This window comes from Macaca nemestrina, chromosome 4, assembly GCF_043159975.1.
Source record: "Macaca nemestrina isolate mMacNem1 chromosome 4, mMacNem.hap1, whole genome shotgun sequence".
Classification (NCBI taxonomy): Eukaryota; Metazoa; Chordata; class Mammalia; order Primates; family Cercopithecidae; genus Macaca; species Macaca nemestrina.
The window spans coordinates 74,980,428-75,052,516 of record NC_092128.1 but is presented as its reverse complement, the minus strand read 5'-3'; the positions used below and the strand labels follow the sequence as shown (position 1 = coordinate 75,052,516).

At 38.5% G+C, this 72,089-nt stretch overlaps 1 protein-coding gene and 1 long non-coding RNA gene across 4 annotated transcripts; both read left to right on the top strand.

Moving 5' to 3' along the window:
• Window positions 1-3,951: 3,951 nt before the first annotated feature.
• LOC139362532 (uncharacterized) lies at window positions 3,952-23,771 on the top strand. Its single transcript, XR_011621661.1, has 3 exons — window positions 3,952-4,043; window positions 22,711-22,893; window positions 23,638-23,771. It is a non-coding gene; the product is annotated as an uncharacterized lncRNA (long non-coding RNA).
• A 17,780-nt stretch (window positions 23,772-41,551) lies between these two features.
• LOC105475537 (paraoxonase 2) lies at window positions 41,552-71,750 on the top strand. Of its 3 annotated transcripts, none has more exons than XM_071094856.1 (9): window positions 41,553-41,711; window positions 51,843-51,913; window positions 60,268-60,323; window positions 64,115-64,280; window positions 64,848-64,938; window positions 66,509-66,709; window positions 69,562-69,643; window positions 70,376-70,504; window positions 71,128-71,750. In XM_071094856.1, the coding sequence occupies exons 1-9, from the start codon at window positions 41,575-41,577 to the stop codon at window positions 71,284-71,286; spliced, it is 1,092 nt and encodes a 363-aa protein (XP_070950957.1). In that variant the 5' UTR covers window positions 41,553-41,574; the 3' UTR covers window positions 71,287-71,750. The 3 variants fall into 3 exon arrangements, with proteins under 3 accessions (XP_070950958.1, XP_070950957.1, XP_011729191.1); XM_011730889.2 differs by having other exon boundaries at window positions 64,812-64,938; XM_071094857.1 differs by lacking the exon at window positions 71,128-71,750 and having other exon boundaries at window positions 41,552-41,711; window positions 64,812-64,938; window positions 70,351-70,504.
• The last annotated feature ends 339 nt before the right edge of the window (window positions 71,751-72,089 follow it).

Sequence of the window (72,089 nt, the reverse complement as noted above, 5' to 3'; positions counted from 1 at the left end):
TTATGTGTGCCCAGACATTCAGTGTTCACATTACATTTATAAGAAAACTGGAACAAGTACTCTGAAATTGTATATCTGTAATGTGGGAGAATGTGTTTAAATTAAAAAAATAAAACTTTTTCCAGGAAGAGGCTCTATGCACAGTATCAGGATGGGGCTACTTCATTCAGAATCTGTTGCCATGGTGACCGACCTGGGAGCCTCGTGGGCTCTGTACAGGAGGCATGTGTGGTAATTATATAAGCTGAAGAGCTGTTGAATAACCCCAGGAAGGCAGGACTGCCACAGTGCAATTTCTCGGAAACCACTATTTAAAAATTCATACATCATAATGCCCTCTTCTTTTATATGAAAATTCACCGTTTAAGTATTTTTCTTACATCAATCTGATAAGATTGATATAACGGAAAATAGAACTTACTAAATTCTGAGCATATAAAATATGCCAAATGAGCTGCATTACATACTAACGAGTTTATTTCCAATAATTGTATTTTTTATGAATGAACAATGAACCAACAATTAAATGCATTACTGTTGTTCTCATAATAAGCCATGTGTGACTTATTCTCTTTCTTTAATATGTAGTATATAATAATTATAAAAGTATAAGTAGGCAATTGATTGAAACAATAAATCAATACCATTTTTAATTGAACAAACAAGTTAAATTGGTTAAACATGAAGTGCAATCAATACATATTTTCTGATAAAAAATGGAAAATTTTCTCATTCGTGTTCACATTTAACATTTCACATTGTGACATGTAGGTCGCAGGCCACACTTGTAGGAGATAGGTCATTACTTGACACATAGGAAATTGGTTTCTGGTGATGATGTAATGTTATTCTTTTATTCAACAAATAGTTATTGAATGAGGAAAAATAAATGTTTGATCTTAGCAAGTCTTTTCGCCTCCTCAGGCCTTCAGTTTCCTCATCTGAGGGCCTTTTGAGCTCAAAAATTCTGTCATTCCAGAACTCACAAGATAAAATTGTCTGCATGTCAGTTGTTTTATAATTTTACTTTGAAGCAACAGAACAACTGTTATGTACTGAGTGTATTCTAACACTGTGCCAGACATTTAACTTATATTACCTATAGCACTGTAAGGTAGACACTGCTTTCCCGTTTAACAAATGAAGACACAACTTATATAATTTAAATCTGCCCAGCTCCAAACAAATGGAATGAACTTTGTATTGCCCCATGCTGCCCATACACTGGTGAAGAAACTTCAACTCTCTTACAGATAAATTATTTTTTGTACTGATAAAGAAATGGAAAGCATGATTGTACAACATGTCAAAAACTCTAAGCACACTGATTTTTTAAAATTGTTAAAGAACCCTGGAATCAAAGCAACAAAAGACTAAATTGAACTGTCACAAAACAGGGATTTCCAGATTCATCCAAAGGCAATAAGATGCAGAAAAGTGGACGCTATTTATTGTAAGAACAATACTAAAAACAGGACTTGGACATGCATTTGCTGCTCATTAGTACCCACTTATGTCTAGTCATACACAAGTGATTAATCATGGCTCTATGTCTGATCAATTGAATTTTGTACAAAATTAAATGACGGTTAAAAATAATCATTGTAATGAGCACTTAAAATGACAGATACGACTTAGTGCAGGGTTTCTTCATTAACCTGAGTGTTTTTTCCTACTACTCTTCTGAAAGTGCTTTCTGTCTCCCTGTATTTGAAGATGTGGCTGATAATGCTGTTACCATTCAGGTGTCCACATTTATTTGTGAAACCATTGTGCATTCCACGAGCTCCCTCCATTACATGCATTGTCTTCTGTTCAGTGGTTTTATATACTTTTTACTGAATTAGTACTGGCCCTTTCCTATTCTGTTTATAGAAGAGGCCCCCCCACATGCTTTACAAGTCAATGAATGCAATTTCTGCCTCTTTATCTTGAAGACTTTTTTGCCTCAAGTCTCAATGTTATACCCCATCTTGGTTTTTGTTGTGTAAAAGAGTGGACTGATGACAGATTTAATTTCCCAGAATTTATTACCTATTGTGTATATTGCAGTTCATTCACAATAACCCCATCTGCATTTAGGTTGAATGGGGCCCCCCAGCCCAATTTAATAAAAAAATAATGAGCCACTCAAAGCTCATAGATGTGTCAGCACTATGAAAAGGCTCTATAATCAATGCAAATGTGATGTTTTCCTGCTTTGTGGAGCACAGAGGTTTGACACCCATTTCTTTTGCTGGATCAAATCAGGCTCCTTCTTTGCTTTGAGAACCTAATGAAAGGTATGAGCTCTCTTCTTCCCTCAAAAAAAAAAAAATGTATGTGGCTGTATAATTTATTGAAATGTTAATTGTTGAGTTGTTTCATGCTGGATTTTTCCTCTCTCCTGCTCCAAGAATGTGGTCAAGCCTCTTGAGATGTGAATGGTGCCCCAAGGTTGTGCAGAGCCTAGGCTATCAATCCATTTATGTGAGCCCCGCTGGAAAGTTCAGGAACCTTTGTACTGCCCACAGGTGGGGTTAAGAGAGTAGCAGCGATGACTAAGCTTAGATTTTCTCCCATCCAAGACATAATGGTGGCCTGAGATCAAGTTAAATTTGATTTAAAATTTACTAAGAAATATGATGTTTTTGCACACATGTGTAGGTGTAAGTTCACATCTTCTGTAGAGGTCTATAAACACATACATACATACACACACACACACACACAATTTTACAGTGTTTCTGAGGACTTGTGATCTCTATCCTCTAGCATGCCCTATCCCACTCCCTGAGGCCATTAGTAAGAAACTTAACATTTATCAAGTGCTTACTACTGAGTTTTCTTTTTTCCCCCACACCCCACCCACCCACTACTGAACTTTCACAAAAAGTAATTCATCTCTTTTTCTGAAAAGGAATAAGGGTTCAGAGATTAAGTAACTTTCTCAAGGTCACATAAGCTGTGTTGGAGTCAGGATTTGAATCCAGATATGAAGAGGGTAGCAGTAGGCTATACTATTGCCACAAAAACCGCTGCTTCTAACATTAATAAATGCTGTATTAATGGAGGCATATATTTTTGTTGAAATTAATATTTCTTTGCATATGATTTTATATTCTCAATAAGCATGATTTGTTAAATGAGTTTTAAGTAACTTAATTTTTACATTTGGTAAGCTGTTTACATATATATAAGTTCACAGAAAAAAATCATTGTTTATCTTGTGATTCTAGAAAAATAACTTATTGTCGGCTGAAATGGTTTGGCCGTGTCCCCACCCAAAACTCATCTTGAATTGTAGCTCCCATAATCCCCACGTGTCATGGGAGGTACCCAGTGGGAGGTAACTGAATATGGGTGCAGGTTTCCCCATGCTGTTCTCATGATAGTGAATAAGTCTCACAAGATCTGATAGTTTTATAAAGAGAGTTCCCCTGCACATGCTCTATTGCCTGCCTCCATGTAAGACTTGCCTTTGCTCTTCCTTCAACTTCTGCCATAATTGTGAGGCCTCCCCAGCCATGTGGAATTGTTAGTCCATTAAACCTCTTTTTCTTTATAAGTTACCCCGTCCCGGGTATTTCTTCATAGCAGTATGAAAATGGACTAATACATTGGCAATAAACATTAAACGTCTTCCTCTTTTTTTAGTTTGTATAAATTGACTGTATAAGTTAAGGTTGGTAAGATAAAAATATCTTCCTTTGCACAACCATAGTATTTCGAACATATTTTACTGTTGTTTTTGGATTCCATAAAAATTATGTTTACAAATATCCATTTTCCCTAAGTAGACTTAGGACCCCTCAGGACTGGATTTGGTTTCTTTCATTTTTCTTAGCTTCCTAGAAATATACTTGTGTAGTCCACAAATCTAAATTTGGTCATAATGTACCCATTCGCTACACAGTGATCAAACACTAAAACATTCTATCATGTTAAAGGGCCGCTGCTGTATGCCCTCACCTTTTACACCTGACTCCCTATCACACCACTTCACCCCTTAGAACTGTGTTGCTTTGACTGGCTATTTTACCTCTTGAAACTCCAAAATCTTCGTAAGTAGAATAGGGATGATAAGAATACTGATGACATGAGATTGTTGTATGAATTATATAAAAGGCGGGGGACATTAAATACTTGGCATAACCAAGGTGGCTGCATAGCTCTGTTGATGAAAGCATAGTGGTAATACTTGGTATAGGGCTTAGGACATGGTAGGATTCCAGTAAATGGCAGCTTATTATCATACTTAAATTGCACTATTCTAATTGTGAAGACTTGTATTCAGTTGTCTTTTTTCTTTTCTTTTCTTTTTGTTTCAGAAACAGGGTATCATTATGTTGCTTAGGCTGGAGTACAGTGGCTATTCACAGTTGCAATTATAGTGCACTGCAGCCTTGAACTCCTGGGCTCAAGCAATCCTCTTACCCCAATCTCCCAAGTAGCTAGGACTACAGGTGAGTGCCACTGCACATGGCTTTGGTTGTCTTTAAAAGCAAACAAGTAAGGTGGGAGGATCACTTGAGACAAGGAGTTCAAGACCAGCCTGGGCAGTGAGATCCCATCTCTAAAACAAAATTTAAAAATTAGCCAGGCAAGGTGGCATGTGCGTAGTCCCAGCCACTCAGGGGACTAAGGAGGGACGATTGCTAGAGGCCAGGAGTTCAAGGCTGCAGTGAGCTATGACCATGTCACCACATTCCAGCCTGGGCAGCAGAGCAAGACCCTGTCTCAGAAAATTTTTTTTAAAAAAAGTGAAAAAGACCATGAGTCTGGGATGATTCCTCTAGACTTCTAAATTCTTCTTTTGTACTACCATAGTATTTTGAACATATTTCTTTGTTGTTTTTTAGATTCCATAGAAATTAGGTTTACTTATATACATTTTCCCTAACTAAACTGAGCATATCATATCGATCTTTGATATCTCAGTATCTAGCACGGGAGCCAGGGGCTCTAGACGATGCCATTTGTATTATATTTCTTATAAGTAGCATCCACACCAGCCCCAGTTGTGCCTTGCTGCACTCTGGGTAAGCCCAGAATAAAATATGACTATAATAAGGATGATTCTGTATGTTGAAATACTAGGTATAAAGTCATATTTGGAAAGAAATAGGAAAGAGGCAAGTGTGTTATTTTCAACTATTTCATTCTGTAGTATTAATCTTTTCCTAATTCTTCTGAGGTGTCATTTAATTTTCCCCAAAAACAGAAAATTCAGAAGGTAGCAGTATTCCTAAAGACATCCAGCCATAAAGTAGACTAAAGATTTTGTTAGATGTTCTTTATAGGATTTCATTTAGAATTTAATATTGAGAAAAATAACTTATTGTTGTCAATAAACATAAAATGTCTTACCTTTCCCTAGTTTGTTGGAATTGAGATATTTGTAAGTCAAGGTTGGTAACATAAAAATATCTTCCAAGCTGGTGCACAGAACTTCTGTATCAGTCATTTAAATTAGTTCTCAACTAATTTAAAAGAATCTCGATTTCATTCAACCTTACTATTGATGTGTGTCATGGGAAAAAAGGTTAACTGTAACAAAATAGTCAGACTTGAGGGAAGGTTTCAGGAGGACAAAATTAAAAGGGTTAAAAATTTAAAAGATAAATCAAGCTTTTCACTTTAGAACAGAATATAATTCCGGCTAGACTAATTTTAAATTTATGATAATTTCATTAACTGCAGAGAAGCTGCCTTAATCCAATCTGTGAAAGAGTAGTTTGCTAATTAATAATTACAAAATATGGACGATGTTTAAGCATTATTTTCAAGCACTATTTGCCTTTGTTGTTTTCAAGCATCATTTACTCACAAGCCGCTAATTGTCACTTTAATTTATTTATCAATCTAGGTCTAACAGAATCTCTAGTAATGTTTTACTAGTCATTCCCAATATTATTGTAATTACTAAAAAATTATATAAATATATTTATGTTCAAATAATGTAATTCAGAATTTTTAAAGTAATTAAACTTTACCTAATGGTGTAGGCTATGTGTTAGCTTTCAACTTACTCAAAAAGATTTAACAGACAATTTCTAAGTTCATATTCTCAACTATATAGTCAAGGGTGAAGATAGTAAATAAACAAGCTAGTCTTAGAAATTTATTAGAAAATTGGAAAATGACTGTTGGAAACCTGTCAGAATGACTTTTTTTACTAAGCTACAAAATTTTATCTATCTGTCTAAAACTCACAATCATCAGATAAAATAATTTATCTAAACTACTTAATGCACTAGGGCATCTTTTCCACTTTAGTTAAAATCTTTACATCTCCACAGCTGTCATAATTTATTTTTCTTTCTCAAGCTGTCCATGTTAACTTCAGTGGGAAAATGACAACTTATAGTAATTATTCTAACAGAGATGATTAGATTGAAGACAACTTGTATAAATCCAGGATTGCTTTTCAAAATGGTTCAATTTCTTTTTATATCAAAAGTTATATGGAAGTCACAGTATTAGTCTGTTCTCACACTGCTACAAAGAAATACCTGAGACTGGGTAATTTATAAAGAAAAGAGGTTTAATTGACTCACAGTTCCATGGGCTGTACAGGAAGCATGGCTATAGAGGCCTCAGGAAACTTACAATCATAGTGGAGGGGGAAGGGGAAGTGAGCACATCTTCACATGGCCAGAGCAGGAGGAAGGGAGAGAGAAAGGGGCTGCTACACATTTTTAAAGAACCAGATTTTGTAAGAACTCTACCACAAGAGCAGCACTAAGGGGATGGTACTAAAACATTAGAAACTGCCCCCATGAACCAATCACCTCTCACCAGGCCCAACCTCCAACATTGGGGATTACAATTGAACATGACATTTTGGTGGGGACACAGATTCAAACCATATCAATCACAGATCCTCCAGTGTTTCTCTTAAATCTGTGACAGATCTTAGAAGTTCTCCTGGCTGGGCACAGAGGCTCATGCCTGTAATCCCAGCACTGTGGGAAGCAGAGGCAGGAGGGTCGCTTGAGGCCAGGAGGTAGCAACCAGCCTGGGCAACATAGCAAGACCTCTGCTCTACAAAAATTTAAAAAACAGACCAGGTGTGGTGATGTGCACTTGTGGGCCCTACTGAGGCAAGAGGATTGCTTGAGCCCAAGAGTTCAAGGTTCCAGTGAGCTATGATCATGCCACTGTACTCCACCCAAGGTGACAGAGCAAGACCTTGCCTCAAAAAAAAGACAAGAACTTGTCTCTTAAGAAAAAGAAAAAAAAAATGTCCCCCTGAGACTTTCCTTATTTCTCTTTTTTCTGGGTTTCCCTTAGGATTCTCACCTAATTTTTTTTCCTTTCTCCTTCTCATTTACCTTTTGTATAATCTCAACTATTGCTATGGAGTCAACCATTATAATAGTTCCCAATTCAATAGCTGTTTAATTTCTCACAAGCAACTCAATCCAATAGCTCAATTTGTGTTTGTGGTATGTCTTTATATATGCAAAACCAGAATAATCCCAGTTTTAGTTATTCAACTGCTAATACTAGTTGATGCATACATTTTGACTAAAATTAGTATTTTTTGCATGTAATTTCATAATTCTCAGTAAGCATGATTTGTTAAATGAGTTCCATATTCTGTAAGCCTGTTACATATAAATAAGGTCACAAGAAAAACATTCTTTATCTTTTGGTTCTAGATGACAGACTAGGCCCATGAAGTCTCTTGTTTTAATACTAAATAACTAGAAATAACAGAAAGATAAGTCATTTGAAAATTTACTGTCACAGAAGTAAAATTTTTTTAATGGAAGTAAATATGAAGGGGGGAGCCTGCTAAAATATAAATAGGTGCTATAACAAGATGTCTTAGAAAAAAAACAAAGACTTAAAAGAGCATAAATAGGAATAAGCTATCACAAAGGGGGCTGCTCTGGAGATTTCTGGTTCCAGATAAGATGGAGTAAACACATTCCATTTTATTCCCCCCACTAATCACAGGAAATATATATATATATATATCTCACAGAGAAGACTTTGAAAGGAGGAACGAACAAGGTAAAATGGCTAGAAACCTCAGAACTTGAGAAACAACCTGGAAGTGAGCTTCCTGAGTGTTTTGTTGTCTCATAAATACCTTGGCCTGGGTGCTAGAGGAGGCCACTATATTAGTCCATTCTCATGCTGCTATGAAGAAATACCCAAGACTGGTTAATTTATAAAGGAAAGAGGGTCAATTGACTAACAGTTCCACGTGGCTGGGGAGGCCTCAGGAAACTTATAATCATTGCAGAAGGGGAAGGAAACATGTCCTTCTTCACATGGCAGCAGGAGAGAGAAGTGCCGAGCAAGAAGGGGAAAAGCCTCTTTTAAACCTCCCTTTAAAACCATCATTATTACAAGAACTTACTCATTATTACAAGAACAGCATGAGGATCAGCCCTATGATTCAATTACCTCCCACCAGGTTCCTTCCGTGACACATGGGGTTTATGAGAACTACAAGACGAAATTTGAATGGGGACACAACCAAACCATATCGTTCCACCCTGGTCCCTCCCAAATCTCATGTACTCACATTTCAAAACACAATCATGCCCTTCCAACAGTCCCCAAAGTCTTAAATCATTCCAGCGTTACCTCAAAAGTCTGCAATCCAAAGTCTCGTTTGAGACAAGGCAAGTATCTTCTGCCTATGAGCCTGTAAAATCAAAAGCAAGTTGGTTACCTCCTAGATACATAGGCATTGGGTAAATACACTCATTCCAAATGGGAGAAATTGGCCAAAACGAAGGGGCTACAGGCCCCATGAAAGTCCGAAATCCAGTAGGGCAGCCGTTAAATCTTAACATTCCAAAATGATCTCCTTTGACTCCATGTTTACATCCAGGGCACGCTGATGCAAGAGGTGGGCTCCCAGAGCCTTAGGCAGCTTCGCCCCTGTGGCTTTGCAGGGTACAACTTCCATCCTGGATGTTTTCATGGGCTGGCATTGAGTGTCTGTGACTTTTCCAGGCACACAGTGCAAGCTGTCAGTAGATCTATCATTCTGGAGTCTGGAGGTTAGTGGCCCTCTTCTCACAGATCCACTAGGCAGTGCCCCAGTGGGGACTCTGTGTGGGGTCTCCACCCCCCACATTTCCATTTTGCACTGCCCTAGCAGACGTTCTCCATGAGGATTCCCCCTGCAGCACACCTCTGCCTGGACATCCTCCACATGTAAGCTGCCAAGGCTTGGGGCTTGCACCCTCTGAAGCAATGGCCTGAGCTGTACATTGGCCCCTTTTAGCCGTGGCTGGAGCTGCAGCAGCTGGGATGCAGGGCACCATGTCTCTAGGCTGCACAGGGCACGGGGACCCTGGACCCAGCCCAAGAAACCATTTTCCCTCCTAGGCCTCTGGGCCTGTGATGAGAGGGGCTACTTTGAAGGTCTCTGACATGCCCTGGAGACATTTTCCCCATTGTCTTGGTGATTAACATTTGGCTCCTCATTACTTATGCAAATTTCTGCAGGTGGCTTGAATTTCTCCCCAGAAAATGGGTTTTTCTTTTCTACTGCATTATAAAGCTGCAAATTTTGTAAACTTTTATGATCTGCTTCCTTTTGAATGCTTTGTCACTTAGAAATTTCTTCCGCCAGATACCCTAAATCATCTCTCTCAAGTTCACAGTTCCACAGAGGAACTTCGGGCAGGGCCAAAATGCTGCCAGTTTCTCTGCATAGCAAGAATCACCTTTATTTCAGTTCCCAAGTTCCTCATCTCCATCTGAGACCACCTCAGCCTGGACTTCATTGTCCATATCACTATCAGCAGTTTGGTCAAAGCCATTCACCAAGTCTCTAAGAAGTTCCAAACTTTTCCACACTTTCCTGTCTTCTTCTGAGCCCTCCAAACTGTTCCAACCTCTTCCTGTTACCCAGTTCCAAAGTCACTTTCACATTTTGAGGTATCTTTACAGCAGCATCCCACTCTCTGGGGTACCAATTTACTGTATTAGCACATTCTCATGCTACTATGAAGAAATACCCAAGGCTGGGTAATTTATAAAGGAGAGGTTCAGTTGACTAACAATTCTACATGGCTGTGGGAGGCCTCAGGAAACTTACAATCATGGTGGACAAATACATCCTTCTTCACAAGGTATCAGGAGAGAGGAGTGCCAAGCAAAAGAGGGAAAAGCCCCTTATAAAACCATCAGATCTCATGAGAACTCACCATCATGAGAACAACATAAGAGTAATCACCCCCATGATTCAATTACCTCCCACTGGGTCCCTCCCACAACATGTGGGGATTATGAGAACTACAATTCAAAATGAGATTTGGGTGGGACACAGCTAAACCATATCAGCCACAATCTAGAAACACCAGCAGTCACCGACAGAAAATAGCCCCCAAGAAAAGTCAGCTTTCTCTAGCTAGAGGATGAGGAAAGAGGGAGCCCAAAGACAGAAACTCTTTAATCATATCTGCCTGTTCTTTGGATGAATACCAAGCAAAACACCCTATGCCTCCCCCACCACAATGGCACTGCAGTGGCAGAACCAGTGGGCAGAGCATCGTATTCTGCCCTGTCCTTCATAGTAACAAGAAGGTGCTCCTTCCTCCAGGGTCTGTGGACAGAACTCTGACCTCTACATGTCCTCTGAAGGAATGGGCAGAACTCCTCCTTGCATAATCTTTGGGAATAACTTTGACTTTAACCCTTTTCCTGGAGGTGAAAGGAAGATGCTGCTTGCCCACAGAGACTCTGTGTAGAGCTCTGACCTATAATCCCCACTTCAGTAATGTGGAGGTAACCATCGCCAGCTGAATCAGTAGGTAAAACCTTGTCTTCTAAAGTCTTCCATGTAGTAAAGAGTGGCACCCCTCCAACTATCCAGCTAGTGCTAAAAGACTGTGTGATGCAGTACTGTCATCTGGGTAACACAGAAATGGAGGAGATCAGAAGTGGAGCATGGTAAAGTCTTACTAAATTAGGGTAATATTTGTACTACAACACACAAAAAGAGTGTCAGGATATGCATTTAGAACCTCGACAGTTTGCTAAAGTAGAATATTTAATATGAACCAGAGTCTTAAAACTATATTCAAAATGTTCAGGATGCATTCCAAATTATTGATCATACCAAAAACTAAGAAAATCTAAATTCAAATGAGAAAAGATGATCAATAGACCCTAATGCCAAGATAACACAGATATTGTAATTTTCTGAATATGATTTTCAAGAAGTTGTCAAAAAATGTTTTAACAAGCAATTATGAAAACTTTTGGAACAAATGAAAAATTAAAAAATAGCATCAAAGAAATAGAAGATGTGGTAGGGCATGGTGGCTCACACTTACAATCCTAACACTTTTTGAAGCCAAGGCAGGAGGATCATTTGAGTTCTGGAGTTTGAGATAAGCCGTGGCAACATAGTGAGACCTCATCTCTGTAATTTTTTTTTAAATTAGTCAGATATGGTGGCATGTGTCTGTGGTCTCAGACACCTGGGAGGCCGAGGTGGGAGGATTGCTTGAGCCCAGGAGTCAGAGGCTAAAGTGAGCTATGATTGCACCACTGCACTCCAGCCTAGATGACAGTGCAAGACTATGTCACAAAAAAAGAAAAAGATATAAAGAAGAACAAAATGTAAATTTTATAACTGAAAAATACAATAACCTAAATTTAAAAACACTTACTAGGTGGGCTCAATAGCAGACTAGAGATGGCCAGGAAAGAATCAGTGAACCTGGCAGCCTCTCTGAACATATCCTGGTTTGGGGGCTGCCCAATGGAAAAAAGAAAAAAAAGAAACTTTAAGACAAATAAACAGAAAGTAAATAAACAGCCCTATACACCAATGAGGTAATACATCTAACATTTGTGTCATCAAAGTTCTAGAGGAAGGGAAAAAAGAATGCAGGACTGAAAAATACTTAAAGAAATAATGGCTTAAAACTTCCTAAATATGATGAAAGACACAAACTTAAATATTCCAGAAGCTGAGAAAACCCCAAACACAGTAAACCCAAAGAGATCAACACCCAAATACATCACTGTCAAAATTGTGAAAACTTAAGACAAAAGAAAAAATCTTGAAAGCAGTTAGAAGAAAATGACAATACCTACAGGGCAACAATGTTCAAATAATAGTAGATTACTCATCAGAAATCATGGGGCCAGAGGAAGTGGTACAATATTTTTAAGTGATGAAAGAAAAGAACTATCAACCCAGAACTCTATATCCAGTGAAAATATCCTTCAAAAATAAGAAGAATCAATATATTTGAAGACTTAAAACAACAAAACAACAACTAAGGGTATTTATCACCGGCAGAATAAAAGAATAGCTAGAAGAAATTATTTATAGAGAAAGAAAATGATAACAGAACTAAGAACTTAGTTCTGTTGCAACTAAGAACCTCAGATACGAAGAAAGATGTAAAGAATAAATATAAGTCTAATAAATAATTTTTTTCTTTGTGATTTAAAAAATGTGTTTAATAGTTAAAAGCAAAACTTATATTGTCTGCTTTGGTTCTCAATGAATGTAGAATATTTTCAGACAACTACAAAGGGAGAGAGTAAAGTGACCTAAATGGCGGTGATGCATCCATATTCCACTGGAAGTAGTAAAATGTTGATAGTAGTAGACTATTAATTGTAACCCTTAGGACAATGGCTTTAAAAAAAAAAACTGTGAAGCGACACACTCAAGAGTTATATTGTAGATAAATCAGAATACTAAAGAAATGCTCAAGTAGCTCACAAGAAGACTGGAAAGGAGAATCAGAGAGATAAAAAACAGAAGAAACAAACAAAGTAAGTTAAAAAATGGCATCCATATATTCTAAAATATTAATCATTACCTTAAATCTAAGTGGTCCAAAAATACCAATTAAAAGACAACAATTGACGAAAGGATTTTTTAAAAATGACCGACTATATGCTGTCTACACAACTCACTTTAAACATAATAACATAGGTATGTTAGAAGTAAAAGGAATAGAAAAAGTTATACCATGCAAACAACTAATCAAAAGAAAGTCGAAGAGGCTATGTTAATACTAGATGAAGTGGACTTCAGAACAAAGAAAATTACCAGAGACAAAACAAGGCATTACATAATGATAAAAGGGTCAACTCACTAATAGAATATAATAATCTTAAATGTATATGTACCAACACACACAGAGCTTCAAAATACATGAAGCAAAAACTTGCAGGAATGAAAGGATAAACAAATCTACAATTATAGTTGAGGACTTCAACAACCCTTGGCTAAAAATTGGTAGAAACACTAGACAAAATGTCAGCAAGAACTTAAAAGAATTGAACAATATCAATTAATAAAATCTAATTGATATTCATAAGAACACTTCACCCAACAACAGCAGAATACACATTCTTTTTAAGTATGCATGGGATATTCACAAAATTCCAGGTCTTAGATTATAAAATAAACCTTAACAAATTCAAAAAAATTGAGATCATAAAAAGTATGTTGTCTGATTGTAATGGAATCAAACTAGAATAGAACAATAGAAAGATATCAGAAAAGTCTCCAAATACTTGAAAATCAAACAACCTATGTCTAAATAATTTGCATGTCAAAGAGAAAGAGGTTAGGGAAAGGGGGGATGACAGAATGGTGGGTTGGTTATAAAAGGGCAACACAAAGGTTCTTTGTGGTGTTGGAACTGTTCGGTATCTTGACTGTGATGGTGGATACATGAACCTACAAAGGTGACAAAATTGTTTAATATTTAATACACACACACAAGCACACATGCAAATGAGTACAAGTAAAACCAGGAAAATCGAAATAATATCAATGGCTTTTATTAATGTCAATATCACGATTGTAAAATTATACTATGCTTTTGTAGAATACTACCACTGGGGGGAATCCGGGCAAAGTATATAAGGACTATATCTCTCTATATTATTTCTTAACCACTGCATGTAAATCTGTGGGATGTAGCTAAAGCACTGCTTAGGGGAGATTTATAGCAATAAAAAGCTCATCCTTTAACCCAAGTTGCCACTAATTTTTGCTCAGAAAGCTCTGACTGCAAAACCATGAACATATTAGCTGTATTAGTTGTATTCTAGACAAATAGATCATAGATTTAAATATGAAATGTAAAATTATACAACTTTCAGAAGAAAGCATAGGTGAAACTTTTGGTGATCTAGGGTTAGGTGACCAGTTAGACATGACATCAAAGGCATGAGTCATAAAAGAAATAATGAATTATAGTAGGTCAAATTTTAAAATGTTTGTCTGCAAAATACACTACAAAGAGGATGAAAAAAGCCCAACACTGGGATAAAATATTTGCAAATTATATATCCAACAAAGCCCTTGAATCCAGAATATGTAAAGAAAATTTTAAGATCAACAGTGACCCAAACAAGCCAATTAGTAATTGTGTAATTAGAAGGATGTGAACAGGCACTTTACCAAAGGAGATATGCAGGTGGCAAATAAATACATCAAAAGCTGTTTAACAGCATTATTATACTGGGCAGAATAATGGTCTCCAAAAGATTTCCACCTCTTAGTTCCTAGAGCCTGTGAATATGTTGTCTTACTTAGCAAAAGGGACTCTGGAGATGTGATTGAGATGAAGATGATCCCAGTCTAATCGTACGAGTCCTTAAAAGGTGACAACGTTTCCTGGCTGCAGTCAGACATACGTGAAAACAGAAGAAGGCTCAGAGCGATGTGGTATTGTTGACTTTGAAGATGGAAGAAGGGGGGTCACAAAGCAAGCAATGCTGGGAGCCTCTAGAAACTCGAAAAGGCAAGGAAACAGATTTTCCCCCTAGATACTCCAGAAAGAAACACAGCCCTGCCTATGCTGTGATATCAACTCAGTGAGACCTGTATCAAACTTCTGATCTACAGAACTATAAAATAATAAATTTGTGTTCCTGTAAACTGCTAAAGTTGTGGTAATTTGTTATTGCAGCAATCAAAACTAACACAATTAGTCATTATAGAAATCAAATAAAACCATGATGAGATACTACCACATGCCTATTAGAATAGCTAAAATAGGCCGGGCGCGGTGGCTCAAGCCTGTAATCCCAGCACTTTGGGAGGCCGAGACAGGCGGATCACGAGGTCAGGAGATCGAGACCATCCTGGCTAACACGGTGAAACCCCGTCTCTATTAAGAAATACAAAAAACTAGCCGGGCGAGGTGGCGGGCGCCTGCAGTCCCAGCTACTCGGGAGGCTGAGGCCGGAGAATGGCGTAAACCCGGGAGGCGGAGCTTGCAGTGAGCTGAGATCCGGCCACTGCACTCCAGCCTGGGTGATAGAGCGAGACTCCGTCTCAAAAAAAAAAAAAAAAAAAAAGAATAGCTAAAATAAAAATTACCGACAGTTCCAAACACTGGAGAGGATGCAGAGAAACTGGATCTTCATCAATTGCTGGTAAGAATGTAAAATTATAGGCTATGATAAATAATTTTGCAGTTTCTTAAAAAGACTAAACATGCAACAATCACAAGACCCAGCAAGTACACTCCTGGGCATTTATCCTAGAGAAATGAAAACAAATGTTTACACAAAAACTTACAAAGAATATTTATAACAGCTTTATTTGGAATAGTTGCAAACTGGAAACAATCCAAATGTCCTTCAATGGATAAATAAACTGTGGTATACTCGTACTATGGAATACTTCTCCACAATGAATAGAAACAAAATACAAATATATGCAACAACTTGGATGGATCTCAAGAGTATTATTCTGAGCAGAGAAAGTCAATCTCAAGGGAGTTAAAGACTCCCTTGAGACTCCATTTGCATAACATTCTCAAAGTGACAAACTAAGGGTATGGAGAACAGATCAGTGGTTTCCAGTGGTTACAGTAGGGGGAAACGTATGACTATTAAGGAGTAACATGAAGAACTTTATTTGCGGTGATGGAACAGTTCTGTATCCTAGTTGTGGTAATAGTTCTTTGAATCTGTGTAATAAGATGTTATAGTACTGCCTCTCCATAAAAGTATATCCAGCATTATACATAATACCCAAAAAGTAGAAACAACCCAAATATCCATCAGCTGATGAATGGATACTCAGGTGTGGCATATCAATACAATTAAATGTTGTTTGGCAATTTAAAAAATTGTGCATCCATGTTGTGTATGAAAAGGAAAAGGAAAAAAATGAAGTACCGATATGTGCTACAACATGGATGAAAACATTAGGCAAATCTACGGAGACAGAAGGTAAATTAGCAATTGCCTAGGGCTGGGTGGTGTGGAATTAAGACTAACCACCATTGGGTACTGGTCTTCTTTTGGAGTTGATTAAAATGTTCTAAAATTAAATTGTATTGATGATTGCACAACTCTGCAAATATACTAAAAATTATTGAATCATACACTTTAAATGAGTGTATTCAGTGGTATATGAATTGTATGGCATATGTATGTGAATCACATCTCAATAAAGCAGGTTTTTTTTTTTAAGAGAATGTATATAAAAATTGATGGAGAGTCAGGTGCAGTGGCACATGCCTGCAGTCCTAGCTACTCAGAAGACTGAGGTAGGAGGATCCATTGAGCCCAGGAATTCAAGTCCAGCTTGGGCAATATAGTGAAAACCTCATCTGAAAAAATAAAATTTAAAAAAAGGAAAGAGAAAGGAGAGAGGAAGGGAGGACAGGGGAGGAGGAAAGAGAAAAGAGAGAGGAGGGGAGCATAGGGGAGGTAAGGGGAGGATAGTGGAGGGGAAGAAAGGGGAGGGGAGAAGAGGGGACGGAAGGGAAGGGAAGAAGAAAGGAAGATGGGAAAAAAGGGTAAAAGGGAAGAAGGGAAGAAGAGAAGAAGGGAAGAAAGGAAGGGAGAAACCCTGGTGGAACCTGAATGAAGTCTGTACCTGGACTGGGCAAGGTGGCTCATGCCTGTAATCCCAGCACTTTGGGAAGCCAAGGCAGGCAGATTGCTTGAGGCCAGGGGTTCGAGACAAGCCTGGCCAACATGGCAAAACCCCCATCTCTACTAAAAATACAAAAATTAACCAGGTATGGTGGTGCACGCCTGTAATCCCAGCTTTTGGAGAGGTTGAGCCATGAGAATAGCTTGAACCCAGGAGGCGGAGGTTGCAGTGAGCTGAGATCACGCTACTGCACTCCAACTTGGGCAACAGAGTAAAACTCCATCTCCCAAAACAAAAACAAAAACAAAAAAAAACAGTCTGTACCTGAATTAATAGTATTTGTACCACCATGAGTTTTCTGGAGAGTACATAGAAATTCTCTGTACTATTTTGTTGCTTCCTGCAAATCTTAAGCTATGTCAAAATAAAAACGTTATTTTCAAGAAAATGGTACTGCTCGATGCACATAAGTAAAAGATATTTGAAATAAGATGGAACCTTGGAGCCTCAGGACAATGAAAAGAAAGAGAGTGTGGTTATTAGAGTAGGAACAGACAAGTAGGTCAGCCGCCCCATGCTTCCTTCTGCATAAAGCAACAAGCAAAAGTGGTGCCCGCCTTTAGGCAGCAGTAACAAATGTAGGGCCCTCAATTGGAAAGGAAGGACTAGGGCCTTTAGAATAATGGTCACTCTCAGGACAATGAGGAGTATCTAGCCCAGAGACTAACTATAGGTACCCCTCAACCAGCAGCCTGTTCTGCCTCTTCCCCAAAGCAGCCAGCCACAGTCTGCTGGTCCACTCCAGCATCACTTTAAGAGTTTCTTCCATAAGCAGACTGGAGTGAATAGATTGAGCTTTCTTAGGACGGGCTGGCAGGGCCTCCCAAATATAAAAATGCACGCATGAATAATCGAGGTCAGCCAGCATCACGAGAGAGAGGCACCAAATATGGAAGAATGAATACACAAAGAAAGTTAATAGAGTAGGCAGCACTGGACTTCAGAAACACATCATCACTTCTTTCAACACATATTCCTTGAGCCTCTCTAATGTGTACTGGACACTCTTAATTTTGAGGGACACTGCAGTAAACAAAACAGGCAAGGTCTGTACCATCATGGACATTGCAATTTACTGATTGAGACAGGCAATGAAAAACTAAGCAAAACAAAATATCTGTAGGCAAAAAGTATTTTGGACAAAAATAAAGCACGGAAAGTAAGGGGTTGCAGAAAGAGAATACATATGAGGATATGAAGTGCCACTTTGGGTAAGGTAGCCAGGGAATCCCTCTCTGCTGAGGAAATGATTGTTAAACAGAGACCTGAATAATGTGCCAGATCTAGCTCCTATCATCCAGGGGGAGACCACGGCAGCAGGGCTAGGAACAAGTGTGTGTGCTTGGAGGCTTTGGAATGTTGACCACAGCAGGGAGGCCAAAATATCTGGATCAGAATGGGAATGAAGGAAAAAGGTCAGAGAATTCATGGGGGGCCCTGTCATATAGGCCATTCTCGGCCATTATCAGGACTTTTGATTTTATTCTAAGTTTAATTAATACAGTATGTTCCTAGAGACACAAGAGAGTGTTTTCACCACCAATTCTTTTAAAAGAATCAACCAGCAGACCGGGCACAGTGGCATACGCCTGTAATTCCAGCACTTTGGGAGGCTGAGGCGGGTGGATTACCTGAGGTTGGGAGTTCGAGACCCACCTGGTTAACATGGGGAAACCCCGCCTCTATCACAAAATTAGCTGGGTGTGGTGGCAGTCACCTGTAATCCCAGCTACTCGGGAGGCTGAGGCAGGAGAATCACTTGAACCTGGGAGGCAGAGGTTACAGTAAGCCAGCATGGCACCACTGCACTCCAGAGTGGACGAGAGAGTGAGACTCCATCTCAGAAGGAAAAAAAAAAAAAAAGAATCAACCAGCAATCATGCAAAGTAAAGGTTTCATTTTTGAAATGAATCATTCGATAGATGAGTAGAATAGCAGATGGGACACCAAAAAAAGAACAAATTAGTGAGCTGTGCAAAAAAAACCAGACAAACAAAAAAAACCATTTTTTCTCAAAATACAGGACACACACAATAAAAAGATGTAAAGGAATAAAAGGAAGAAGACTTAAATGACCCATCTAGGAGATCCAAGTTTATTTAATACAAGTGTTGAAAGAGACTATTAGAAAAGTTCATTTAGGAAAAATGAAGATGGAGCAACAATATTCAAAACAATATAAATATAAACAAATGCTTGAATTTTCATTAAAATCTTTAATTTATAGAAAACAGAAAAAACTCTGTACCTAATAAAGATACAAATACTTATCAAATAACCATAGATCATTATAAAATTTGATCATATACTATACCACAAAAGAGGTCTCAACATTTTCAGAGAACAGTCATGATACCAATCATGGTTTTGAATCTTATTGCAACAAAATTTAAAACAAATAAATCGATTCCTTTTTTAAATTCCATGAATTTATAAATAAAAAATATTCTAAATAGTTTGAGTTAATAAAATAAAATATCATTTTACATCCACCAGAATGGAAAAGGGGGAAAAAAAAAACCAAGTATGAAAGAGTGTGGAGGGGCCGGGCGTGGTGGCTCACACCTGTAATCCCAGCACTTTGGGAAGCCGAGGCAGGCGGATCACGAGACCAGAAGTTCGAGACTAGTCTGACCAACAAGGTGAAACCCCGTCTCTACTAAAAATACAAAAATTAGCTGGGTGTAGTGATGTGCACCTGTAATCCCAGCTACTCAGGAGGTTGAGGCAGAAGAGTCACATGAACCAGGAGCTTGCAGCAAGCCGAGATCACACCATTTCACTCCAGCCCAGGCAACAGTGCCAGACTCCGTCTAAAAAAGAAAAAAATAAAAATAAATAAATAAAAGTATGGAGGGCAATAGGAATTCTCATAAGCTGCTGATGGGAATGTAAGTTAGCACAGCCTTTTTTATTTTTATTTTTTTCATAGAGACAGGGTCTCGCTCTGTTATCCAGGCTGGAGTGCAGTGGTGCAATCACAGCTTACTGTAGCCTCAGCCTCCTGGGCTCAAGTGTTCCTCCTGCCTCAACCTCCCCATAGCTGGGACTACAGGCCCGTGCCACCAAACCCAGCTTTGTGTGTGTATGTGTGGAGATGAGTGGGTTTCACTATGTTTCCCAGGCTGGTCTTGAACTTGTAGGCTCAAGTGATCCTTTCACCTCGGCCTTCCAAAGTGCTGGGATTACAGGCGTGGGTCACTGTGTCTAGCCAGCACAGCCATTTTGAAGAACAATTTAATATTATCTAGTATAGTTGGAGATGATTGTACCCTAGACTTACTCTTAGGAATATATCCTAGGAACTCTTGGTAAAGAAACAAATGGACACTTGAATAAAAATATTCCTTAAGGTATTGTTTCTAATAATAAAAGTATAAAATCTGCTTAAAGGTAAGTCAGTAGCTAAGCAGATTAATAAAGTATAGTAACTTTATAGAAAGAAAATACTGTATGGCCTATATATATCAACTTAAAAATAGTGAAATCTCACCAGGTTAGATACACTGTAACACTTACTTAAAGATCATAAACATAAAAAAACAACATAGTGCATTGTTTATGAATAAATTCACGGAATAAAACATATAAATTCTGGAAAATGATTACCTTAGGAGGGAGGGGGAAATGGAATGGGGTAGTTTAGAGGGGACTTCAATTGTATCTATATTTTATTAATTTAAACACTGGGGTGGGAACAAACATTTTGGAATGTAAGCTTCTCTCAAGGCTATTGACTGAGTAGCTAAATCCACCTTTACAAAGACTTTAGTATCGGTATCTGAATACAGTAGTTCCCCCTTATATGTTGGGGATATATTCCAAAACCCCCAGTGGATGCCTGAAACCTTGCATAGTACTAAACACAATTGCTGTCCATTGGAATATGTTTCTTTTCATGTTTTCTACCCACAAATTTAACACCTTTTCCATCTTAACTAAGCACTTATATCACACACTGTGGTCATAACTTTCACTGTTTGAGGTGCAACAGCAAAATCGGCACAAATTTTTCTTTCCTTCTTCACAATTTCATGGATAGAAGATTTTTTCTTAGTGTAGATCTTAGCAACCTCAGCATATAGTTTTCTTTTGTCCTTAAGTTGAGAACTTAAACCTTTTCACATAAAGAAAGCAGTTTACAGCTTCTGTTTGGCATAACCAAATTGCTAGATCACTACGCTTGCACTTTGAGGCCATTATTAAGTAAACTAAGGGTTGCTTGAAAACAAGTACCATGTTCCCACCACAGTTGATGTGAGAACTAAAAAGGTTACTAGGTGGCTGATGGGCGGGTAAATAGACAACATGGATAGGCTGAACCAAGGGGTGATTCACATCCCAGGCAGGATGGAGCAGGACAGCTCGAGATTCCGTGATGCTACTCAGCATGATGCACAATTTAAAACTTATGAATTGTTTATTTATTTATTTATTTGTAAGATCTTGCTCTATCACCTAGGCTGGAATGCAGCAGCACAATCATAGCTCAGTGCAGCCTGAAACTCCTGGGCTCGAGCAATCCTCCCACCTCAGCCTCCTGAGTAGCTGGGACTACAGGTGCATGCTACCATGCCTGGCTAAGATCTTTTTGTAAAGATGAGGGTCTCGCTTTGTTGCCCAGGGAGGTCTCAAACTCCTGGCTTCAAGCAAAAGTCTTTTCTCGGCCTCCCAAAATGCTGGCATTCCAAGTATGACCCACGGTGCCCAGCAAAATGTTTAGAATTTTTAAACATCTGAATCCTTATATGTCAAAATTTAAAGGATGTGGCTAAAGCCATATTTACAAATTTTTAAACTCAAGAAACTGAAAATTAATGAACCAAGGTTCAACTCAAAAAACAGAGAAAAAAGTAGAATAAATTCAAAGAGAATGGAAAGGAACGTCAAAGCTGAAGAGGAAAATTTAATGACTTATAACAAAAGAGAACCAGAGATGATCAACAAGCAAAACTTAATTATTTGAAAAATATTTTATTATTATTTATTTATTTTAGAGCTCAGTCTCACAAGATTGAAAAATCTTTTAAAGTAGATAAACCTTTGGTCATACTGTTGAAGGAAACAAGAGAGAAGATAAAAGTAAATAGTATCAGTCAAAAAATGGAATGAGGCCGGGCACAGTGGCTCACACCTGTAATCCCAGCACTTTGGGAGGCTAAGACGGGCAGATCACTTGAGGTCAGGAGTTTGAGACCAGCATGGCCAACATGGTGAACCCCTGTCCCTACCAAAAATACAAAAAATTAGCTGGGCATGGTGGTGCACACCTGTAATCCCAGCTACTCGGAAGGTTGAGGCAGGAGAATTGCTTGAACCCAGGAGGTGGAGGGCACAGTGAGCTGAGATTGCATGACTGCACTCCAGCCTGGACAACAAGAGAGAAACTCTGCCTCAAGAAAAAAAAAAGAAAGAAAACAGAAAAAAAGCCATAATCAAATCCCCATCCAACACAAGGTATGAGGTCCAGATCTGCAAGGCGCAAAGAAAATTACCTATACGTTTTCCCACAAAATCAAAAGAGAAGGAAAGATAAACGGTCACTTTATAAGGCGAATATAATCTCGAAACAGAAACAAGGTAAATACTGCCCAAGAAATAAAATTAAGAGGCCAATCTCACTTAAGAAAATAGAGATAGGTTCTTATCTCTATTATCATTATATGCCAAGATGATAACCTATTATAAAAAAAACTGTATATGTAATTTGCCATGCTAGGTTAAAGATAAAGCAATATGATCATGCCAAATAATGTAAGTAAAACGTGGGGCAGAATTCAACATTTATTTACACTTTTTATTTTATTTTTTAGGTAAAATAAAGAAACTTACTTATTAAGGAAGGGCTCCCAGGACACCAGTAAGTGAATGTGAAAAGGTCAGGAAAAGGGAAGAAGTTGAGCAAGGGTGTGATTTCATGTGAAGTCCCAGCTTCAGCCTGACCTTAGGGGAACTCTGGAGCATAAACTACTCTTAAAAGTATACTCTTCCTTGAGGTAAGGAAGCTGGACTTTTGGACTCCCAAAGCGGTCAGTCTCTGGCCTCAGGCCAAGGGAAGTGGTAGAGTAGGGCAGAAGGTCTGGTGGCCAAAGGAGACATAAAACTCCCAGACACTGCTAGCCCTCCAGAGGGGCTGAACCGGCTCCAGTCCAGGGAAGATGCCATCCTTTAACTGCAAAGTGCTTACCTGGGGACTGGGCCCACAGAGGTGTTAAAAGATACCCATGAGGATCTGGGTGGCACACCAGCTTCCATCACAAGCTCCATATCCAATACTGCCTGCTCTCCACTGGTATTATGGGTCTTTCATCATGTTCTGTTGCAAGAGGAAATCAGTAATATCTTTGGAAGTCCCGAGGTTCACTTTTCATCATTGAGAGACACACCATCTTCTTCTAGTGAGTAGAAGTGGTTGTCTTTGAATGCTTCTGTAAGATTGAGCAGCCATCCTAGTAGAAGATGACCTAGATGATTTGAAAGCTGCACAGGGCCTTTAGTTCAGTGATTTTCTGAGACAGGCATTGGCTAACAGATATAGTGAGTAGATTTCCAGAGGCCAGACATTACAGAGAATCTATCTAGGTATTCCTGAAGTCCATCATTTAACCAAGCGCAGTGGCTCACACCTCTAATCTCAGCACTTTGGGAGCTCCAGGTGGGAGGATCACTTGAGTTCAGGAGTTCAAGACCAGCCTGGGCAACATAGTGAGACCTTGTCATTACAACATTTAAAAAATTAGCCAGGCATGGTGGCACATACCTGTAGTCCAAGCTACTTGGAAGGCCGAGGTAAGAAGATCGCGTGACTTGAGAAGTTGCAGTGAGCAATGACAGCACCACTGCACTCCAGCATGAGCAACAGAACAACACCCTGTCTCAAAAATAAATAAGTAAATAAATAAAATTTTTAAAAAGTTCATCATCCTCTTCCTTGGTCTTTGGCTGGATTTTCCCAGAAGAATTAAGCCAGAAGTTCTCAAAAGTCCAGGAATTATTTGTTCAGTATTTAGCTTAGTGGTGTCTTCATGCATTCATCCTCTAATGCTCTTCCTTTCTTCGTGTAGATCTGAGTTTCTTACCTATATCATTTTCCTTCTCTCTAAAGAACTTGTTTTAACATTTCTTGCAAGGAAGGTCTACTAGCAACAAATTCTCCCCTTTTAGCTTTTTTGAGAAAGTCTTTATTTCTCCTTCACTTTTGAAAGATAATTTTGCAAGGTACAGAATTCTAGGTTGGTAGGTTTTTTTTCTCACCACTTTAAATATTCCACTCCACTCTATTCTTGCTTGCATGGTTTCTGAGGAAAAGTCATGTAATCCTTATCTTTGCTCTTCTATAGGTAAGGTATTCTTTTCCCCTCTAGCTTTTTTTTTTTCAAGATTTTTCTTTATTTTTGTTTTCTCAAGTTTAAATATGATATGGCTAGGTATAGATACATATATATGTGGATATATATGTGTGTGTATATATGTGTGTATATATATGTGTGTGTGTATATATGTGTGTGTGTATATATATGTGTGTGTGTGTATATATATAGGCTTTTATCCAGCTTGGTGTTCTCTGAGCTTTCTGAACTGGTGCCTTAGTGTCTGATATTAATTTGGTAAAATTCTCAGTCATTTATAGCTTCAATGTTGTTTCTGTTCCTTTCTCACTTCTGATATTACCATTATGCATATTTTACACCTTTTGTAGTTGTCCCACAGTTCTTCGATATTCTAATCTGTTTTTTTCCCCCAGTTTCTTTTTCCTTTGCAATTTCAGTGTTGGTTGTTTTCACTGTCATATAGTCACACTCAGAGATTCTTTCCCCAGCTGTGTCCAGTCTACCAACATGCTCATCAACGGATTCTTTATTACTGTTACAGTGTTTTTGATCTCTGGCATTTCTTTTTGATTCTTCCTTATAATTACATTTCTATGCTTACACTATCCATTTGTTCTTTCATGTCGTCTAGTTTTTCCCATTAAAGCCCTTAGCATATTAATCATAGCTTTTAAAAAATTTATCCTCTGATAATTTCAATGCTCCTGCCATAGTTGACTCCAGGTCTGATGCTTGTTCAGTCTCTTCACACTACATTTTTTGCTTTTTAGTGTGTCTTGTAATTTTTGGTTGAAAGGTGTACATGAGGCACTGGATAAGAGGAACTGTGGTAAATAGGGCTTTAGTGATATAGTGGTAAGGTGTTGGGGGCAGAAAGTGGTTTTACAGTCTGAGTCTTTTGGTGAGCCTGTGCACTTAACCAGCATTTCTCACTTTTTCCTCTGACTTACGTGGAACAGGATGACTACAGTAGAGCTGTCACTGGGTACTTTTCTTCCCTCAGGTAGGTTAGGCTCTGATGAAACCCAAGTAGGTTAGGTTTCCGTGAAATTGTTTCTTCTGAGGTCACACGTTGTAAAGAAGGGTAGAATGCAATGAAGTATTTCAGAATGGTTCCTTTTTCCCTCCCTCTACCAAAAGCAGGAGGGGATTTTTCTCTGATACTCACTATGAAGACTTGTCAGAGCTCCTGGAAGTGAAATTCACAAAAGCGTGGGCATCTCTCTATGACTGGCTTTCCCTGGGGTCCGTAAACTGTCACACTTGACCTCACTGCACCACCAGCAATTGTAATTCAGGCGTTCCTACCCTGGCATTGGTCTGGAGATTTTTGGATGGTCTGGAGATTTCTGCTCTTGGGTTTCTGCTCCTGTAAGTTGTGGTGATTCTTTGTAGTTGCCTATTTCTCTAATTGTGAGGGTGGTAGATTGCCCTGTGACCTCACTTCTCTGATGGATCTAAGAAGAGTTGCTGATTTTTCAGTTTGCTCAGGTTTTTATTAATACTTCTTGTTAGAACACAGTGGCAACTTCTAAGTTTATATGCCCTATACTTTATCTTTTTAAACAGTCTTAGCATAGTAAGTATATAAGGAAACTTCTTTAACTTGAAAAAAGGTATCTATCGAAAAGTTAGGCCAGGCATGGTGGTGCATACCTGTAATCCCAAGACTTTGAAAGGCCAAGATGGGAGGACTGCTTGAGCCCAGGAGCTTAAGACCAGACTGGGGAACATAAGGAGATCCCATCTTTCCAGAAAAAAAAAAAAATTAGCCTGGCATGGTGGCACCACATATGGTCCAGTTTGAGCCCCAGAGGTTGAGTCTGCAGTGAGCTGTAATTGTGCCACTGCACTCCAGCCTGAGAAACAGAGCAAGACCTTGTCTCAAAACAAAACAAAACAAATACAAAAAAAATTTTCAACTGCATTTAATGATAGAACTTCGAAAAAATTACAGTTAACATAATTGTTTCTCTTTTTACTCATATTCAATGTATCCTGGAGGGCTTAGTAATGCAGAAAAAAAGGGATACAGATATAAATACTGGAAAAGGAGGAAGAAAACTCTTTATTTACAGAAATATAATTTCCTACTAGAAAATACAAAGGAATAAACTAACAAATTCTTCAAAGTACAAAGAGAGTTCAGTAAGGCTATAAGATACAAGATCAGTTTTTCAAATAATATATTTATATATTAGCAAAACCAAAGTAGAAAATAAAAATTTTAAAGTATCCCTTTCACATAAGCAACAAAACCACAAACTAATTAGAAATGAAATTGATTTAAATTATGTGTAGGCCAGGCACAGCATCTCACACCTATAATCCCAGAACTTTGGGAAGCCGAGGCAAGAATATCATTTGAGGCCCGCAGTTTGAGAGCAGCCCGGGCAACAAGTGAGACCTCATCTCTACAAAAAAACAAAACAAATCTTTTAAATTAAAAATATATATATGAGTAAGATGTTTCTGGAGAAACTATGAAACTTGGTTGAAAGACATCAAAAAGACTTGAATAAATGCGGTTGTATTTAATATTTTATTAGAAGTCCTAACCAATGAAAAGAGATGGAGAAAACTAAGTATAAATTGTATAAAGAAAGATTTAGAATTGGTCTTCTTGCAGTCAATACTATTGATTGCTCAAGAAATTAAAGTGAATCCAAGAAGATACTGGCAAAATGTTTTCTTGAATTTTCAGCAACAGAGCCTAGATGTATAATTTACATGTAAAAATTACCTTTTCTATATTATATCAGTTAATTACCAGTTAGAATATATGTCAGAAAAAAAAGTTATTTCCTATTTGTAGTGCACCCCTGAAATTCAGGTTCACCCAGAACTTCAAAATGTGACTTTATTGGGAAATAGAGTCTTTGCACATATATTATTTAAGGATCTCGAGATAAAATCATCCTGGACTTAGGATAAGCCCTAAATCCAGTGACTGGTATTTCTATAGGAGAAAAGACATGAAAATTTTAGGGACACAGGGAGGAAGGCCATGTGAAGATGAAGGCAGAGATCGGAGTTATGCAGCCACAAACCGAGGAATATGAGGAGCCAGCAGAAACTGAACAGGGCAAGGAAGAATCCACTTTCAGGGCCGCTAGAGGAAGTGTAGCCCTGCCTATACCCTGATTTCTAACCTTTGACCTTCAGAACTATGAGAAAATAAATTTCTGATTTTTTAAGTCACTGATTTTGTGGTAATTTTGTTGTTGTTTTGAGACAGGTTCTCATTCTATTACCCAGGCTGGAGTGTAGTGGCATGATCGTGGCTCACTGCAGCCTCAAACTCCTGGGCTCAAGCAATTCTCCTGTCTCAATCGCCCAAATAGCTGGGACTACAAGCATGCACAATCATACCTGGCTAATTGTTTTATTTTGTAGAGACAGGGATCTCACTTTGTTGCCCAGTCTGGTCTCAAACTCCTGGGCTCAAGCAATCCTCCAGCCTTGGCCTCCCAAAGTGTTGGGATTACAGGTGTGAGCCACCATTCCTGGTCTGTGATAATTTTTTATGTCAGCCCTGGGAAACTAGTATGCCATGATATCACACACACAAAACAAACAAACAAACAAAAAAAAAAACTATAAATTACCTAGGAATAAATAAATATGCACAATCTTTGTGAAAAAATAACATTTTTTACAGAAAGACAAAAAGAAGCACTAAACAAATGAATAAATACCAAGTCCAAGGATGGGAACATCCACAATTTAAAAAAATGTCAATTCTCCAAAAATTAATCTATAAATTCAGTGTATACTATGACTAAGGTCAAAATGATTTTTCATACTTTTACCTGGTGATTATAAAATTATATGAAACTGTACATTTTTAAGAATAACCAAGATTTTTTAAAAAAAATATTGGGCTAGAACAATAAACTCATTCAACCTAATGTGAAGTTGTATTATAAATATATAGTGATTAAAATAGTGAGTTATTGATACAATAAGTAAAATATCTCAATACAAAAAAAGATAAAGATTCCAGAAACAGATCCATGAATATATAAGAAAGCCAATTGCAGAATTATAAATGGCAAATGAATATCCAAAAAGTTACTTAGCTTCACAAAAATTCAGAAGGATACAAATAAAAAGGAAAATAAAATACTCTTTTTTAATGCAAGTCTGGCAAAATATAAAATTTTTAAATTATATCTACTGGCAAGAATGAGGAGAAGAGCTATTTTCATATTGCTTATGTATTAAATTAGTATAACTACTCTGGAGAGCAACTGGCAGTACAGTCATTGATTAAAATTAATATGTGCACACCAGCAAATCTAATTGTAAGCATTTATTCTATAGAAACACTTGTACTGTTGTACAAGAAACCACATCCAGGATTATTTATTGAAGAATTATTTATGGTAGCAAAAATTAGAAACAATCTGAAAGACTATTTGTATAAGAATGTAAACTATAAGATACATCTATAATATTTTATCAGTAAAATAAAGTATGGAACACCCATGCAATGAAATATTATGCATCAAAAAATAAAGTACTATTAATAAGGTACTATTAATACTTTATTATTATTATATTAATAAAGTACTTTAATAGTACTATTTAATCAAAGAATAAAGTACCATTAAAGTGCTTTGTACTATTAAGTATAATACCAAATACTCAAGTTTTAGCTATTTAGTATGAGTATTTTAAAGTACTATTAAAGTACTTTGTACTAAATAGTACAAAGTACTATTATGCATCAAAGAATAAAGTACTAATAAAGAATTAGAACCAACAAGGATAGTATGCATAGGTAACCACATGCTCAGAAATAATACTTAAATATTTGTAAGAGTGTCATAGGGCCTTAACGAGAGACAGTATTGATAGATAGCATAATAAAATAATTCAGGTAGGTTTTAGGCAAACTCAAAAGTCTTAACAGTTAGATGGGAATATATTTACTTAAAAATTTTTTTTTGAAACAGGGTCTCACTCTGTAACCCAGGCTGATGTGCAGTGGTACAATCATGGCTCATGCAGCCTCGACCTCCCAAGGTCCAAGCAATCTTCCTATCTCGGCCTCCTGAGTAGCTGGGACCACAGGTGTGCACCACCATGCCTTTTTAAATTATTTGTAGAGATGGTGTTTCCCTGTGTTGCCCATGCTGTTCTCAAACTTCTGAACTTTAGTGATCCTCCTACCTTAGCCTCCCATAGCACTGGCATTATAGGTGTGAGCCACTGCGCCTGGCCAGATTTTCTTATTTTAGCCATAGAAACACAAAATTTAATCAAGTGATGTTGCCAACTGGGTGAGGAGTTCACTTTCTAATCTGATTTAAATTATGAGTAACTGTGATGATCAGTTTTATATGTCAACTCGGTTAGGCCAGTGTGCTTAGATAGTTGGTCAACTGTTATTCTGGATGTTTCTGTGAAGGTGTTTTTTGGATAAGATTAACACTGAAATTCGTGGAGTTTAAGTAAAACATATTACTCTTTGTAATGTAAGTAGACCTCATCCAATCAACTGAAGGTCTTAATAGAACAAAGACTGACCTTTCCCAAGGGAGAAGGAATGCTGATAGCAGACTGCTTTTAGATTGAGACAGTACCTCTTCCCTGAGTCACCAGCCTGCAACCCTTCCTTGCAGATTTTGGACTTACAAAGCCTCTATAATTGCACGAGCAAGGTCTTTAAAATAAGACCTTGCTATGTATATATACTCTGTTACTTCTGTTTCTCCAGATAACCCAATGTAGTGATGATATGGCTAAAACCCAGGGATGTAAGATAGGTATGTGGCTAGCTCACTCTTGAGATTGGTGCATATCATCATGGTCATAGTGGTTCACTCACATAACAGTTTATATCCTCTGTTTGCTAGGAAACACCATCAAGCAAAGAAAGCAACCTCAAAGTTGTATAGCAAAATAAGCTCAAAAATCATGTGAGATAAAATAAGTTTTCTTTAGTAGGTAAGCATTTTTCAACCCGAAGAATATTTGAAATTAAGTATATAAATGTCAAGATAAATCTGTATTATCAATAATTTAGTATTAAGAACTTTACACATATTTATTGTCTATATACCTGTAATAATTTAGATTTGGTCTAGTAGAAGAATAGCTTATTTGAACAACAGTCTTGTGATTCTAATTTTAAATGCATTATTAAGTAATTTATTTAGACTTGTGATTTTAATTTAGTATTTTTTCTTTACAAACATTAATGGAACATTAAGAAAACTTAAGAATCACCTCTTTGGACAGGCTTGGGGGCTCATGCCTGTAAACTCAGCACATTGAGAGGTTAAGGTGAGAGAATCACTTGATCCCAAGAGTTCAAGAACAGCCTGGGCAATCTAGTGAGACCTCGTCTCTACAAATATAAAAAAATTAGCCAGGTTTGGTGGCAGACGCCTGTAGTCCCACCTACTCAGGAGACTGAGGTGGGAGGACTACTTGATTTTTTTTTCATGTCTTTATCAGTTTATTTGATCTAAACATCTTTCATGGGGCTGGGCGCAGTGGCTCAGGTCTGTAGTCCCAGCACTTTGGGAGGCCAAGGTGGGAATACCATTTGAGGCCAGGAGTTCAAGACTAGTCTAAGAAAGAACCCATCTCGGCCAGGCACAGTGGCTCATGCCTGTAATCCCAGCACTTTGGGAGGCTGAGGCGGGTGAATCACCTGAGGTCAGGAGTTCGAGACCAGCCTGGCCAACATAGTGAAACCCCATCTCTACTAAAAATACAAAAATTAGCCGAGCATGGTGGTGCGTGCCTGTAATCCCAGTTACTACTTGATTTTGTGAGCTCAGGAGGTCGAGACTACAGTGAGCTGTGATTGCACCACTGTACTTCAGCCTGGGCAACAGAGAGAGACCTTACTTAAAAAAAAAAAAAAAAAAAAAAGAATCACCTTAATTTATTTGATATATGAGTTACTTAAGTACTCAAAAAAATTTTGTTAAATCACACAATGTAGAACCTAAAAAGGAAAAAGAATATGTCAGTTTTTGTGAATACAGCTTGACATAAAGAAATGTAGGTAACTACATTTATAAATTGGACTCAAGATTAATCAAAGACCTCTTATAAGTGATTGTTAAAATTTGGTTTCATAGCCTATACCTTTAATAAGCTACTAATTTTTAAAACCAAAGATAACTTTTGTAAAATATTTTCTTTCTTCTTCTTTTTTTTTTTTTTTTTGAGACAGTTTCATTCTGTCACCAAGGCATGATCTTGGCTCACTGCAATATCTGTTTCCCGGGTTCAAGTGATTCCCCTGACTCAGCTTCCCAAGGCATGTAGCTGGGATTACAGGCATGCCCACCACATCTGGCTAATTTTTATATTTTTAGTAGAGACAGGGTTTCACCATGTTGAAACTAGTTTCACCATGTTGGCCAAGCTAGTCTGAAACTCCTGACCTCAGGTGATCTGCCCACCTTGGCCTCCCAAAGTGTTGGGATTACAGGTGTGAGCCACTGCGCCTGGCTGGTAGAGTACTTTCCATGGTGAAAAAAGTCATGCTTGGGGCACCAAAAAATTAGTTGACAATATTGCTCAATAAACACAGACACACACACACACACGCACACACACACACACACAGATACACACACATACACACACACAATAGGACCATGTGTTTGTAAAGGTACATATATTTTTTTAATTACATATATGAAAATAAGAGAATGATAATAAGTAAGAAAATAAGATGATAGATAAGAAAGGAATACATCTTAAACTGAAAATAGTGTTTTCTCCTAGAAGAAAGCCAGGGAGACTTTAAGTTTACCAGTAACCTTTGAATATTTTGCAATGCAAGAGAATTCATGTATTGCCTGTGTATGGAAAAATAAAGAAAGCCCTTTATCAAGTTATGTGTACCTGTTTTGGGTTCGATAATCTGGGTCAATATACTTCTGATGCTCTATCTTGTCTCAAAATGAGTCTGTGTTAAGGGGGTTAACCTTGCTCTTTTTATTAGCAACAGAAAGCCATTCTCCTAGTACTATAGTTTCCAACCACCTTTCTGCTTGAGGAGCTTCACACAATGGGCAAAACTAAAAAATACAAACTAGATTCACAATGCAATTTTGGCACTAATGTTGAGAGTTTAGTTTTATTTGAGAATATGGCCGTGGCAAGGAGTGAAGCATCTTACAATGGTTTAGGAAATATTAATGAGAGAAGTAAAAAAGCATGCTTGAAAAGGGACACTGGGGTGGGAAGCTATTGTCAATAGAGACCATATTTTCCAAATATAGCCGGGAGAAAACACTTGTTATTTTCAAAGAACTAAAGGTAGAAATCTTCTTAAGGAACTAAGACTCTTGTTTGTTTGCTATATGTTGGTGCAAAAGTAATTGGGGTTCTTGCCATTACTTTTAATAGCAAAAGAACCTGCAGGCAGGTTCTGTGTGAAATAATAGCCTTTGAGGCATGGTCTAGAAGAGAAAGAAGAACGGAGTGAAAGCTGAACTCCTTGCCATAAAGCTTTCATCCTAGGGAGAAACTGGGAGGATTCTAATATTGAAGCTGAGTGTTCTTTTTTAGAGACGGAGTCTTGCCCTTATTGGCCAGGCTGGAGTGCAATGGCACAATCTCAGCTCACTGCAACCTCTGCCTCCTGAGGTCAAGCAATTCTCCTGCCTCAGCCTCCCAAGTAGCTGATTACAGGCATGTGCCACCACGCCTGACTAATTTTGTATTTTTAGTAGAGACGAGGTTTCGCCATATTGGTCAGGCTGGTCTCGAACTTCTGACCTCATGTGATCCACCTCCCTTGGCCTCCCAAAGTGCTGGGATTACAGGCATGATCCTTTTAAAATTATCCTTTTTGATTTTGTCTTGAAGAAAAAATAGGCAAAATAAAGTGGCATTACTAGAGCTTGTATACAAAGGTTTGTGGAAGATGGAATATTTAATTAAAATTACAGTTATCTGTTGAAAACTTATGCTTAGAAAATTCTATTAGGTTGTAAAATCATGAGGTTTTAATTTTATTTATTATCATTTTTTCTTAAGAAATAGATCAGTAATGCATATTGTCTTCCTTGATAACGCTTTAGTAATTATCTGTTAGGATTACCACATTGTTGAAATTTGTTGTTGTTGTTGTTGGAGACAGGCTCTCACTCTGTCAGCCAGGCTGGAGTACAGTGGCACGAACACAGCTCACTACAGCCTTGACCTCGCATCTGGGCTCAAGTTGTCCTCTCACCTCAGCCTCCTGAGTAGCTGGAACTACAGGCATGTACAACCACACCCGGCTAATTTTTTTTTTTTTTTTTTTTCCAGAGACAGGGTCTCGCAATGTTGCCTAGGCTGATCTCAAACTCCTGGGCTCAAATGATTCTCCTGTTTTAGCCTCCCAAAGTGCTAGAACTACAGGCATGAGCCACTGTGCCCAGCTCCTTGCTGAAATTCTGTGTGAAAACTTGCCCAGCACAGGAGACAGCCCCACTCTGAGCTGGAAACCAGAGCCAGGTGCTGAAAGTTCTGATCCAGCCTTCCTTTGTTCCCATGTGTTAAGCCTCAGAAGAACAAGAATCTCAGGTTTTCCAGGTGAGACACCCAAGTGCTGAGCAGAGCTGAACTCCGCAGGACCCTCCAGGTGAGAATCAGCTCTCCTCTCCATGGCCCACCAGTGTCTCAGGGTGGCTGCAACGAAGATCACTTATTTTTCCACATCGTCAGGATGTTAGGTACAATTAATCAAGCAAAGACCAACTGGGATTATTTACAGAGAAACATTTTTCAGTGCTTTTCTGGAACAATGAGTAAATGGAAAGGATTTTGGTTTTGCCCTTTGGAGACCAAAGAGGGGGAAAAAGGTGCTGGAGAAATGGATTGAACATGAGGTTTCGGTGAGGACACAAATCCAAACCATGTCAGAATACTATCTCCAGAATGTTACTAAAAACCCGTGTTATAAAGAATCAGCATAGGCTGGGCACAGTGGCTCACGCCTGTAATCCCAGCACTTTGGGAGGCCAAGGTGGGTGGATCACCTGAGGTCGGGAGTTTGAGACCAGCCTGACCAACACGGAGAAAGCTCGTCTCTACTAAAAATACAAAATTAGTCGGGTGTGGTGGTACATGCCTGTAAACTCAGCTACTTAGGAGACTGAGACAGGAGAATTGCTTGAACCCGGGAGGCGGAGGTTGCAGTGAGCCAAGATGGCACTATTGCACTCCAGCCTGGGCAACAACAGTGAAATTCCATTTCAAAAAAAAAAAAAAAAAAAAGAATCAGCACCAGACAAAGTAGAATAAAATGGAGTATGTGTGTAGTGAGAGGCAACAGTTCTAACAGTTAGACATCAAAGCAGGGTCAAAAAGTTTCAAATATGGAGTACAAGAGGGAATGAGCTAAAAAAAATAAGAGGTGGTGATTGGAAGGTGAGATCTTAAAATTGTGATTTTGGAGGTGTTGTCATTACCAGTAATGGAAAAGTCTTCAAGTATAACCACAGGAGTAGGTGTCAAAGTGGAGTAGAGACAAGGTCATTGGAAGAGAGATTATGCAACTGAAAAGTTAGGTATGAAAAGATTACACACGGATGCTAAAATCACCAGGAATTTTGGTGGTGTGTTATAAAAGAGAATGACTTTGAGCCAGGAGCTAGAACCTTCTGGAACAGGTGGCAAAACGTCCTGGCATTGGGGTCAGTAGATAACATGAAAGTTGAAGAGACTATTTAGAGATATAGTGAATATAAGGGATTTTGCTAATGACTGACTATGATTTCCAGGGGACATAAGGAAGGAGTCTGGGGAGTTGGGGGTGAATTGGGAGATGGGGAAAAGTACCCAACCACATGGGGAAGAGAGTCTGGAAGATGAGGGTTGCTGGGGAACCGCAACTTCTTTTGGGGACTGAAGAAATCTAGATCAAGGGGTACTACAAATATTGGAAGTGAGACACTAAGCACTGAAGAAGAGAGTGGTCTTGCCAGAAGCACACTCCAGGGCTTGCTAGTCACTCCTGCTGCTGAGGGTATAGAGGCCACGAGAGGGGCTGTCTTATGTCAAGCAAAACTAACTGGAGATTTCTTGCCAACCTCCTATCCTATCCCCATCCTCTTCTTTCAGTTGGTTTCCAGGCTCTGTGGAGGCATAGCAAATAAGGTTTCATTCTCCATAGACACAGAATGACTGCCTGGAGCCAGTATGAAGAATTTCAAGGTCACATATGCAGATTCAGGGGAAAGAGAAAAGGGCACCTTTATGTCAGCATCTGCTTTCCTTGGTTTAAGGTGATCCTTAAAGCTCAGATCAATTTCTAATTCTCCATTCTATTTCCCCGCCTTTCCGCATCTCCTAGCCACCTGCATACCTGTAAAGCTCTTAGGAATTCTACTTACACCACCTCAGGCTACAGCCTCAAACCTTCCTGTAGCTCATTTACTCAGATTGCTACACTCTGGGTTAATGATTCCCAAGTCTCTATCTCCAGGCAAGATCTCATTCCTGAGCAGCAGAAACGTGGCTGCAAATGTTTACTGAGCCTTGAGCACATCAAACGTGCTATGTTCCAGGCTGTACTCATTATTTTGTCCTGTCCCTGCCACCCCAAACTGTTCCTCCCCCACCCCAGTTACTCCCATTCACTCATTTACTTTCACATCTTTTTTCATTTTTAAAAAAACTCGAATCCCATAACAGATTACACCCACATTAAAAAAAAAAAAAAAAAAAAAAAAAAAAAAAAGGGTCTCCTTATGTTGCTGACACTGGACTGGAACTCCTGGGCTCAAGTGATCCTCCCACTTCAGCCTGCAGAAAAGTCTCCGCCCACCCCCATTTTATTAGCCATTTCTATCCATTCAACCTTCAAAATTCCTTAAATCTGCTCCTCTCTGCCATCCCCATACCTCTGCCTTGTACACATGTGTGTCTTCTCTTGAATAGACTCCAGCCCACCTTCTCAATATCCCCATACCTATCATAGTGACCTTTGAAAACACAAACATGCCTCCCTTCCTAAAAAGTCGTTAGTGGTTTTACATCACACACAGGATAGAGATCAAAGTTCTGAGCCCCTGATACAACATTGCATGTTTGTCCAACTGCTTAGACTCTGACCGCCACCGAGGCAGGGAAGGTCTGCCTAGTTTTAAACTCTCCTTCATGCAAGTTTACATGATGTAATTTTCTACAACTCTCACTACCGGCTCATTCATCTCTGCTCTTACCAAGAATAGCAAAGAAATAGAAATCTGTTTTTATTTGACAATTAACAAAAGACAACCAAATGGTTGTTAAATGAGGCAGTGTATGGAATAAGAAGTGCTCAATAAATTATACCTGTGGTTGTTACTTCAGCGGACCCCTTCATTAAGCCTTTTTCATTAAGGCTTCTAAAAGGAGTAGAACATATGGTTCATTCATGGAGAACTACAAATAATGCTGCTTTGGACAATGGAAAACATGCATGCATTTCCTAGAAGAGGATGTAATATGTCTTTACTTTTTCCATAGAGTTCAGCCCATCCAAAGTCAGCCTCAGATGGAGGTTGGGGAGTTTTTGTATCTTTCTCTCCCTACTCCCCTCTTCTCTCCCAGTGTTTTCTCCCTCTCTGTCTTCTTCCCCAGGGTTCAATGGTTCCTGGAAGAGAGGCAACAAAGCCTATAGCTCTCCAAATAAATAGGCTTGGGTCTCATGGGGACGGGCAAGCCAAAGTTTACAAAGAGCCTTAAATGTTGACTTTCAACATTATCTCAGAATTCATTTATTCATACATCATAAAGATACATTGACACAACTGAAAAAACTCATTCATTTTAAACTTCAGTTCTACGACTGGACCACTCTGCCTATAGCAAACCAGTAATAAGTATTTTTTATGAATTGCATAATTATTCTGTAACTAGCACATTACATTGTGTTTTATCTCTGTTTATGAATTTGACCTCTACAAACAACAAGTTAATATCATTCAACCTATTATTTGAAGATGTTCATTTGTTGAACATAAATATTTAAAAAAATCTTTATGTTTCTGTTATGGCATTTCTTCACTTTTTAATATGCTGGAATTCTCAGAAAATGGCCTGGCTGGGGGGAGGTTTCCTTTACTCTTTGAGAAGCCATGGAGTGAGGCGTCTAAAAGGCAAATCTTTCTTTTGCTGATAATAACCATCTTTGATAGCATGCCTTCAGTGCATTTTTGCTCCCTTTTTAAAACAGAGGTAAGGAGAGGAAGGGATAAAAGGAATATGGAGGGTCCAACTCCCCATCACATATTATATAAAATTACAATAATCACGAGTCACCTATTTCACAAATTACTGTGAACATTACAAGTAAGAATACAACGCAAAGAACTTTAAAGGGTTAAAAGTACAATTATGAAAGGCAGTGTGCTCCATTGACCATTTTCAGTCTGTGAACTCTTTGTTTCTGTTCCATGGCTAGTTAATTACAAAAAATTGAAAGTAAGCATTTAGAAACTGTTACAGAAATTTGACAAGTCATTTTATGTCTGTTGAACCAAATAATAAAAGATTTGGGCTTGTATTTTGTATGTCTGGTTTTTTTTTTTACTTCATCTTCCAGTAAGTTATTTTCATTGTATTTTACAAAGGCCAAGAAAAACCCATCCTTCACTGCACATAGTTTGAGAAGCATTGATAAAAGGTATTATTTCTGAAATTTTGCTTAAAACCCACTAAATGTCTAATCATAGTCAGAAGTCATTATTTGAGAAAAACTGTTTCATACCAAGTATAAGGAGTTGCCAGCACACAAGCAAGTTCCAGAACAAGTTTGTTTTGTATTAAGTAACTTGGTTATTTGGTAGTCAGAAACCACTTTCCCCAGGAAACAAACATAAACCAGGGGTTATGTTCTTGGTGTAGCCTATACATCCTAGTTATCTCAAAAGACAGCTAAACTATACTATACAATGTAATAACCACTATAACATTCTTACAATGGTTTCTGATTTCCTAATTAGAAAATATGCCTCATCTCCATCTCCATGTGAGGAATGACAATTCCAGCCCTAGGATGGTGGTGGGGCTGGGGGAAAAGATGGATACTACTTCTGCAAAAGTTGTTTCAACAGCAACATTCAGAAAGAGAAAGAATATGGGGGTAGAAGATTCCTCACACAGATTATTGGGGGAACTCACTGGTCATGTTAATAAAGTTAAAATAAGGTTTCTGTTTCTCTGATTCTCTGAGGGTGAGCTTTGGTGGACTTGAAAGCCCTGGCTCATTATCGCAAATGCTTCCATGCGAAATCCCAGAGCATTGTTTCCCCTGACCACCCAGCACCAAGATGGAAAATAGGTTTCATCCTGAACTGTAATCTGTTCCCTAGCTCAGGGATTCTTATTTCCCTTTTGTTGTTGTTTTAACAAATTGTGAGGACAAGTCTGGGTGTGATGAGACACTTTGCCAAAATCAATCAGTGACACCTACTATGGGCCCGGGAGGAAAGGAAAGTCAGCACAAAAGCTGGTTTTGGTGGTGGTTGTTGTTGTTGTTGCTGTCCTGAGACTATCCTAAAGATGTAGACCTCCAATCCTATAATGTCACCTGAAACCAGGATGAAGAACATGACTATTAGGAACATGACTTTTTTCTCTTTTTTACAAATTGGGAATAGCAAAACGGAAACAGACATAGAGAATAGGACATACCTGGATATTCTTATTTACCATCTGTGTGGTTTTCGCAGTTTGTGGAACCTGTGGAAAGACTCTGTAGCCTGGCTCCTGACCCAGAATCCATGAGGCATAGTTGTGTATACTTCCCTCAGGGCCTAAGAGATTAAGAGAGAAGCCCAGGCAATAGTCCAAGACCCCTCTGCTTTAGGTCTTTCTTCTAAATTCTGATTTATTTATTTTTGTTACTTTTAATGTTTTTGTAGAGATGGGTTCTCCCTATGTTGCCCACGATGGTCTTGAACTCCCCACCTGAAGTGATCCTCCCACCTGGGCCTTTCAAAGTGCTGAGATTATACGCAAGAGCTACCTTGCCAGGCCTAAATTCTGATTTTGTATCTGAGGCTCTTCTCTTCCTCAATGATTGACAACAAAATAGTCCTAGGAAGGAGATTCCACCCTTCTCTAAACAGTCATAGCCTTAGCCTATGTCAGAGTTCTTAACCCAGTTGTCCATTGACAATTCAGAGGGATTGATGACCTCAGATAAGAAAAAAAAAATCTTGATTTCAAATGGAAGTTAGCATTTTCTTCAACTACAAAACTAGCAGACAAATCTCAGAAGCATTTGCAGTACTCGTGACTGTTACTAATGGAAATGACAATTATTTTCATTATTTAATTACAGTTGTTTTCAGTATCATGAAAGCACATTTGCGCTCATTATTTAAAAGGATGTTGCTAGATCTTGTTATTTACTATGTTAAATAATGTTGCACACATTACATTACCACATTACTATAGCAAAAATTATGTTTTAGATATTTTAACAATTACATTTCAATTGTCGACCTTTAATTTTGAAGCTAAGGCAAAATTAATGTAAGTAGAGAGTTTATTTGGGCCAAGTTTGAGTACTGCAACCCAGGAGCATAGATTCAAGTTTCCCTAAATATACACGCTGATTAGCAGTAGTTACACATAGATTTTTAAGGGGAAGGAAGAGGCAGTTCCTAAATTCTTTGCGTTAAAATAACATAAGCTGTGGATTGGTTATACTTTATTCTTGGTATCATAAATTTCAGGAATATGAAGATAATGGGTGGGACAGCTACTCGGGAACAAAATATCTTTAAACAACTGTCCCCAGGCATGGGTGTTGGGGCGTGACTGAAATCCCATACTCATGTCACTCTGGGCCTGATAAATTTTGCCTACCTCACAGAGTTCAGACTGCTCTGTTATTTTTTTTTCTTACAATGTAATTGATTTTCTTTGCAATCTATACATTTTATTCACTTAAAAAATTATTTTTCTTTTCTTTCTTTTTTTCATGAAACACTCAGGAGAAAATCTATGCATTTTATTGCAAGCATTTATAAACATTATTCTGAGAAGTTAACCACAGGCTCACCACTGCCAGAAGGGTCCACGACACAAAAAAGGTAATGCCTCCTGGATTTTCAAAGGACAACTTCTTACTTCTCTTTCTACCATCCAGTAATCCAATATCCCTTAGGACTGAAGCAGAGATACACACACATAGAGGAAGAGAGAGGTGTTTTTTTTTGTTTTTTTGTTTTGTTTTGTTTTGTTTTTTGGTGAGAGGCAGGTGGGAAATTGGCATCTACTTTTATTCACTGGTTCTTTATAAAACTGATAATTGTTAAAAATTGTCAAGTGTGACCATTTCTGCCTACATATTGTAGGGTGGCAATTAAATACTAAAAAGCATTAGAAACTTATTTCAGATGTACTAATGTATTGTAATGGTATCAATCTTGATGGGTAAGTTTCATTTTATTCTTTCAAAATTGTATTTTAAATTATTCCTTCATGTTACGGTTGTCAGAGTGAAAAAGGAAAAGAAAAAAACTACACTTCTTCCCATTAAGTTGAGTTTGGATGAAAAAGATGTGTCTAAGTCCTTAAGTCTGTAGTCTAGAAGTATTAATAGAGACTGGGCATGGTGGCTCATACCTGTAATTCTAGTACTTTGGGAGGCTGAGGCAGGAGGATGGCTTGAGTCCAGGAGTTTGAGACCAACCTGGGCAACACAGCAAGACTCGGTCTACACACACACACACACACACACACACACACCACACACACACCTTACACACACTTAGCTAGGTGTAATGGTGCGTGCCTGCGGTACCAGCTACTCAGGAGGCCGAGGCTGGTGGGTCCCTTGAGTCCGGGAGATCTAGACTGCAGTGAGCTGTGCTTATGCCAATGCACTCCAGCCTAAAACACAGCGACACCATGTTTAAAAAAAAAAAAAAGTATTACGAGACACAGGATTTTTCTTTCTTTGCAACTACGTCCCGTTATAAAAAGTAGTGATTCCAAAGTGAAATATTTACAAGACGCATCCCATTACTTTCCCTCCCTTGGCCACCGTCCCCCGCCCCCAAAAGCAGCTTTCTCTGTAAGTTTCTCACTGGAACAGCGAGTGAGAAATGTGTTTGAAGACTAGGGAAACGAGAAAGGTATGCGGGCTCCTAGAGGGTTTCGGGTGAGTTGTTTGAAAAAGGAGGTGAAGGAATTCAAAGTTTCACGTCAGGAGCCTAAAGTAAGGCGTGTCAGGGCCGTCCCGAAGGTATCTGGGAAAATAAGTTTGTGAGGACAAAGACCAGCGCCAGGCCCAGGGCGGAGCCTCCGCGGCCCCGGCGCAGGGACTCGACCTAGGCGGAGGACGGGGCGGAGCGCGGCCGGCACTGTCGAGCCGGGAAGATGGCACCGCCCACGGAGCTGCCGGCCAGGCCCGAGCGAGGCAGCGCGCCCGGCTTCCGCGCCATGGGGCGGCTGGTGGCTGTGGGCTTGCTGGGGATCGCGCTGGCGCTCCTGGGCGAGAGGCTCCTGGCACTCAGGTAGGTGGGACTCCCGCGCGCCCCTCCTTGCCGGTCCCCAGGCTGGGGGTGGCCGCGTGGTGCGGGGAGGGCGCAGGCTGGGGGAGGGATTCCTGCGGGACCGGCCCTGCGGCCGGGGTTGGAGAATTTTTGATTGCCGTCCCTCCCCCAGCTACTTCAACCCCATCACCCCGACTCTCCTCTTCTAGTGAAAAAACTAGCAAAGTTTGGAGTTTCTTGAAAGTTGATAAGCCCTTGCTGCTAATAAAGTTCCCTTCTGCTTAGGCTGACAAGAGAATGCTTTACAATTACTCAAGGGCCAAACCTGAAAACAAAACGACTACTCATGCATTGAAACTTTAATTATGAAGATTTATTTCAGGTCATTGGTGCTGCTTCTCCTTGTTGCCCAAACGAGCCCCGTCTTTAATAAAGTTGTTCTCCACCCATTTCTGCATAGTTTGAGAAACACTTCAGCTGTAGATCAAAGACACTTGAAATATTCAGCTACTGTTCTTACTTTTATTTATTTACAAGGGGAGCCTGAAGCCAGAATGCCAGACAGTGCAGACACTATTCCATCTCGCATTTTAGTTTTAATGAAAAATCTCTGGTAGGTAGACATCATAGTTTATAAATTGCCAACTCAAAGTTTATTTTTTATTTGTTTTATTTTATTTTTTGTACAGATGGGGTCTTGCTATATTGCCCAGGCTGGTCCCTAACTCTTGAGCTCAAGCAATCCTCTGGCCTAGGCCTCCTACAGTGCTGCGATTACAGGTGTGAGCTGTCCTGCCCTGCCTCAACCAAAATTTTATAGGCCTCATGCAAAAGAGTTCCAGAAATACTGAGCCCCTGGTATGTGTGATACTCTCTCTTAGGCTCCTGTAGTAGACTACGACCCTTATGGAGTTTAATACAGGGGAAGAGAGAAATAAAATACAGTAAATGTATAAATTAGGATGTCCTAAGGACAGGCACAAACGAACCCCATAGGCTTAAAGAGGAAAGATTATATCCCCTGAAGGTGGAGTTCCAGGAGGAAGAGACATTCGACCTGACCGTGAAGAGTGGGTGCAACACATACAGGCATGAAGGGGCCTATGCCAAAAGCATAGTGCAGCAGGAGCAAAGGGACTAAGGTGGGAAGTTGGAAGACTAGCAAATGGGCCAGTTTGAAGGGAGCATAAAGTCAGGAGATGAGAATAGTAGGGTGGTGGGAAGGATAGGTTTTGAGGCCATTAAATATAAGTTGAAAAATGGGGCCCCACTTTGATAGGCCCAATAGTCCTTCAAAAGGGAAATATTGGTGGGTTTTGCTTTTCTTTTTTTTTTTTTTTTGAGACGGAGTCTCGCTCTGTCACCCAGGCTGGAGTGCAGTGGCCGGATCTCAGCTCACTGCAAGCTCCGCCTCCCGGGTTCACGCCATTCTCCTGCCTCAGCCTCCCGAGTAGCTGGGACTACAGGCGCCTGGCACCTCGCCCGGCTAGGTTTTTGTATTTTTAGTAGAGACGGGGTTTCACTGTGTTAGCCAGGATGGTCTCGATCTCCTGACCTCGTGATCCGCCCGTCTCGGCCTCCCAAAGTGCTGGAATTACAGGCTTGAGCCACCTCGCCCGGCCTGGGTTTTGCTTTTCAACAAGAACTTAATATAACTAGTTGTGTTTTATAGAGATAAACCTGGAAGGGGGGATTGGAATAGAGCAATGGTTCTCTGTAAATTAGAATCTCTTGGAGGGACGGTGTCTGGGTGGCACCACCAAAGATTCTGATTCAGCTGATCTGGATCAGAATCTACAGCCACACGTGCAATCCCAGCACTGTTAGAGGCCTAAGCTGGAGGACTGCTTGAGCCCAGGAGTTAGCGACAGGCCTGAGCAGCATAGCAAGATCCCATCTCTACAAAATAAATAAATAAATAAACAAAATTTGAGTTGGTAATTTATAAACTATGGTGTCTACCTACCAGAGATTTTTCATTATAACTAAAATGTGATATGGAATAATGTACTGTTTGGCAAGGTGTCTTCAGGGTTCACAGGTAAATAAGAAAGTACATAATGTAAGAACAGTGGCTGACAGTAGCAGTGGTATTTTTTATTTTTAAAAACACTCCTAATAATTCTAATGAGCAGTCAAGGTTGAGAACTACTAGAATAGAGAGCGGACAGGGGGAAGCTGGTTAAGGTATTGCAGGAGGTCAGAGACGATAACAGGGACCCAAATTCTGGAACCCCAGGGATGAGGGAGAAGTCAAAAGTACTACCAGAGTTTGTGCCACAGCTCTACTGTCCCATGGTTGTAGTTTCATCTACTGATAAAGCAATGCAAAGAGGAAGAGTGTGGTGGCTGAGATGGCAGTGAGAGTTGAGGAAAGAATGCTCATGGGTAGGAAATGGACATGTTGACCTTAATTTTCATGTTAGGTAGTGCCCATTGTGCTCTACAGAACATTCATGAGTTGGATGACTTTGTATATGATCTGTCCTGCTCTCCGTTTGAAAGACAAGACCACCAAAATTTACAAGCTTATTATGTTGTCACTAATGTGTAAGCCACCAGTTTTTCTGCAAGTTGGAAGTTTTCTCAACAGTCACATTTTTCCGCTTCTCACTAATCTTAAGGTTTTAAAGTTATAGCTGCAAATCTAAAAAAAAAAAAAATGAAAAAGTAAATAAAACTTATTGACAGATGCACCGGATAGTTTATTTACAGGTTTTTGTTTGGTTGGTTTTTGTTTTTCTTTGTTTTTTATTTTGAGACAAGGCCTTGCTCTGCTGCCCAAGCCAGAGTACAGTGGTACATCAAAGCTTACTACAGCCTCAAACTCCTAGGCACAAGCAGTCCTCCCTCCTTAGCCTCCTCAGTAGCTGGGACTACAGATGCGTGCTACCATGCCCGGCTATTACTTTTATTTCTTGCAGAGACAGGGTCTCACTTTGTTGCCCAGGCTAATCTCAAACTCCTGGCCTCAAGTGATGCTCCTGCCTCGGCCTCCCAAAGTGATAGGATTATATGCATCAGCCACCACCCTCGGCCTACTTTACAATTTGATGCAACTTTTCTTTATGTGACTGTGATACACTTTATTGGGCAGTGACTTTATAAAGTGACAACTTTATTGGATATGTGAAGCCCCAAATGGGCTGACGTGAGAATGTTGGGTGGCTGGATTTAGCAAAGAAAAATGTAGGTTACCCAGTTAACTTTGAATTTCAGATAGATAATTTTTTTTTTAAGTATAAGTATGAAATACTTACCATACTTTTAGCGTAAGCGTGGAATTTGGGACATAATTATACCGAAATATCATTCATTGTTTATCTCAAATTAAAATTTAAGTGGGTACCCTGTATTTTATCATATGGTAGAGTGCCTTCTGTTTACAGAATTTGGTGACCCTTAGAGTCTGTTTTAAAAAGGAGCATGTTCAGCCGGACACGGTGGCTCATGCCTGTAATCCCACACTTTGGGAGGCTGAGGCGGGCAGATCACTAGAGGTCAGGAGTTCAAAACCAGCCTCGCCAACATGGTGAAACCTGCCTCTAATAAAAATACAAAAATTAGCCAGGTGTGGTGGTGCATGCCTGTAATCCCAGCTACTTGGGAGGCTGAGTCAGGAGAATTGCTTGAACCCCAGAGGTAGAGGTTGCAGTGAGCCAAGATTGAGCCACTGCACTCCAGCCTGGACAACAGAGCAAGACTCCCTCAAAAAAAAAGAAAAAAAAAAAAAGCAAGTTCCCACTTCCTCATAAGGAAAGGCTCTTCAGAGGAAGTTGAAGAGACAGAGGCTTTATGTTTGATTTTTTGCTTTAATCTGATACCTACTGTTTGATTATTCAATATTTAGAGATGGTGCTTTGGCAATTTCTCTCCCCAGACAGACAGTTATTTCTCTCCCCAGGTTGCCCACTTCAATTTTTAGTATAAGGATGTCCTAGAGGGATAAATGTCATCAAAGCTGTCTTTCTTCTTCTAAACTGTAACTGGGATTCCACACCCTCATTTTCCACCCCTCCCTAGTTGAGCAATAAAGGAGAAAATAACAGTATACAAATATTCCCAGGCCAGTTCCTGGTGTCAAGGTACGCAGCTGTGGATGAATCATGAGGCTTGAGTGCATCAGAGACCTAAGCGTGGGCAGGAACCCCCAGAGTACCCATGTGATTGTTCTGCTTGCTGCCTGGCACCTTTTATGACAATTCCCACAAGAAGCTATGTGGTCTGTTTCTACTTCTGAAGCAGCAGTCTTTTTTTTTTTTTTTCTTTTAAACCACCATCCTTTAAATCGTTTATTAGGTGACTCTTGTGTGCTGGTCAGTGTGTCAAAAGTGTAAACACTTCTTTATTCTTTTTTTAATCTATCTTTAAATTTTTTTTTTTTTTTTTTTTTTTTTCCTTCAAGGCAGGATCTTGCTCTCTCTCCCAGGCTGGAATGCAGCAGCACAATCATAGCTCATTGTAACCTGGAACACCTGGGCTCAAGTGATCCTCCCACCTCAGCCTCCTAAGCAGTGAGGACTATAGGCATGCACCACCACACCTGGCTATTTAAAAAAAACACGGCTGGGCATGGTGGCACGGTGGCTCATTACCGTAATCCCAGCACTTTGGGAGGCTGAGGTGGGCGGATCACCTGAGGTTGGGAGTTCAAGACCAGCCTGACCAACATGGTGAAACCCCATCTCTACTAAAAATACAAAATTAGCTGGGCATGGTGGCGCATGCCTGTAATCCCAGCTACTCAGGAGGCTGAGGCGGGAAAATCGCTTGAACCCGGGAGGTGGAAGTTGCAGTGAGCCATTGCACTCCAGCCTGGCGACAGAGCGAGACTCTGTCTCAAAAAAACAAAAAATACATTTTTTTTTGTAGAGACAGGGTTCTTGCTGAGTTGCCCAGGCTGATCTCAAACTTCTAGCTGCAAGTGATCCTCCCGCCTCAACTTTCCAAAGCACTGGGATTATGGGTGTGAGCTACTGAGCCCTGCCAAATTTCTTTATATTAAACCAAAATATACATTTACTGACATTTGGACAGAAAGCTCTTTTACTTTTATGCCTTCATCCAGTCTTCATAGATATCTTCCCCTCTACATTATAACTGTAAATACTGAGGTTAGAGAGGTTAACTAGTTAGTTCAACAGAATAATATAATTATTCAATAATATAATTAATGAATGATTAGTGCTGAACCTGTCCCCTCAGCCAGGTCTCCTGATTCCAAATAAGTTGGCCCCAGCTCCCCACAGTCTTCTAGCTTCTCTGCCAGTGGAGCAAATTTTCCCTAGGTTTACAGGCCTAAGCACAAATTCCTAGTAACTTAATGCAAGTATTGCCAGAGTTCAAGGGGTGAATTCCAAAGGGTTTTTACAAGGCTATACATAAAAGATAAAGCCCTGGCTTCTATATCACTTGCACATAGGAGATAAAGCCCCAGCAGTTGTGTGTAAATTCAAAACCAGAGAAGTATGGCACAAAGAAACTCCTGATAGTAACACTGTGTTCCCACTTTGCTCAGGGGCATATTGGCACCATAGCATGGTGCACCCTTACTGCTACCTGCCGTGAGACCAGATAATAGCTAGCAGCCCCTGGTCTCATTCTCCTCTGGAAGGGTACTGCTGTTTCCTGAATGAAAGAAACTGAGATTGATTTCATGCTAATGACTGTTAGTTAAGAGTTCATGCTTTGTGAACAGGTAGCCTGAGTTCATTCATAGCTCTACTATTTACCTGAAAACTTGGACTGATTATTTCACTTTTCTGTGCCCTGGTGTTCTAATCTGTAGGATGGGGAACTACCTACTCCACAGTGGGACTATGAGAATGCTTAAAACAATGCCAGGCACACAGTCAGCTCAATAAATGTCATCTATGAAGACAATGAAATTCAAGCAAAATTCCTTAAACCTTTGTGCCATACATCCTTTTGGCAGTCTATTGAAGCCTTCATTCCTTCTCAGCATCATGTTTTTAAATGAGTAAAATAAAATATGTACAATTACAAAGGAAACCAATTATACTTAAGTACTGCTACCAAACTATTTTAAAATCTATGATATAATATGCTTTTTTAATTAAACCCTTAAATGGATCTAGAGGTAGGTAAATGTCTAACAGATATTTTGAAGTAGCTATGAATGTAAATAGCACTTTGAGCTATCTACAACTGAAATGCGATAGAAAAGTATCTGTAATTTCTATTAGTGACAAAATCACAAATACTACTAATAGTATTGTGGTTTGTTGTGTACACTCATCATCAAAGGAAATACTCAATTTGAATTAGAGGTTTAAATAAAGATGTATTTTTCCCCCATCCAAGTTCATGGATCCCTGAATTCTACTCATGGATTCCTTCGTCACTGGACTCCATAGGGGTCACTTGGGGAATGATTGTGGCACCAATGAAGGAAGCCAGCAGATACTGTTTCCTGTATTTTACCTACCATAGGTTTGTGATGAAGAAATAATTAATAAATAACTGTAATGAAGAAGAAAAGAAAGAAAAACAAAAGGAACCTAAAATAGAGAAGGCAAATAGCTTTCCTTTTGAGTGTCAGTTTTAACAGACTCCCTGTGGTTGCGAAACAGTGTGTCTGAGGCTGGCTCTGGGTTAAATGGAGAGTGCGGCTATTGATTAGTGATGCCTGCCTGACAGCAGAATGGCAATAGCCATGCATCTCTGACCTAGCACAGTCATAAGCATGTTATAGACATAAAAGTGTTAGGGAATAAATAGGCTCTGGCCGAAGTAGAGTGTTCCTCCTCTCATATCATCACTTATATGTGTTTATACCATTTATGTCGTGCTTTTCTACATGAATACTTTTAGGCTTATTAATCTAATCCGAAAAGGTTTGTATAGCTTTCTCTATATTGAGAGAAATATGTGTATTTCTTAAATACACAAACTTCTTAAATCTGATGCCAGTGAGGCTTGCTTCCAGCCACAAGTAACATACATCAGATTAATGGTAGTTCATTCGAAGAGGGATTTATTTTCCTCACGTGACAAACACCTCTGTAGGTGACCCAGTATAGAGCTTGCTCGTTGAGCCAGTGATTATATCAAGGAACTGGGTTCTTCATATATTTTCATTATTTGATCTCTCCCTATTGACTTTATAGCTGTATCTTTCTCAAGGATGCAGAATGGCTACTGCAGTCTCAAGCACTACATGTGTGTTTAAATCATGAAGAAAGGAGACAGAGTGATGCCAGCTAGCTGTCTTCTCATGACTCTCCTTTGTATCCAGAACACAGTATCTTTCCCCAAAACCTGGGTCATATGATTACATCTCAATACAGGGGAGTCTGGGAAAGCAAATATTTGCTTTGCCCACCACTACAATGGAAGCAGCAAGGGAGAAAAAAAGCGGGGTGGGAATGGCGTGAATTTTGTCAGCCACTACGGTCTGCCACCCAGAAAACAGAAGTCCACTAACAAGCAGGGAACTGATTGTTCTGCCAGGGAAAACGTCTGGCAGTTTCCAACTGAAGAAATTTGGAAGTCTTAATGGTCCAGGAAGGATAGAGGCAAAACCCCCATTTTCTTTTATCAAAAAGGAAAGCCAAGAAAAAAATCAGTTAAGTGGAAGTTACGCACAACCCTCACGTAACTCTTCCATGTTAATAGCAGGTAGGCTGCATATCAAAACATGATATTGTACAAGAAAACTAGTTGAAAAAGATTGCCCTATTTAGCATCAATTATTTATGCAAACCTAAATTGACTCTGAAACCGGAAGCTCATATTAAACTTTCCAATCACATCGGAATGTGTTACTTTGAACAGATTGTATTTAATCCAAAGAGATTATCTTTGAAAAAGGTAGATGGTAAACATCGTTATTCCTATTTTTGTATAGTCAAATAGGCATAGTAGTAAGTTGTGTAAAATTGACATCCAAACCAATGCTTGATACTAAAACTTAGTGTACAAACAGCAGTTATAACCTATTGCTTTGCAGCTGCATCTGTTTCTGGAGTCATATAACATTAGTAGAATCTTGGAGGTGTTTTAGGCTCATGCTTATTTTATCCATAAAGAAGACTGACACCTATAGAGATTAACTGACCTGCCAAGGGTCATGACAATTTCACTGCTAAGACAAGAACACAGATCCTTTTACTTCTTTCTGAGAAAAGTACAGAGTAGTTTAAAGCAAAAACTCCCCTGCTTCCAGCACTTCTGGCTAAGTTGAGCCTTGGGAAAATTGTTTTGTCTGATTCAGTTTTTTCATCTTTAAAACTGGAATAATGCTACCTAATTTATAGGGTTGTTTGAAGAATTAAATGAATTTATAGGGTTGTTTGAAGAATTAAATGAATGCATGGAGGTAAATCACTTAGAACAGCGGTAAATTATACGTGTTTTGTTATTTATTTCCTTTGACTACCCATGATTATCACGAGTGTCATCGTCATCATCACAATTAAGATTACTACCACATTAGGCTACATAAACTTTTTTTTTCTCTTTCTTTGTTTTATAATTTCGATTTTTTTTTTTAGATTCAAGGGGTACATGTGCAGGTTTTACATGGGTATATTGTGTGATGCTGAGGTTTGGGGAACATGATGCCATCACCCAGGTAGTGAGCATAGTACCCTATAGTTTTTCAGCCCTTGTCCACTCCCCTTCCTTCCTCTTCTAGTAGTCCCCAGTGTCTACCATCATCATCTTTATGTCCATGTGCACCCTTGTTTAGCTCCCAGTTAAAGTAAGAACATGTAGTATTTGGTTTTCTAGTTTATTTTTCCTCTCTTGAATCACTTCTGTGACACGTAGGAGTGAGATTTATTGTATTTTTTAATGCTTTATTTAAAAATTTGTATTATTTAATACATTTAATGCATCATATTTTTATTATATTTAAATATTGATTTATTTATACTTTTTGCCTTATTGCTATATTGTTTCGAAAGATTTAATATTATTTAAGTTACATGATTTCAAATACATACTGATTAACATTTTAATTAGAAACTTTGTGTATGATATGAATTGCCAAAATGTGTAGTTGGTACAAACTATGAGTAGTTCTGGGTTATTTAGAAGAAACCGGTAGCCTGCGCCATACTCTAGAAGCCTTCCCCAGTGTCTAGACCTCAGAAACTGTCAGGGATATGCACAGGAGAAGAACACACGGCAAATAGCTATTTTGTCTCTTAAATGTATGGTATGTGGGAACCACTGAAAAATGTGAAGTTTCTATAAGGTGCTATTTTTATTATTTATGGCTCTAGAGAACAGAGAAGGTGAAAAAATGTGAGAGGAGAAGGGAAAGCCAATAGTATGTGGCGTTCAAAACCAAAGATCCCACAGGTGTTGCCCCAAACTGCTTCCCGGCCCTTTAGAGTGGAGAGGGAGGGGGAAGATATCCTATTAGAGTTCAACATTCTCTTATTATTTCCTCCTTTTAATTTTCTGGATATACAACACTTTTGCTAAAGTACTTACAAAACTAGTTGGTGTTCTCCATCCTTCCTACTCCAGTAAATGCTGTCATGGATGGGTACACTAAAATCTCAGAATTCACTGCTATATCACTCATCCATGTAACCAAAAACCACTTGTACCCCCAAAAGCTATTGAAATAAGATAAACAAATTCTTATTTAAAAAAATACTGTGATAGGGATGCTACCTTCTCTTTTTTGTTAGTTAACTGTTTGTGGGATGTCTTTGGTGTGTCAGGCTCTGAGCAATGCCATTTTCTCTTGGCTTCTTTGCAGTCTCTGTGTGAGGCTTGGAGTCAGTTTTCATTGTTTGACTCTTCAGAAGGAAGACAGGGCTTCTGGTTCTACATCTGGAACTCTTTTCCCACAACACCAACACTGTGAGAAATGTGAGCTGGTGCTGTGTTTACATTTGGATAGGAACTTGCATTATAAGGTTTATTGGTTGAGTTATTGGCTTTAAAATTTAAAAAAACCCGTATCAGTATATAGAACTTTGCAATAGGCCTTTTTGTTTTAACTTCATTTCTGGTGCAGTTTTATATTCCTACCCTTGTTTTTCTATTTTCTCTTTCATCTGCTTTAGACTTAAAACGCTGTGTTTTATGTATTGCTGCAAGCCTCTTTAAACTCTCTCTAAAACAAAGCAGGGAATACATAAACAAATATATATGTATTTTTTGTAACAGAAATCGACTTAAAGCCTCGAGAGAAGTAGAATCTGTAGACCTTCCAAACTGCCACCTGATTAAAGGAATTGGTATGTATGTGAAAATGCTTGTTGGGAACATTGCATTTTTTGGCCATTAACATTAAAACACTCATTAATGGTATTTTAGCATGAAATTACTGTTTTCCAGTGGATAAATCACATTGGATCAACAAAAACCTCTTTGGTCAACCTCTTGATCTCATGCACCCTCTATTCTTCTTTTCTACCGTCACTGTAAATTATTCTTTTTTGTGTGTAATTCTATGTTTAGCATTTGATTTCTTGCTTGTTTTGTGACTTCTCTGAACTATTTTTGTCAAGTCTGTATTGTTTGTCAGGTATGGCCGCTGCAGTCTGTGTTCTGTGAGCCTCGTGATCAGCTAGTGAAGGAAGCTTTATGTAGGCAGTGACAGCATTTACTCTGCTCACTACTCTGTAACTAGGATTTTATCTTATGGCTAACATGTAACTGACCAATATGGTTTGGTTGTGTCACCACCCAAATCTCATCTTGAACTGCAGTTCCCATAATCCCCATGTGTCGTGGGAGGGACCCAGTGGAGAGGTCATTGAATCACGAGGTGGTTACCCTGTGCTGCTGTTCTCATGGTAGTGAGTGAGTTCTCATGAGATCTGATGGGTTTGTTTGTTTGTTTGTTTATTTATTTATTTATTTATTTATTTTTTGAGACGGAGTCTCACTCTGTCGCCCAGGCTGGAATGCAGTGGCGCGATCTCAGCTCACTGCAAGCTCGGCCTCCTGGGTTTACGCCATTCTCCTGCCTCAGCCTCCCGAGTAGCTGGGACTACAGGCGCCCGCCACCTCGCCCAGCTAGTTTTTTGTATTTTTTAGTAGAGACGGGGTTTCACCGTGTTAGCCAGGATGGTCTGGATCTTCTGACCTCGTGATCCACCCGTCTCGGCCTCTCAAAGTGCTGGGATTACAGGCTTGAGCTACCGCGCCCTGCGAGATCGGATGGTTTTATAAGGGGCTTTTCCCTCCTTTTGCTCGGCACTTCTCCTTGCTGCTGCCATATGAAGAAGGGTGTGTTTTCTTCACCTTCTACCAGGATTGTAAGTTTCCTGAGGCCTCCCCAGCCACACAGAACTGTGAGTCAATTAAACCTGTTTCCTTTGTAAATTACCCAGTCTCAGGTATGTCTTTATTAGCAGCGTGAGAACGGACTAATGTACCGGCACGTCACAATATGTATTATAAAAACTTCTGTTTATTTTATCTTCTAAGCTGTCACTGCAGAGGAGGAGAGTCTCCCTCTTCCCTTGACTTTATGTAGGATGTATTGTGGAGCCTGAGTCCTTGAGGAGGGGCTCCTAAGAGCAAGCCCTAGTTTTGCTATAGATAAGGAGGGATCTGTCCAGATTCTTCTCCAGCACTGAGGGTCTCTCTGGCGTGTTTGCAGTTTTTCTCCAAGGTAGAGTCCGTGTCTTGCTGTCTTTTACCCTTTGTCATCTACTAAGTACATGTCCCTAGTACATAATAGACTCATAGTAACTGTTGTTAAATTATCAATGAACAGTAAATATTGGCTTTCCTTTTTTTAAAATTTTCTTTTTTTTTGATAGGTGGCCTCACTCTGTCACCTAGGCCGGAATGCAGTAGTGCAATGTTGGCTCACTGCAGCCCTCACCTCCTGGGCTCAAGCAATCCTCCCGCCTCATCCTCCTGGGTAGCTGAGACTACAGGCACATGCCACCACTCATGGCTAGTTTTTTATTTTTGTAGAGACAGAGTCTTGCTATGTTGTCCAGGCTGGTCTTGAACTCCTGGCCTCAAGCAATCCTCCCAACTTGGTCTCCCAAAGTGCTGGGATTACAAGCATGAGGCACTGAGCCCAGCCAATATTGGCTTTCCTTAGATATGGTTCATGGTATGATTAGAAACAAAAAGAATTAGAAGTCAAAATATCTAGTTTCTAGTTCTATTCTGCCACAATGTGACCTTAGGCAAAATTGGCTTTTGTATTTGTTACCTATAATGATGAGTTTGTGATTAGACTGAAGGTTTTAGACTTTAAAAAGCCTGGAACCATTTATTTATAATCTTACTCTGAGAGCCACAGTGTGGAAACAACTAGACTGTCATTGGGTCCCTTCTAGTCGTTTATAACAACATCCGTCTCTAGAGGTAGGAGAGACAATTTAATATTTTGTTTTATTCTTTAGAAATTAAAACTCAGGTTACATGGCAATGTTCTCCTCTTGGAATAGGTAACATTGTTAAACAAGTTTTGAGTGTCCTTCCATCTTTTTCTGTCTTTTTATGAATACTCCTTTACATAATTTTTTAAAATATAAATGGGGTCAAATTATGTATAATATTTCAAAACTAGCTTTTTATCTTTCCTGATAGTTTCAGTCCATATGCAAACAAATATATTGACTTTTTTTCACAAACAGAATTTTAGTGTAAATATTTCACAACCTGCTTCATTCCTAAAACAGTGTGAGCAGCTTTCCACATCAGCATATATAGTTACTTTGTTCTTTTTAATATTTTCACATTCCATCATTTATTTAACCAGTCCCTTTTTAATGTACATTTGGGTTGTTACAGTTTTTTGCAACTATGAACAGATCAGTGAACATCATTGCTATTGCATTTGTTTATCTGTAGAGTACATCCTTAACAATGGGATTGTTGTTCCCTTAGGATATGTGTTTAAAGTTTTGACAGTGATTGCTAAATTGCTCTCAAGTTGGCAACAGTAATAAACTCGGTACCTCATAGTTGTAACCACATTCACTACAGACGGGATTCTCAGCACTCTTTTAGTGAAAATAAACCATCACTTGACAGTGCAGCCTTCAGAGTTTCTCTACAAATCCCTTGCTTGCCTCCCTTGTTTTCTTCTTTTAAATCAGCTTCCTCAGGTTGCTCTGCCTCTCATTCCTTAGGCATCTGTTTCCTATGTGTTCTTTCTCCTTTTTTTCATTGATACTTTTGTGTTTCCCCGGTTCCACCTCCCATCCCCTAGACTGGCTGGCTGTCCTGGAATTTCCCTTCTTTCTTTCAATTGCCCAAACACTTAGTGGGAGGAGGCAAACTCATAACAGATAGCAGATTGACAACATCTGTGCTGGATCCTGCAGACAGTTCAAGAGTCCCAAGTAACTTAGCAGCTTCATCTTGCCTTCCAGCTGCAATCAGGAGGAGACCTCTCAGAACTGGTCACTCAGCAAAAGCCAGATGGCATTAGTAAAAGATGTTGGGCAAGGATGGGAGGTTGGGCCAGTGATCTCTTAGGTTACTTTTGCTGCTGAGTTAATAATTGTCACATTATTAAACAGCCCTTGGCCCTGGGAAGCCCACCTTCTGTGAATACAAGTCTCAGAGTAGACAATAGGGCACAACCAGCCATGTTACATGACAGACTGCCAAGTGCATTCTTCTTACAACTCACTGGGATGGAGCACTCCTCAGAGAAAAACAAGCCCAGCAACATTTGTATTCTGAACAGGCATCTGTCTATGTTTGTGACCTTTATGTTGTGATGTGTGTGAGCTGCTGTCTGGAATTGGAAAGAATGAGGAAATATGTCACCTATGGCCCCTCTTGTGAAGTGTTAAATGCCTCTGAGGCACTTCAGAAGGCAACAGAGCGGAGAGGATGAGTGATTAGAAGCACATTTGGGATACATTTTTAGATCTAATTAGAATTGTGCCTTTTTTTTTTTTTTTTTTTTTTGCTTTTTTGCTTTTGCCCTGTGGTTAGCACACACCATATGAACATTTGTCAAACGCTATGTTAGTGATGCATAATGGTTAATAATAACTTGTGGTTATATATCTTTAACAACAGTTACTTATTCACAAGTCTTTGACAGTAAGGACTAACAATGTGCTGGACACACGTTTCTATACAGGCAAAAGCAACTTTTTATGATAGAGAAGGGCTGTTTCTTATTTTCTGTTTTGAAAACAGTAGTAGCTATGCACTTGAGGCCAACTCATCCCTCTAAGAGGAGAACCCTCCTTCCCCCTTACCCTTGATTCCCGTCAACACACACATACATATGCACACACTACAGTGCTTCAGTCACCATCACTGGAAGTGAACTATGTGCAGCTTTTGGGTGCTTTATATATATCGTATCATATTGTGTCTGTTTTAATAAATCATAGTTATTGACTACATATCATACAGGATGTGTGCCTTCTGTGGGGCAGAAAGTAAGTTCACTATTTAGTCCTTTTTAAAAATTCCTTCCCAGTGTATCTTACAGACAGAAACTAAGCTTTTATACACCCAAGATTTGCCAGATTAACACCTGCATATTAAAAATTAAAATGTCAAGAGCTAGTTTATTTGAGGCTTAAAAGTTTAAAAATCTTATTTTCTAAATGTCTGGCCTTCAAAATTTGAATGGACTGGCTTTCTCAAGATAACTAACAATTTTATGCACTTGGCAATCAAGACCTTTACAATAACTGCTGCTTGGGAGATTGGGGGGGGGAAAAAAGCATTAAAGTCTGTAACCCTTATAATCAAGTACTTTACAGTCTACTGATGGGAGAAAAGGAAAACAAAGCAAAACAAAACAAAAAACCACTGTGAGATATAGATACGTCTTTTCTTTTTCTAACAGATAAGGACCTGAGGCTCAAGGAGGTTAAGCAACTTTTGCAAATTCACTTTCCAATATAGTGTCTTTTCCCAGGGTGGTTAATATATATACTTGATGAGTGAACCAGAAAAGTAGAAAATAATACATTACATTACATATGGGATACTCTATTGGGTATAGTAAAGGATGAGTTGCTGTTACAAAATTATAGTGGCTTAGAAAATAGATAAGTTTATTTTTATTTTTCTCCCGTCAGTCTTAAGGTAAGCGAATGGCCTAGGGTAGTTGGGTGACTGTGTTCCATGTGGTCATTCAGGGGCAAATGCTGATGAAGCAACACTGCTATCTTCGTCTAAGACTAGAACTCTGCTTGTTGCCATTTCCCAGCAGGAAGGGGTAGAAATAAAATTTATATAGATTTTTTTTCTACCCAGTAGTTGCATATATATTGTATTCTCACATCCTATTGACCAAAACTTAGACATATGGCCACATCTGTCAGCCAGAAAGGGTGGGATGTGTTATCTATAGCTATGTTGCTACGTGCCTATTGCTAAAAAGGCCAAAAAGGAAGAAGGGGAACATGGATGCTGGTGAACACTTGGCCACCTCTGACACAGATAATTGCTAAAGTAATAAGATACTGAAACTAAATGTGATAAGCTAGGAGACTTTCTAAAGAAAGGGTTTGGCGTGCTGCGCTGTGCCATTCGTGGGTTTTTGCTCATGCTGTTCCTTGTGCCTGGAATTTCTCCCCCTAATTCCCCTAAGCAGTGGATGCAGTGGATGCCCTTCCCACATCCCCCCAGCTTCCCTGAGTGTTGGCTACCAAAAGCTCTCAGTGCACCCAGGGAGCTAAGTCCCCTGCCCACAGGCAATAACGGACTGACATGGTGTAGATTAAAAGAAATAAGAGACACATCCATCAATTGAAATGTGTGGGACCTTACCTGGACTCTGAATTAAACAAACTGTAAATTTTTTAAAGCTACACCTTTTAAAAGTGATTGGCTATTTGAACACTAACTAGATTTCTGATGATATTGAGGAATTATTGTGAATTTTTAGGTGTAATAATGATATTGTGGTTTGTATAAATATAGTTAGGGATAATGCAATGCCTGGGATTTGCTTTAAAATAACACAGGATGAGGATAAGTGGTAAGACTGCAAGGGAAACAAGACTGGCCATGAGCTAATAACTGTTGAAGGTGGGTACTGGGTATATAAGAGTTCACCACACCATTCTCTCTATTTGTGTCTATTTCCCATAATAAAAAGTTTAAAGAGAGAGAACCAATGAAGGGGAGGGAGAGAGTCAAGCACACAATAAGAGTGACAAACAGTGCCAAATCAGTCCACATTAAGTTTTTACATATTTACATAAATATCAACTGGAATGCAATGTTGAAATTAATGTATATCACTAGAATAAAAAAGTAAAGATTTATTAAGTGTGTTTTGAAATAAAATAAGTTGAAATACGAAAAAGAAAGAAAAGGTTTTGAAAGAGGTTTTAAAGAAAAGTGCAGGATATTCATTGGTACAGATGTTGGTGAGAGGCATGGAAGCAAAACTTTAGGGGAAAAAGACAACATATGGAATTGACACAATTGAATTTACGAGGAAGTGGCTTTACAGAGGAATCGGGATGTTTCTGACAGAGGAAATTCAGTAAATTCTAGCTTGAATATTTTGTTTGCTTTTAAGTCAGACCAAAGGCTTTGAGTTCCAGCTTCCCAGTTTGTGACCTTGAGCAATTGCTTAACTTTTCCAAAGCCTCCATAGTCTTACTCTAAAACAAAAGATAATCATACTGGCTCTTAGTATTATGAAATCATATGAGATATTGTATGCAGGGTATTTACATGGAGCCTGGTACTTGGTGTACCTAAGTATGATAGTTATTATCATTAAATTAGAGGAGCAAAAATTTCTCTAGCATTGACTGCTCTTGACGTAATCACAAAAAATTGGGGATATGCAGTGATAAAATGTTCCTGCAGTAGTGGCTATAGAAATGATGACAGGGGAGCAGATCTGGAAAATATTCCAAAGCAGGCTACAGATGGAGACATTTTTTTCCATTGGAATTAGACAATGGAGTTAAACAGAAGTTACAATATGGTTGAAGTAAATGTATTTCTTTTAAAAAAAGATTTATCTTTCCTTAATTATTAAAAAATATAAAATTTTGTAGAAAACTTTAAACAAAGGATAAAGAAAAATAAAAATAATTCATAATCCTATCACCCAAAGAAGCATAGTTATTTTTTTCTATATATCCTTTCTTTTTCCATGTGTGTAAGCATTGTATACATGGAAATTAAATTTTTAAAAATAATTTTCAGGAAAAACAAATTTTAATTAATTGAGCTTCTACTAAATAGGACTGAAAAGCAAAACCTGGACTAGAATTCTCTGTGTGTGTGCGTGTGCGTGTGCATGTGTGTGTGTGTGTGTACATGCGTATGTGCTGTGTATACATGTGTATGTAGTGTAGTGTTCCCCTGATTCTTATTATCGGTGGACAACCACTGTGGAACTGGAGTCTAGTCGTTCTGAACCTTTTTAGGGGAATCACAGTCTCTTTTTTGAATCTGATGAAAATCAGGGACCCTTTTAACAGAAACATTCTCATGTGTGCATACATGAGACATTTTGCGTTGCATAGAATTTGCTTTGAAGCCCAAAAGGGATCCACAGACCCCAGATTGAGAACCCCTCCACTATGCCATGCTTAAGCTTATTTCTATGTATCTTCTTTGTGAGGAGCAGGCAGATGGGTCATCTTTACAATGTGAAGTTCTTGGCATTTTTATTTTGTTTTGCTTTTCTGCACTACGATGGAGCAAGCAACACTGGAGGCAACTGGCTAAATGCAAACTCATGAAGCAAGACCAAAATGGCTGGATAGATAGATGCTGTTTGGTTTTGACAACCTAGAAATAATCTTGAAGAAATCCTATGGAGAAGTCTGAAAGAGGAAGATTGGATTTTGTAGACTCAAAGAGTGTGTCATGGTTTGGCTTAATCTAGGCCATTTTTATTCTTCTTTTCTTGTGTTTGGGTCTGTTATCTGTAGAATTTATACAGTGAGACTGCTGGGAAAGTCTTATGTCTAATTATTTGCTGTGCTGTGTGGAGTGTACTGCAGACAATCAATAAACAATCAATAGTAATTGTAGCCTGCCTCAGAGACAGTAGTGAGAAGCTTCAACTGGCTTAGGTGCATGGTATTTTTCATTAATTTTTTTCTGCTAGTTTTTTCTGTAAAGCCTAAATTTAAAGATTAAATAGAAAAGCTTTCTTTGCTTATGAGAACAAGTAGGCACTGTTTTTAAAAGAAGGAATATATAATCCCAGGTGTTTTACCTCTGTTAATGAGAAAGATGTCTGTTTGCTTCAGATTGAATGAGCAAAGAAGAGGACAAGGATATTTGCATGGTTAAATGCCTATGAGCCCTTCCTTCAGAAAGTAATATTCCCCTGATGTCAATTACTTTTATACGGACATCTGGATGTTTATCATAAGAGTGTACAGATGTCAACTTTTTCTGTATTATAGCTGGAAATGTGGTGATAACTTGACTTTGATTTGAGTAAACATAAAATATCTAACATTTAAAGTCAGAAGTTCACTTCAGGAAGGGGTTTAAACTGACATTTATTAAAAAGAATCGTTCCTTGGAAAAAACATCAGAACCATCCCTAAAGATACAGTCACTCTGATAAAGTAAACAAAGTCCCAGTTATGCTCTATGTAACAAATAACAGAACTTGAACATGACATTTATCTGTTCCTTAAACCTACAGAAGCTGGCTCTGAAGATATTGACATACTTCCCAATGGTCTGGCTTTCTTTAGTGCGGTGAGTGTCTTCTTCCTTCCCCAAATTCAGCAGAGGAGATACAAGGGGATTTGATGAGGGCTGCAGAACAGTAACTTGCTTTTAAAATTCATTTTCCAAGATGCATTCTGAAGAAAAGAGAGGTCAAACAGGATCTTGGAAAACTTCCTCCAGCTTTTCTAAATGTAGAGATGAAGACTCTTTGCCCATTGAGATAGTGTTCTTTATTTCCCCACTGCATTGCACTAAAATATTCCAACGCAATCTGTGTTTTGTTTTCTTTTTCCTTTTTTAAATTTTTTTATTTTTTGAGACAGAGTCTTGTTCTGGTTGCCCAGGCTGGAGTGCAGTGGCACGATCTCGGCTCAATGCAACCTCTGCCTCCCGGGTTCAAGCAGTTCTTTTGCCTCAGCCTCCCGAGTAGCTGGGATTACAGGCACCTGCCACCATGCCCGGCTAATTTTTGTATTTTTAGTAGAGATAGGGTTTCGCCATGTTGGCCAGGCTGGTCTCCGACACCTGACCTCAGGTGATCCACCCTCCTCAGCCTCCCAAAGTGCTGGCATTACAGGAGTGAGCCACCATGCCCAGCGCAATCTGTGTTTTAAATGTGCGTTATTAAAAGGGATATTTGAGGTCTTACTGTGGATACTCAATACTAACATTATACTATTTTAAATACAGCATCTACTCATCTTTCTATTACATATTCAACTTGAAGCAAATATTCTTGCCATTATTATTTATTTTCAAATATTATACCAACCTTGCCCTTTTGCTTTCTTTCTTTTTTTCCCCTGAACAGTCAATCATAAGTGGAAAGTCACTAAGTTTATTTACACCCTTCACTTTGCCTTGATTCTTGTAAGCTGAAAAACAATATCCTTTCTGGGTATACAATAGAAAGACTTTAAAAACAATTGGCTTGTGAATATTGCTGTGAATATTGTTGAAACTAGCTTGTAACAATATCCATTCTAATTGGGAATCCAGATAGGGGGACAGATGAGGAGGTTCTGACCACCTACCTCCCTGGCTTGGGCAGACATAGGAGTTCTTGGCATCTTCACAGGTCCAGTTTTTCTGGAGGAAGAAGTAACCAACTCTGAAGCCTGACTGTAATTATTCTACTTCCTCTCAACATCCATTATTTTCAGGCTCTGAGACTCAAGAGGGATGTGAAAAACTGGGAGATACTTAGAAGGGAGTCACCACACTAATAAAATAGTTGTTAGACTTATGAGAAAGGTGAGAGAACTCAGCTTGGAGTAGAATGAGAATTAGAACACTCTTCAGGTTCCTGATGGTTTTTATATGAAAGACTGTGAGCAGCTGGTTATTACCACTGAGGGAATAAAGAAGTACTGTGGGCTTTAGCAGAAACACCAATATATATATTTAATTTTTAAAATAAGATTTTAAAAGGAAGATTTCATTTAATTGCCCACACAGAATGAATAAAGTGATATTTATAGTAGGACTCTGGGTCTGTTTAGGAGCACATGCTTGCACATGTGTATATAGGCTTAGGAAAAAACACTGGGACCACTGGTCCCAAATATTCATAAGTAAAGATGCAAAAATTCTGAATAAAATAGAAGGCAGTTGCACTGATTTTTTAATTTGTTAGTTTATTTGTGTTTTTTGTTGTTGTTTTGCAAGGATGTGTTCTTGGAGAGTTTTATAATCTAGAATTCACCTATTTCAAGATTTCTCTCTGACCCCCTTAGTAATAAATCTGAAGTAGGAGGGATGAGGTCTCCAAGCACATAAATCTACAGCCATTTTAGCTTGGGGGCGTATTATAGTTACAAAGATCTTATAGCCACTTCAATAGAATTTTTCTGCTTTTTTTCTGTTATCCTCCTTTGGTTATTTCACTTTTTTTAAAATTTAGAAACATTCCCAGGTTGCTGCTGTTTTTCATTTACTTGGCATTGTCTCTAAATAAAACCCAGGGTGTACTCTCTTCTAAGTGAAGAGGTCCTACATTGTGGAGGTTGTTCATTCTTCTTCCCAGCATTTTAGCTCGTCTAACCCAACGTATTTTACAGTTATGGGTTGTGGGTCACCTCAAACTAATGTCATACTTCATGAAGAATTGGATGACATAGAATAAAATATAAAAAATGTAAACAATATGAGTGTACTTAACACCACTGAACTGTATGTACACTTAAAAATGGTGAAAGTGATGAATGTTATATGTATTTTATCACAATTAAAAATAAATTTTTAAAAAGAGAAAAAATACTTAAATAATAAGGAGTGCTAACATAACCATGACTAGTTATCACCATCTGATAGTGCTTCCTTTGCATGGAAATCATGCTCTTGTTTTGGGGACATTCATAAAGAATAGAGATTATTAAGAACTGAAGTGGCACTGCCATGTAACAATAGCATAATTCCAGTTTGTTCTACTTACCAGGCCTGCCCTCCATGAAAGTATACAATTGTAGATAATCTTTTTTAATTGGAGAGATTTCCTCTTATGTCCAATTTTATACAGAAAGTGAGACTTTTTTATTGTGTCCCTAATTATGTGTAAATATGACTGCATTGTATTAGTAAACTGAATAAGGTAGTGCATTCACATAAAATTTAACATCACCAAGAAGGCTTTACCTTAAGAATGTAATGATGAATCACCATTTTAGATAGACTGATAGGTAATTTATTAACTGATTTAAAAGAGAAAAGACCTAGATCATCTTAGTGAGTACCAAAAAAGCATTTAATAAAATTCAATACTCATTCCTAAAGTTCCAAGCAAACTAGAAAGAGAAGGAAAATTCCCACAAAACTACAGCAAACATCATTCTTGATGGTGAAGCATTAGCTGCATTTGCATTAATGTTCAGGACAGGAAGAAAATACCCAACAATACCATAACCATCAGTAATCTACTAGAGTTCTTAGTAATTCAGTAAAACGAGAAAAAGAATGTGAGATAGAAAAGAAAAAAGACAAAACTGTCATTAGAGACAGTAGGGACTGGCTCAGTTGCCCAGGCTGGTGTGCAGCAGTGCAATCATAGCTCACTGCAGCCTGAACTCCTAAAATCCTGTGCTCGAGAAGTCCTTCTACCTCAGCCTCCTGAGTAGCTGGGATTACAAGTGCTCACCCCAACACTTAGCTAATTTTTTTTTTTTTTTTTAGAGACAGGGTCTTGCTATGTTGCCCAGGCTGGTCTCTAACTCCTGGCCTCAAGCAGTCCTCCCATGTCAGCCTCCCAAAGTGCTGGGATTATAGGCATGAGCCACCAGGCCTGACCTAAAGCTGTAGTAATTTAAAAAGTGTTATATTGGCACAGGAATAGACATGAGACATTAAAAGAACAAAACAGAGAGTCCCTAAACCGACCAATGTGTAAATGTCAGAGATCCAGCACACGATAAAGGTGACATTTTGAATGAGTGGGAGAAGGATGGGCTATATGCCAGGCACTGTTCCAGGCACTGGGATCTAGCAGTGAACAAACTTTCCACAGTCAGTATGTAGATATCACTTTTCTCCACCCTCAGCTCTCCCTGGAATCACCTAGTCCACCAACCTTCTGATTACCCTATGAAGAGAATAAATCCCTGATTTTCTGTATCAACTAAACAAAATCAGTTATTTTCAGGCTTTCAGTGTTCCACCTCCCCGTTATTATTTTTTCTATTATCTTTTCTCTGTTTTTTGAGTTTTTGTGGCTTTATGCCACTACTTTAACCACAATCTCTATTTATCCTTCATGTACAGTTCCCATGTTAGTCCATAAAATTACTTAAGCTTTTGTATTTAACATTTTTCACTGTTTTGGAAAGGGTCTAAAATTCCCAGGACTCCACAGCTTTGCACCAGATAAGCCTGGAGGAATACTAATGATGGATCTAAAAGAAGAAAAACCGAGGGCACGGGAATTAAGAATCAGCCGTGGGTTTGATTTGGCCTCATTCAATCCACATGGCATCAGCACTTTCATAGACAACGGTAAGAGCCAATGAGCTACCAATGTTCAGTAATGTGTGATAGTTCACAAATGACTGTGAAAATAGATTCGAATCATATTTATAGGAAGAGAAGAACAATTAACTCATGAATGATTTCTGTATTCTTCATTGCAAAGAAGTTGTTCATTTGCCTCTTCAGCTGGCAGTAAGTTATGCTACATTTTGAAATTTCTAACAGGTAACATCTGAAAGAATGTTTATATGTCATAATCTTTTCATATATCTATGATCATTGCATTTAAAAAAGAACTGTATTTTTGAATTAAACTAGAAACAGATTATGCATGAATTTTGTATATGGAGCAGGAAACACTTTCTTAAAGGTCAGGGAACCAATGATCAGAAATAACACCAGACAGACAGCAATAGGAAAGACAGAGAATGATCTGTTAGGTCGTCCAACAGCTTATACATTCAACCTTTCCTTGCCTGTGGTATTTAAATGTCAGTGTCTGCCCAGAGGTCCCGTGGTTATGTCTTGTAAATTAACTCTGTTCTTTCAATTCTTTAGATGACACAGTTTATCTCTTTGTTGTAAACCACCCAGAATTCAAGAATACAGTGGAAATTTTTAAATTTGAAGAAGCAGAAAATTCTCTGTTGCATCTGAAAACAGTCAAACATGAGCTTCTTCCAAGGTATTTTCTCATTTTGTTCCTTCTCTAATTTATCCCCAGCATTTTCAAACAATCCCCATGGTGGGTTGTCCTGCCATCTTTTATAAGTGCCAGTGTATATATTAGCTAATATGTAAGAGCTAAAGAGCTTATATTTCTTTATTTATATATGTGTGTGTATATAGTTTCCTTATAAACCAGGGCGAGCCTGGCATATGAAAGTTGATGTCACTCATTATATTGTTCACTGTTCTATGCTGACTCCTTTGAGAAAGGATGAAGTGCCTGACTACAGGGTGATACTCTTCAGGCCCCTCTTGAGGGTAGAAGGCAAACCCTAACATTTTTTCCTGCTGTCACCCTCCATCTTAGATGACTTATCACGCAGATGAGTGTCTTGCCAAGGAAGAGTGGCCTCTTTTTCATTGGGTTTGTATGCTTTGCATGGGACTTTATACCAATTGCTTTCATAGAGTTAGCGGTGGTTGCATGTTAGTAATCCCATAGAATTAGGGCCACTCAAGTTGAGGGTGGGTCATTACACTTCAAGAACATAAAGCTGGTTGAAAATGTGGCTAAAAGAGAATCATGTGTACCCCTACTCCCGGTTCAGTGTATATTAGCCTACGGCTTCTTTTACTTTAAACTCGATGAATATTTTAAATTTCTAATGAAATTAAAAATTTCTAATTTCTAATGAAATTAAAAATATTGCCTATCTAGGGCCTATCTATGCCTATCTAGGGCATAAGCATGTAACTTCCAATCATTCCTTCCAAAAATGCACTTGATAAAAAAAAAAAATAGGAGCATATATACCATCCAAGCATTATGGTGCTCTTTTAGAAAAAGGAGACCTACCTTCCCCATAGCTCTGTATTTTTCATTTAGCAAAGAATAAAGCAGCTCTTTCAGAAATTTTTGCATAGAGTAATTGGAATTTAAATTTAATAAAACCCTCACCTAACTGGTCTTAAAAATGAAATTGTTTTTAGCATATAAATCTCTCACCTGAAGCATTGTACTATGGCAATTTCATCATCCATCTCTCTGCAGGTGTTTATTGAGTGCCTATTCATTCTCGGCATGTCAGCTTTGTGAGGCAGGTAGAAATTGAACAGTCAACCTTAGTTTGACTAATAACTAAGCAAGGGAAATTAGAAAAATCCAGGAACTGAGTGAATGGAAGCTAGGTAAAGGTTACTGACTGCCTAACCAGCTAATCAGCGAATCAGGCTGTCTCCAGCTCTGTACTGTGGACAGCTCTGTCCTTACATGTAATTGTTAAACTCTACATTTCTTGCTGTCAAAAAACATGCCTTGATGGCACTAAGTTCCCTCTTCTTTTATAGTAATCCTGCCATAATTGCTAAATGACCTGTGTTCAGATTACCTGGTACCATACAAAATGGTTCTCTGGCAACAATATTATAGTATATTGTATATGAATATATTCATGTGATTTCAGCTCATCTTTTCCTCTTACCAAAAATTTAAAGCACATGTTGTGTAAATCATATGAGTATTTAATATTTAATATGGAGACTAACAGGCCTTTTATTTCCTCTCACATGCTATTTTTCTTTTTCAGTGTGAATGACATCACAGCTGTTGGACCGGCACATTTCTATGCCACAAATGACCACTACTTCTCTGATCCTTTCTTAAAGTATTTAGAAACATATTTGAACTTACACTGGGCAAATGTTGTTTACTACAGTCCCAATGAAGTTAAAGTGGTAGCAGAAGGATTTGATTCAGCAAATGGAATCAATATTTCACCTGATAATAAGTACGGCCCCTTATAGAATATCTTCATTTTTCTTCAGTTGTGGTGCTGGCCAAATTCTTTACCTTGCTTTCTTTGTCAATGTGAAAATAGTTTTCTTGACATTTATGGTGTATTATACATATAATATGTAGATACACTATATATATAATTATGTATATTTTGTATATATATTTACATATAATACATACTTAGTCACATTATTTATATGCAAATATAATACCATATATGTAAGTATACTATATAATACAATAATATATGTGTATTTACATATAATATATAAAGTTTGGAATACATCATTGTCAAATTTAATTTTATAAATATAAATTTTAAAGTGTGATCATACTGATGCATACATATTGAAGTATCAGGTATTTCCTTTCAAATAAATGTGTTATTATTTTTGTTGGCTATATATTCCATTATATATATATTATTCCATTATAAGGATGATCTTAAACTAATTTAACCAATTCTCTATTGATGGATATGTGTATGGGGGTGGGGAGTTCTACACAAAAAAGTTGTATACTTCTTATGTACCATGGAAGTTTAAACAGGTATTTTTTTTTTAAAGAAAAAGTCCCTAAGATAGGGTTTTCTTTTTTTGGAGATGGAGTCTCACTCCATTGCCCAGGCGGGAGTGCAATAGCGTGATCTCAGCTCACTGCAACCTCTGCCTCCTGGGTTCAAGTGATCCTCCTGCCTCAGCCTCCCGAGTAGCTGGGATTACAGGCATGCGCCACCATGCCTGGATAATTTTGTATTTTTAGTAGAGATGGGGTTTCTCCATGTTGGTCAGGCTAGTCTCCTAGTCTCGAACCTCCGACCTCAGGTGATCTGCCAACCTCAGCCTCCCAAAGTGCTGGGATTACAGGCATAAGCCACCGCACCCAGCCCTAAGAGAGTATTAAAACATAATGGTTAAACTCGCAGATTTTTGACTCATACAGGCTTGGGTTCAAATCCCACCGAAGGCACTGGCTAAATGGTTCTATGAGCTAATTTTCTGTAGAACAGACCCCTAGAAATAGAACGATTTTCTCAAAGAGTGTGATTCTTTTAAATGTTAACTTTAATAGATATTGCCAAATTGTCCTCCAAAATTATCTCATTATATTTATATGCGCAACCACAACCTATAAGAGAAGATATTAAATTCTTTATTAGCTTTCTTATCTACTGCCTCAGCACACTGAAAAATTTAAACTACTACAAATACAACATAAAATAAATTTGGCACCCCTTGACAACTAAATGCCCTTATTTTTGTGATCCAGTTTCTCCTCCTTTCTTGTTGACTATAGAAAAAGAATGTGGAATCATTTAATTTAAATTGTCTCTAACTGACCTGATCCAACCTCTGCAGCCAAGTCTGTTTTTCACTCTTATATTTCCATTATGAGAGTCAAACTTTCCAGTCACCCAATCTAACAAAAAAATAACAATAATGAAAAGGGGGATTCAGCTTTTACTCCTCTTTCACTATTCCTATCCAGCCTGTAGGCAGGTCCTGTTGTTTCTACCTGTGCCTCCTTCCTCTACCCCCAAACTCCTTTCCCTTTGAGACCTGCCTAGTTTAGGTTCTTATCTTCTGACTAGCATATGAGACTTTCTTCCAATCTGTTTTCTGTCTACTTGGATTTTTTGCACTCTTGCCAATTTTTTCTTTCTATGTCTATCAGCCTTGAAGGGCTCCCCAAAGGGGGAACTCTGTCTTCCTCACCTTTGACCCCTCATGCCAGCACAGTGCCAGGCACAAAGCAAATGCTCAGGAATTGTGGAACAGAACTGACCATTTGTTGCCACTTTATTATTCTAAGATTTCAGTGGAATCCAATTGCTTTTCACATCAAGGCAGAGTAAAGGGTTGAACTTTCATAGGCCCGCTCCAACTTCCCTTTTTACTGTTTCCATGCTTTCTATGCTTTAGACAAAGAACTCATTGTTTTAAACATTCCTTCATCTTGTTGCTCCTGTGATTCTGCTCTTGTGCTTGCTTCTGCCTGGAAAGTGCCTCCTCCGTCCTCCTCTCCTCAAATCTCGTCTCTCCTTACATAGCCACTGCAGATGCCCCTTCCTTGGTGAGCCTTTCTGTGTCCTCAGAAGTTAGCTATTTCTAGACCTGAACTATTTCTCATGCTTATTAGGTGTTTAATGTGTACAAACCAGTGAAATTGTTCCAACATACTATAAACTTTCTAGGAGAGAGGCTGTGTCTTCTTCATGTTTATATCTGCTACAACACTTGAGTTCATGGCTTTTTACACATGATAATTGCTCAATAGAACAGGTGCCATGAAACAATCAATTCAATGAATAAAATTACCTCAAAATAGTCCATTAATTCACTCACCTTTGATGTAGACAGATTATTCTGAACTGATACTTATCTCTTACTCTTAAAATTCTCTATGTATTAATAAATATTTTTTTGAATATTAAGGAATAATCACCATTTTAATAAGAGTTTCTTTACCATATATTTCTATATGTACATGATATTTAGAAGTGTCAAATTATATTGTGGAATGTAAAAGCTTTTCTTGTGAAGCCAAGTGTTTGTTTTATTGTCATTTCAGTGGCAAATATAGACTTCATATTCAAAATGATGTTCTATATTATTTTTCCTTACAAGCTTTTTGAAAAAGTTTAATAATTTCAGATTGTTGTAGCACCACTGAATTGATTCTGAAAGCTTACTTTTTAAATAAAAATTGACCTTTATCAAGGATTCCTTGGGGGCCCATGATTGATTAACTTTTTGGCAGGTTATTAAGACTTACTCTTTCATACTGTATTAATGAAGCTTTATATTGGCATGGAGCTCTAACCAGTGTGTCCTTTCTGCAAAGGTATATCTATGTTGCTGATGTATTGGCTCATGAAATTCATGTTTTGGAAAAACACCCTAATATGAATTTAACTCAATTGAAGGTAAAATATTTATTTTTACCTATAGACAGTAATCTGTTGTGCTTTGCAATGACATGGTTTTTCTATAAGAGTACCACATGTAGAACAAAATATGGATGCCAGTGTAGCTATTCTGGGTTTTTAAATACTCCCTACAACTAGAGAAAGCTCCTGTTTCCAGTGATCACAAGGACTGACCATGATTACATGCAGCAGCAGGTTGAGAGTGATATTTGCATCAGATTTAGGGCCCATTCCATGAAGTATTGATGGCAGTGGAAGAATTCCAATAAGAATTTTCACAATTGAAAACTCTAATAGATGCATTCTCAAATGAAGATTTATGCACAGTGTCAGTTCTTTCAATAATAAATGAAGGTAGAAATTGGGTTCCACACCATTATTATTTTCTTCCTACTCAACAACACATATTTTAGGGTAAGAATTTCCTATCTTGCTTTGATAGAGTTCCTTGAGCTAACCGATCATTGTGCATCTTTTAAGGGAAAAGGAGTTCAGTGTTTAAGAGACATTTTTAGAGGGACTGATTATCACCCTAACTTTCTTAGTTTCAGGGAAGAAGCGACTCAATACCAGTTTTTAATAAGTTCCTTTTAAGCAATATTGGTGTTAGAGGGTGGAAGCAGGGCGATGTGTAATTTCCTCACATGTATAGAGGCAGGAAGGTTACCTCTAAATTACTTAATCAAGTTTCTCATGTCATTTAGATATTGACAATTTCTCATTTGGAAGGTACTTGAGCTGGATACACTGGTGGATAATTTGTCTATTGATCCTTCCTCGGGGGACATTTGGGTAGGCTGTCATCCTAATGGCCAGAAGCTCTTCGTGTATGACCCGAACAATCCTCCCTCATCAGAGGTTTTTATATTTTTAGTTTTTCAACCTTAATTATTCAAGTCCTTTTGAACTAACAGTACAATAAATTGTCACAGGGATGATTTGTTTAGTTATTTTAAAGCAATAATAAACTTATGTCGTGGTTTTGTAATTGCTTTAAGCCGATAATTGACAGAATGTTACATTGTTCAAATACTTTAAGAAAGGTAATCTTTTGATGTATTAAATTATGGTGGAAACTAGTCAAAAGGCATTTTTATAAAGACATGTGCCCTTCTTGGGTGGTATACTGACAATTTTTAAAATATCTGATTTATTGTCAGCTCACCACATGATGTGATATTTGTTCATGTTGAAGTAGTGTGAAAGTAGGCATATTAGTATGAAAGTATTTCTATTAAAGCTGAATTGCTATAATAACACTAAATCCTGTGTTGGCATGGAATAACTAGATGGTTTAAGAAAGTACTTTCTTTGAAGACTGGAGAAAGTACTTCAATTTAAACATTAAAAAATTGGTAACTGCTATTTTCAACAGCATGTCCCCTTAATCAGTGTGTCATTGTGGAAAACAGGGCTTATTGGTGATTGAGTGACATGCATGTACGGTGGTCTTATAGTAATACTTTGTATCCCCTGAATAGGTTCTCCGCATCCAGAACATTCTATCTGAGAAGCCTACGGTGACTACAGTTTATGCCAACAATGGTTCTGTTCTCCAAGGAAGTTCTGTAGCCTCAGTGTATGATGGGAAGTTGCTCATAGGCACTTTATACCACAGAGCCTTGTATTGTGAACTCTAAATTGTACTTTTGGCATGAAAGTGCAATAACTTAACAATTAATTTTCTATGAATTGCTAATTCTGAGGGAATTAGCAACATTGACCCAGAAATGTATGGCATGTGTAGTTAATTTTATTCCAATAAGGAACGGCCCTTTTAGTTCTTAGAGCACTTTTAACAAAAAAGAAAAATGAACAGGTTCTTTAAAATGCCAAGCAAGGGAGAGAAAAGAAAGCTGCTTTTGAATAAAGTGAATACATTTTGCACAAAATAAGCCTCACCTTTGCATTCTAACTGCCAGAACACGGATTCCACTGAAATAGAGTGAATTATATTTCCTTAAAATGTGAGTGACCTCAGTTCTGGCACTGTGACCACTATGGCTGTGTAGAACTACTGATAATAACGTATTCTGATGTTTTGTACTTACATCTTTGTTTACCATTAAAAAGTTGGAGTTATATTAAAGACTAACTAAAAATCCCAGTTTTGTCTGTGTTTAATTCTCAAGGCATATGCCTAGGAGAAATGGGAAAGCAGCTGCTTCCTACGGAGTTTGGATAGTCAGGCATGGCCATATTAATTTCTCTTGTGGAAAGCCGAAAGTGAATGGACGCTTAATTTGACATAACAGCAACAAAAATCAATGACATATTGCAACTCAAATTCCCAGTTCCTAAGGAGGCTTCCATCAGCTGTCTTCCTTAATGGGAGTCCACTTTAGATACAAAGAGGAAATAAGGGTTTGGACAGGAAGGTCATGCCACCTCCTCATTGAACAGAACTGTGAACTAAAGTCAGGAGAGATGAAGTCAGTTGTCC

What these genes read in the sequence shown, in the direction of transcription:
- LOC105475537 (XM_011730889.2), top strand. Translation starts at nt 41,575, where the DNA reads ATGGCACCGCCCACGGAGCTGCCGGCCAGGCCCGAGCGAGGCAGCGCG. An exon ending in CCACCTGATTAAAGGAATTG is followed by an intron (nt 51,914 to 60,267) that starts GTATGTATGTGA and finishes TTAAACCTACAG; the next exon opens with AAGCTGGCTCTGAAGATATT. An exon ending in GTCTGGCTTTCTTTAGTGCG is followed by an intron (nt 60,324 to 64,114) that starts GTGAGTGTCTTC and finishes TGTTTTGGAAAG; the next exon opens with GGTCTAAAATTCCCAGGACT.